The sequence below is a fragment of the Myotis nattereri genome (assembly GCF_964212035.1).
Source record: "Myotis nattereri genome assembly, chromosome: 5".
NCBI classification, from domain to species: domain Eukaryota; kingdom Metazoa; phylum Chordata; class Mammalia; order Chiroptera; family Vespertilionidae; genus Myotis; species Myotis nattereri.
Genome location: NC_138080.1, coordinates 91199287 through 91271375, shown reverse-complemented (window position 1 = coordinate 91271375; position 72089 = coordinate 91199287). Strand labels below are relative to the sequence as shown.

General features: G+C 40.7%; 1 protein-coding gene and 1 pseudogene across 2 annotated transcripts; both read left to right on the top strand.

Moving 5' to 3' along the window:
• Nucleotides 1-38060: 38060 nt before the first annotated feature.
• Nucleotides 38061-49507, top strand: NMUR2 (neuromedin U receptor 2; the record flags this gene model as incomplete). The annotated part of the gene is made up of 4 exons (XM_081091107.1): nt 38061-38786; nt 43121-43205; nt 45358-45483; nt 49233-49507. 4 exons carry the CDS (start codon nt 38061-38063, stop codon nt 49505-49507), a joined length of 1212 nt encoding a protein of 403 aa, XP_080947233.1.
• A 17081-nt stretch (nt 49508-66588) lies between these two features.
• LOC308520667 (ADP-ribosylation factor-like protein 1) lies at nt 66589-67134 on the top strand (annotated as a pseudogene). The gene has a single exon. The product of its transcript is annotated as an ADP-ribosylation factor-like protein 1 (transcript).
• The last annotated feature ends 4955 nt before the right edge of the window (nt 67135-72089 follow it).

Here is a 72089-nt window from a genome sequence, read left to right as displayed (position 1 = left end):
ACCATTTAAAAATCACTGACACCCTCTATTTCAGGCACTCTATAAACTCTTAACACAGTGACTATTCCAACACTCCTGCTTTGCATACTCTCATAGAATAGTTATAAAATATGCAAGTGGCACATTTACTAGTATGGAATATACAGGGTGTCCCAAAAATGTAGACTTACTTTGAATAATTATTTATTCCAATGGATTAAACCTGAAAAGAAACATCAATTGAGCTATCTAAATGTATGTGTATATATACCATTGTTTTTCTTTTGCGGACACCTTATATATCTAAAGCAAGAATGAGAGGTTAGAAGTACCTACTTCTCTAGAGAAAAAAAAAATAGAGATTTGGATGTAAGGACTCAGCAAATTAGGATTTTCTGGTTGCACACTCTCACATATAATTTATTTCAGATCAATCTTGTGCAAAATGTGGACTTTATTGCCAAGAAAATACATGTCCTTAAATGGTTGAGTAACATGACAACTTTTTTGAAAAACAAACTGGCAGCTGCAGTTCCTGAGGGCAAGAATGTCAAGTCTCTGAGTCAGACAGCCCTTTCCCATTAGCAAGTTGCTGTAGGCAATGTCACAGTCGTAAATCAAGAGATCTGGTTTCCAACAGGAGATTAAAACCCTCCTTGGAGCTCTGCACCTTCACTCTGCCTCTGTCCTCAACACAGAGATGGTTGGCTGTGCTGATATCATGGACAGAAGTGACATTTACCCTCAAAATCACCTTCCTTTCCTCTCCATTCTCCTCTCAAAGCTTACGGAGTTTCCTTGAATCACAGGAAGTTATGTCATGCTCACTCTGCTTTTAAGTTAAAAACAAAGAGGTTTAGAAAATGTGAGATTGTGCTTCAAACTATCATACTGTTCATTGATGACATTTCTGGAAAACCATTCCAGAACATTAATTTAATAAACCTACACTGAGAACCAGTATTTATCCAATTCCGAAAAGCAGTAAGTCTTCATCCGGGTTATGCCTTAGAGTCACCTGGGACATTTTTTAAAATATTGACGCCAGTTGTTCTAACCTGAAGATTCTGATACAATTGTCTGAGATCACTCCTGGGTGGCTCCTTAAAAACACAAATTCCATGGTTTTTACACAGGGTCTTTCCCTCCTCCTGAAATTTTGTTTTCTGGAGGAGAGGGGTGGATCCCAGAAATAAGTATATTAATAAACACCTCAGATAGGTCATCGGTATACTTTTGAGCATCAAAGGGATGGGTGACAAGGAATTGTAGGGCAGCTGAGAAGGGATGAGTGAGAGGGCATGCTCATTTGAGACACGAAATCTCTGCACGACTATTACACGGTGAAAACAATGGCATAAGCGTACATCGTAGGCCGCAGAGAAATAAGTAAAAGTAGACTGCGCTTCCCATGGACAACAGAAATAAATGGCAAATCTGGAATCCAGACCCAGAAATTCTAACTTCTATGTCATTTCTCTCTGTGCTGTCTCCATCATTTTCTGTATTTTTAAACATGCCATAAAATGTTTAGAATGGAAATATTTCACTGAACTTAAAGCAGCCTTAAACATTATTGTAAATCGTGCACCCTGCTTAAAAGACAGTAATTCCAAAATGAGATAAATAACTTCACTCTTTGACATTACTCAATAAAAATCATTTTATAAGCCGCACCCTTGCCAGTTTGCTCCTCCAGGATCCGGTAGCTACAATGTGGAGGAGATTTTTATGGGAGATGACCAATTAAGATGGTTTCTTAAGCCAGGTTGGAAGAATTGCTTTTTATGTTAAAAATCATTCCATTACTCTCTGATGTAACTGATTATTTCTGACTGACTGAATAGGATTATTTTCCACAAGCAAACTGTTTCATTTTAAAGGAATAACTATTTACAGCCATTTGTAAAGGGTTTTTGCCTAAAGAAACATACATGAAACAACACAACCAAATTGAAAACAAGCCCAAACTCTGGCTAAAATACAAAGAGTGGAAAACTCGGCTACAAAAAGGCATGTTGCAACTCAGCATGAAACCAGTTCAAAGGCAGACCCTGGAACAAACCAGCCCATTCCCAGGATAGAACCATAGGAAATACTACAAAGGCCTAAATTGGCCCCGTTTTCTCTTAATGTGATTTTTGAATTTATTTTTTCTAAATTAATCTATTTGTTTCTCCCCTGAAAAATAAAATAAAATGTGGAGGAGCTTTCATTAGAAGTTAATGAATATATGGCCGTTGCATACTATGTTCATGTAGAGATAAGGAAAAACAGCTACAAAGTTTCCTATTGGGACTTTCTACAGAGTTTTGATTTCAATGCATGCATGTTATTTTAAGGCACTTTAATCAAATTTCCGTACGCATCTTTTAAGCATGACAGAAACTTACTTGAGGCAAATTTTAAAAAACAAAAAAGTCAAAGGAAGGTGTCATTAGCCTTTTAATTTTATTCTCTCCTTTAACCCTTTAGTTTATTCCCCAGGCTAAATAGAACCTCCCTAATTTTAACTCGGGAGCCTGAAGTCTTTAATACAATATATTCTCTCTAGCTTTAATTTTATTCCTGGGCACAATTTCTGAGAGGCAGACCGCTTGCTCATTTTGGGGACATAATCAAGGCAGACAAGATACTTCCTTTGCTGATATCTCCACCTGTAAAGCATTAAGCTAAAGATATTAACTTGCTCTGCCCAGCACACTTGTAAAGGGAGTTTAGCTGCAAATGAAACTTCCCTCATTTTGCATCTTGATCTTTGTGTAAATGGCCTTTTAGTTTTATTATGCTTTTTCCTAAAGGGAAAAAAAGACAGCCACTTGACCAAGAGGTAATCTATCCATCAGTTAAATGTTCCCTGGCTTAACTTAGTAGTTACTAAGGTAAAGTAGCTCTTCCCATCTCTTTGACTTTGTCACTTATCAAGACTTCATTCAGTTCAAATGCATCTTCCCAGGGTCAGGGAGCACACATGTCCACAGCTGTCTTTCCCAAACCTGCATCTAGGCTCTGAGGAGCTTTACCGTTTTTGCTCTTATTAGCACAGCACACTCACAAAGTTAAGATTTTGATCTAGTGGTACAGGTGCCTGGCCTAAAAGTCATAGTACAGTAAGCAAGTGCAACAAAAATGTGGCCATGCTCTGCTTGATTCTGCCACACGGTGGATCCCCACTCCCCAGAAACTGTGATTGCCTCCGTGAGGTCATTTCCCAAGCAAAACCGTCCCTTGCCCACTCATCATAAACCAGAGAAAAAAGATTCTTTAAATTGCTCTATCAAGTCAAGGTGAGAGGACCCTGGGAGAGTTCCCATGAAGAGTCATATTTGCTCATAAAAATGTGATTTCCATGGGGGGGGGGGGGAAGGGGACTCTTTTTGGAAACACAGTCTGGACAATATCTGGCAGCCTTGCTTCTAAAATCCCCCTGCCCGCCTCCCTCCCCTTCCCCCAGCACTGTAACCACCAACCTGGCAACAGCTCCCCTGACAGGTCACCATGCATGCCTCTCCTTGGGGGGCAGGGGGGGCAGGGGTTTGCAGGGAGTGAAATTTATAGCAGCAAATTCATCTTTTTTATTTACTCATTAACAGTCAACCTCTCTCACACAGAGATAGAAAAGAACAAAATCCCTCCTCTCTCCTACAACTAGGAGTGAGGAGAAGTATCTCCCGCTTTTTCCCTTTCCCTCACAAAAACAGAGACAGGGGAGTGAGCCACAAAGACATTTATTTCCATCAGTCACTTGGCCCATTTGCTGGCCACAGCGCGGTCCTTCTTGGAATACCGACAGCAATTTTGTCTCTCCAACTATTATAGACTCATAGGCTCACATCAATGTGTGAGGACATTTCCAATTCACATTTCATCACGCACCCAGGTCCCGTGCTTCCCCCCTCTAGCAGCTCACTTTATAGTTTTCTGAATAATCATTTCCGCTGGTGTGTGAATTGTTACCTGACTATCCTTCCGATAGTCCCCTCCCTTCTCAGACACTGTTTAAGGCTTCCTTGCCTTTTCTTTACTACCCACCTCAGCCCCTTATCCTTTAGAAACAGCTCCCTGGAGGCACCCTACTCTGTTCCTCTCACCCCAGGCTTCTCTTGAACATTCTCTGACGCTGTGGTCCCCAACCCCTGAGACCATGCCACAGAGATGGCCAGGCCTTCTGCCAACCCAGGAGAGTAGCCTATTTGCATCAAGTACTTATTGGTTCACAAATGAAAGTAATTTTCTACGGAGGCAGCAAGAAGCGAATTTCCCCCGTATAGTCAAGGGAAATGAGTCCCTCTCCTTTGAACCTGAACACGGGGGACCTTTGCACTCAGAAATCTCAGACCAAGCTCCTTGGTAATTCTTTCCCTCTGTCACAGTCAAAATTAGTGGGCACCACTTGAAATTCCAGGGCTTGAATTAGGAGGAATTAGGTAAGAATCATCTCCATTAAGGAAAAATCTAAAGTCACAGGGTTCCGGGTTACACAAGTCTCATTCTTGTTTTGTTTCCCATATCAGTTTCTACTCACAATGGAAAGGCAGCCCTCTGGCATTACTACATCTAGGAAGCTCCCAGTTAACCCCTCCCTGTCCCCCAGACTTTTGTGGACTGTAAGCCTCCGCCCGAGTCCAGACTCCGATGGCATGCTCAAGCCTCCTGCCGTGGGATCTGGGGGCAGCAGACCAGGGTCTGCCTGAACGACAGAGATACAGCTGGGTTTTCAATACTCAGCCAATCAGCTTGTAGACATCCACCTCAAGGGAAGGACGGCACCAGCAGGACACAAAATTAAGCCCTTGGATCATCCAAGCTTGCCTCTGTCTTTCCAACTTCTTCAGAATGACACAAAATGCCCTTCTCAGCCAAAACCTCAGCCCATGCCAGCACCTGCGAACCATTCCAGCTCCCTCCCCGCCCCCGCCCAAGGCTGCTGACTCTTCAAACAGGAATGGGAGACTCCAAGGCCCCGCTGTGCCAGAAACCAGCAGACATCAGCCGAGGTAATGCTATGCTCTAGGTGCCTGCTTCCTGGGGTCTGATTCACTCGTGCTGCCCATGCCCCTAGAGCAGCCATGGGCAAACTACGGCCCGTGGGCCGGATCCGGCCCGTTTGAAATGAATAAAACTAAAAAAAAAAAAAGACCGTACCCTTTTATGTAATGATGTTTACTTTGAATTTATATTAGTTCACACAAACACTCCATCCATGCTTTTGTTCCAGCCCTCCGGTCCAGTTTAAGAACCCATTGTGGCCCTCGAGTCAAAAAGTTTGCCCACCCCTGCCCTAGAGCAAAGTTCACATGAGTCCAGAAAAGTCACACTCAGACATATCACCCCGTGAAGTCCAAGGCAAGCCACTAGCTACAGTCACCTATGTCCTCATTGATGGCACTTGACCTTCTACTCCAGAGCTGACTGGCTCTCCAAATCTGAAGAACACACAGATATCAGTGTCTCTGAAAATCTGTTCAGTAACATGGCATCTGGCTGAAGATTCAGTCTGCTCCCAGAGTCAGTAATCCTTTCACCTGCTGGCCCAAGGTATGTTGGCGTGGGGAGGCTATCTTTGCAAAACCTCTGTATTTGAGAGCCCAGGACAGGATGGGACATTACTTACCCCAGATCAGGAGAGGAAACCCCAGTGTCCAGCTCCGACGTTCTTGGTTAGATCTCCCAGCGGCCCCACCCTGACTATAAATGGAGAGGGTGCTGGGTGTATCCTGGTAACTTACAACAGGTGTGGGGAGGACTGGGATTGCCTCAGTGAAACACCAGGGACTCAGAGGGGAACCATAGGCAGTAGGGCTTGTTTTCAAACCCTAATGTACATAAGCATCACCTGGGAATAGTTGAAACATGTATTTCTAGGCTGCAGCCACCAGGATTCTGTTAATTGATAAACACCCTAGGTTTGCCTCGTGTACATGAATTGCCAAAACCAAAGAAGCAGGTCTAGGACTACTATTAAGCTCAGAGGACAGACCTTTCTCCGTGATGGGAGGGTTCTGTGCCCAGGGAAAAAGCTTTGGCTCCTGGCTGAGTCGGTGATAATAACAATAATAAAGTTAATTTTTACAGGGTGCTTGCTCTCTGCCAGATACTGTGTGGGGTGCTCAAGAGGCATTATTTAGTTTATCTTCACCAATAAATGCTAATGGCATCCCTATTTTATAAAAGGGGGCTAGATTGGCATGTGCCTGAGGCCACACAGCTGCTAAGTAATTAAAACTCAGATGGACTCTATTGGTCTGACTTAAATTGCTGATTTCTGTTAACAGTGCGTCTCATATCCTAGTAATATCCCGTCTTGTCACTGAAAACACTGACATGGCATGAGCACCCCATTGCTGACAATCACTTCCTGGAAACTCTGTGTTTATATCTCGGCACTTAGGGATGTGCAGACCCCTTGGTGTAGCTGCAAAGGATCACAGCCCCTGAACGCAGCTGCAGACTCACTCCGCCCTCACTCCTTGTTCGTGGGATTCTGAGAGTTCTACCTGCGTTAACTCATTTCATTTTCACTACAACCCTATTATTATTATCACTGTGTATATTAGGAAACACTCAAGTCCAGGGAAGTTTAAAAGTTGTGGAAGACTGGACACCACCTGCACAGCCTTTCCAGGAAACCAATCCTCCTCTCTACAATAAACAGCCCAGGAAGCCAGCCTGCTATGAGTCAGACTTGTAAGAAGTCTGATAACTATATTTACTAACAGTTCAGGAAGCAAAACAATAACTTCTGTAACTCTCAGCCCCTAATGGCCAGGACTTGACTAATAAGTGACAGTTTCCCTAAATTTTGTCCCCTACATCCTAGGACCAACCTGAGAAAGCCAAACATGCTCCCCAACCAATCACCTAGATACCCCACTTTTAATTAGCAGCCTCCTATTAAGGAACACCTGGAGCCTTCCCATTATCCCCACAATAGTTTCCCACTCCTCTGCCTGACCTTAGCTCTCCGTGAAAACGCAAGTCCCGGTGGCTGACTCTCTTGCTATAGCCAGTTCAGAATAAACAGCGTTTGCCTGCTCTCATTTGGTTGATCTTTATTTATCTCCATAGTACCCTAAGATCATAGAGCATTTGAGTAGCAGAGTTGGCATTCAAACCTAAGCATTTGGACCCCAGAGCCCCTCTCCCTCTAGTTTGAGAATGCAGAGGCTGTTCAGAGCCTTCAGATTCACTCCCAAACTAGTAACTGTTTCTTCTAAGTCGTTGAAGATGGTTGGCTTCCCAGACTAGTCTACCATCTTCTTTATAGTCATCTGGCTTTGGGTTCCTCAACTGTGGTACTGTTGACATTTGGGTCCCATAGTCCTTTGTTGTGGGGGGCTGTCCTGTGCATGTTTGGCAGCATCCCTGGCCTCTACCTATTTACATACCAGGAGCTCCTTCCGAGTTATGAAACCAAAACCATCTCCAGATATTGTCTCAGGTGTGTGCGTAGGTGTGTGCGGGGTCGGGGGGGGGGGGGGGTCGGGGCAAAAATCTCCCCTGGTTGGAAGATTTGGCTTTCATTGTTTTAGATCAGTGATTCTGAAACTTTTAATGTGTAACAGATCCCCTGGGAATCTTGTTAAAAACTCAGATGGATTCTAGCGGTCTGGTGAGGGGCCCGAGATTCCTCATTTTTAACAGCTTCCAGGTGATATCCATGTCGCTGGTCTAAGAACTACACTTTAGAAGTAAAAATCTAAATTGGAGTACTTTCTTTAAATATAGACTCCTTTGATCCAACCCAGGAGATGCTGCTTGTGTTTTAACAAGCTTCTGGAGTATTTCTTATGCACAATTAAATGGGAAATAACCTTGGGCATATTTTAGTGACCTCAGGTCCAGGACTCAGGGCTTCAGATATTCTGAGATCAGCTTGGAATTCCCTGGGAATACCATCCTTAACTGGGTCCACAGCTGTGATCAGTGACGCTGCACCAGCAGTGATACATGTTTGGCTCTCTGCCCCAAGGGACGACTCCTTATCTTGAGATGACTGGAGAGAAAGTCCAAGGGACTGGACACCTCAGGGTTCTATGAGTGCAGACAAGAGAAGATGATTCTGGTCACCTGAAGCAGATGTGGACTGTGCTCAGGGGAAAGGGAGTCCTCACGGAGGCTGCCGAAACAGATTCAAGAAAAAGAGGGAAAGGCAGCTCCAGGGGGTCCAGGCAGCAAACAAAGGCCAGTATTGGAAGAATCTTCCAGAATGAATAAACACCCAGTATTTATTCTCTTCTTAGGTCACTTGGCTTAAGATTCAAAAAGAGAGAGAAGCAAAGAGAGAGAGGGATGGACAGACACACACACACACACACACTCCCCAGAGGACATGATTTGCCTGGTTAGGTGTTGTTTATAGATTGTTCACAACTTATTTGGAGCCTTTCATTTTATAGGTGTGGAGATTTCCTATCAGAAGGGTAAACAAAATGTTTTACTCAGATCTTTGAGTTAAAGTGGTGTTTACTTACATGCAATGTAATAATGTAAGCGATGAGGCCAAACAGAAAAGACAAAGCATAGAGACAGAGAAAACCTAATTTTCTTTACAGTTAACTTGATTCTCCAATAGGAATGCACCTTACATCCTTGCTGCAAATAGGCAGTCAGGAGGGCAGTATCATTTATAAGCTAAGCCCTGTGTAAGATACTTAATTTACATAATCTAATTTAACCTCAAAACAACCTTATAAGTAGGTGTTATTGCCTTCGTTTTTCAGACTGGGAAACCAAAGTCCAAAGAATTTAAGTAATCCTTCAATGCCACAAGGCCAATAAGTCTGAAATCTGAGTGTCCTTCTTCCCCCTCTCTACTTCATCTACTACATTCATTAAATTAGCAGCCTTCCATTTTATCCCTAACTATGGCTCAAATGACCATAAATGGTGCCATAGTCCAAGTTGCTGTCTGGTTCATGTTTCACTCGGATGACACTAAAAACCTCCTAACTTGTCTTATGGCTTCCAGTTTTGTATTCAACCAAACTACTCTTCACATAGCCACTGAAGTATATTTTTAAAGTGCAAAAATGATCACATTACTCAACTCCCACTCTCCCTCCACTGACCTACTCCCTGCTTAAAACACCTCAACTGCCCTGGCAAGGTAGCTCAGTTAGTTAAAGGTTCATTCCCATACTCGAAGGTAGTGAGTTTGATCCCGGGTCAGGGTACATACAAGAATCAACCAATGAATGCATAAATAAGTGGAACAACAAATCTCTTTCTCTTTTTCTTTTCCTCTGCTCTCCTCTCCCTCTAAAATCAATTAAAATAAACAACAATAGTTCGATAATTTTTGCCATTGATATAAAATTTAAACTGCTTCTATTGCTAAGAGTTGACCCTGACTGCCTATCAACTTCATTTCTCCCAACTCCTCCCTCCTTTCTCACCTTCATTGTCCTTGCACCTGTGTTTAAGGCAGAATGAATTCCTTGTGTTTCTTTCAGCAACTTCCTCGCTCTCGCTGTCGTTCTTGCTCTCCATTCTCTCTTGCCTGGCATGCTTTTCCCTTTTTGTCCCCTCCTCTCTCTTGGATAAGTTTGAATTATTGCCCCAAGATATCGCTTCCTCAGGATAGCCTGTGGTCTCTTGGGCTTTATGTTCCCACAGCACCCTGTACTTTCCCTATCATGATACTCAACACATGCTGTGGTGGCCATGAAAATTCTCTCAGATCTCTGACTGAGGGTATATAACAGTGATGGCGAACCTTTTGAGCTCGGCATGTCAGCATTTTGAAAAACCCTAACTTAACTCTGGTGCTGTGTCACATATAGAAATATTTTGATATTTGCAACCATAGTAAAACAAAGACTTATATTTTTGATATTTATTTTATATATTTAAATGCCATTTAACAAAGAAAAATCAACCAAAAAATGAGTTCGTGTGTCACCTCTGACATACGTGTCATAGGTTCGCCGTCATTGGTATATAATGTGATGGCCCAGCACTGAAGCCATACTTCTCACCAGCCGCTCTACCCAAGACCGAGCTGAGAGGAATACTACAACAGGTTCATTTTTAGAAGATGTCATTCCTGATTGCTAACTTGGCTGGAAGACGTGTTCTTCCCTTACAGACGTGTTCTCCAATAAGTCTCTTGATGCCTATTTCTCAGAGGACCAGAGCTAACATACTCATTTAATTCTGTTCAATAGAGTACAAATCATGTTAGAAAAGGGAAATGTCTATCTTATAAAAATCCCCATTGTGACCCCTGTACCTAACACAGTGACTAGCACAGAGTAGCCACTCAATAAAAATTTGTCAAGTGAATATCATCGAATGAAAGTTTGGATCCAGTGTTTTCAGTCTGACTCAGGACCTAGGAGAGGAGTAAGAGGAAAATATTCAGATATTTGGTAATAACATACCCAACCATTAAGACTTTGTTTTGTTTACTGGTATATTGTTGCCTATACTAGTGCATGATACATAGTAAGCACTCAATACATTTTGCATAGTGTATGGATGGATGAATTGAACCATTCAGTTCTATGGACTCCCCCCCAATTCTTTCTATGTATTTGGATGCCTTCTACTCAAAAGTCCTAGAGCTAATGCAACACCAATGAAATGTAAAAGTCTATACTTGACCTTCATTTTCTATTTTTGTTGATGACATTTTGTTCTGGAGCAAACACAGCACTTGAAAAAAAAAAGGTCTCTTAAATTCTTGTAGGTTCTGAACTGAGAACTGGAATTTGATTCTTGAGATTCTAGGGGAGGTACTTAAGGAATTTCTAAGTAAGAAGTTAGAAAGTAAACTATTACTGATTTGTCCTTAAGGAACAAAGAAATCTTGCCAAACAAAAGCATCCCTAATTAAATAATTCAACTGAAACAACACCAGCACACACAGTGCCAAAGCTGGTGCTGCGAACAGTGAGCACTAGAACGAGGAGGGATATGTGGCTCCTGTCATCAATGACTCTGGTGATGGGCCATCTCAAAGGGACACCAGAGCTCAACTACAGGACCAGAGCTCCCAATGACCAAAGAAGAATTCACCCAATGAAATCAATAGCAGTGTTTTGGATCAAAACACAAAATATAAACTAAATATACATGATGGTTTAGCCTGTTCAAGCTGTTACAACAAAATACTACAGACTGGGTAGTTTATAAATAACAGAAATCAATGTTTCACACTTCTGGAGGCTGGAAGTCTAAGATCAAGGCACCAGCATGGGTACATTCTTGTGAGGGTCCTCTTCCTGGTTCATGGCTTCCAGTCTCTTGCTCACTATCCATGACTGTCTGGTCTATTTGAAGATGGGCCAGTGTTAAATGGGGTGCATCTTGTAGTGTTCATTAGACACCTCCACCCCCCACCCAGTCCACACCTTCAGCAGAGATCCTATCACCTGGGTGCTGTGAGGAAGGACACAGTGGCACAGTTTACACACATGGCTTCATTGCCCTACCAACCCCTTCTGTTAGAAGCTAACCCTCTTTTCTTTGGAAAAGGCCAGTTCCACTATGTGTCTGGGAACTTTCATTTGTAATCTTGAAAAACAAAAGTGTTTATCTAATCATTGACAAAAGAAAGGGCAGACTCAAAGGCTTCTATGCATATAGGAAAGGAATACATTCTCTCTCCATATATATATATATATATATATATATATATATATATATATATATATATATATACACACTCATGCTTCCCTCTCATTTTTAGTCTGCTGTAGCTGGAGGATCATAATAAAGGAATCTTTCAATACATTGATTTGACACTCTTTTTTTAACACATTAAAATTTGGGTACAATTTGGTTTTATCAACAGAGACACATGTTAGCAACACCTGGTGAATGCTGAGGCTCACTGATCACCATCAAATTGAAATTGAGATGAATTTCTGCAGGTAATGGGGTACCAAAGTGCTGGGGACCCCCTTCTGTCTTCCTGACCAGCAGTGCCCTCATAATGCCAGTGGTGCTGACGAGATCAGGATCCCAGAGGCAAATGACCCTGGGTATAGATGGCCATCATCCTCATGCCCAGCACTATGCCCAGCTGTGCAAATAGTCTTCCCAAAATAAATGCAATGGTTATTGTATAAGAGTCCCTCTGCCAACTCGTGTCAAGGGTTCTCTCTGGAAACTTCCCAGAGCCAGCTCAGAGCTGCCTGCAGAAAGTTATGCTGCATCTGATAAAAACAATCGGGGCTATGGCTGAGGATTTTCATTAGGATGGGGGTGGAGTATGAGCAAATAAAATTACTGGAATCTGCTAAGCTCTCTGCAGCCAGCAGCTAAGAGTTTCAAATTGAACACCAAGTTCAATGTAATTTAGTGTATTTGCTCAGCGTGCCATTTTACCCCTGGGTCAGCATGGGAAAATGGAGAATGAGCTAATTGCACTATTATCACTTCAACATAATGGGCCAGTGCCCCAGAGCAGCTGCTGTTCTTATTAGACGGTGTTACCGGGGGGAAATACTATTTCCTCTTTCCTTAGGTTCAACTGCTTTTGTGCAGTAACTGTTTTCATAGGACACACCTGTCTGGGTTTGCCACTCTATGTCTGCTGGCCTGGCTTTCCTTCTCCCAAACCCTCACTATCAAGCTTGTATCTCTAAAATGATTACGCTGCTTTTGAAGCAATGTGTCTCTGGACATCATTAATAAGGCAGGGAACAAAGACAACTTCAGCAGGCTCACCCCATTCCTATCTCTTTCTATCCCTACCTATTGCAGATTCCCGGGCAAGTTACAGAACTTGCCCAGAACCTCAGTTCCTCATCTGTAGAATGGGAATAATAGAAGCTACCTCTGAGGGTTGTGAAAAGTAAATGAAACCAATGAATTGCTTACCCTGTGTCTAGTAAATGATGAGCACTCAATTGCCACATACTATTATGATTGTTAATTTTAAGCACATTTTATACATTATCTAAAAAGGTTAAAAGCAATGATGAAGGATAATAAAAGGTGATTGCAAAACACAAAGAAGAGGTGCCTTAGCAGCATTCTCTAAGTAAAGCAGTGAGGTAAGAGTAGCCAAGGATAGGGGTGACCTTTTAATTCCCCTTTTCATTTATTTTATAGCAGATTGCACTTTCATTATCTTTGCCTTGTGTGTGGGGATGAGTATAGAGACAAAGACAATTAAGAAAAGCAAGAAGCTCTGGCTTAATACCATTTGGATAGTGTATCAAGGTTATTTCTTATTTCCTCAAATAATATACTGAGAGCTAGGGAGTGCATGGATTATGAATAAACAAAGGAACACAAGATTTGGGGTTAGAAGTCTCAGCTTTGCCCTTTACCAATTGTACAAACTGAGGCAAGAACCTCATCATCTCTGAGTCTTTTCCAAGGTGTAACACAGATATGATGTTACTTCATCTACTCCACCCTCAAATGTTTTGAAAATCAAAATAGGAAAGGAATATAGAAATGCCTCACACACTTAAGTACCACACAAAAACTTGTGCATGAATGTTTATAGTAGCTCCATTCATAATTTCCAAAAACTGGCAGCAAACAAATGGTTTTTGATAAGTAAATAGGTTTAAAAAATTGTATAGATCTTGTTTTGTTAAGACCATTCTCCAACAAAAGGAACCAGGGCTCATTGTAAAAATGGTAAGTCCTAAGACTAAGGCAGGGAATACACAGATGAGTAGGGAGTATCTTGTAGTACCAGAGAATTAAGAAATGATTTTTTAAATTATATTTTTATTTATTTCTTGACGAAAGGAAAGAGAGAGAGAGAGAGAGAGAGAGAGAGAGAGAGAGAGAGAGAGAAGCATCGATGATGAGAGAGAATAATTGATCAGCTGCCTCCTGCACACCCCCTACTGGGAATTGAGCCCACAACCGGGCATGTGCCCTTGACTGGATCGAACCTGGGACCCTTCAGTCCACAGGCCTCAATAGGGAGGCCCCTCCCCCTGCTGGCTGGACCCCCAATAGGCCTCAATCACTGGCCAGGCCGAGGGACCCCACCCGTGCACGAATTCGTGCACCAGGCCTCTAGTTGAATTATATAGTATACTAGTAAAATATACTAGTAAAAGTATACTAGTAAAATATCCATGAGTGCCTACTGATATAAATAAATGATTGAAAAAATAAACAGATGGGTAGATATCTCCCATGCAGAAAAATTCCAATAACTTAATGCAAACGCTCTGCCCTCTGGGAGGAGGCACAAAACTCCCACATCCAAAGTGTAGATTGTGGCTGCCTATGACTTCCTTGCAAAGAGGACAGTAGGAAAGGAAGAGGTGGGAGAGATAGCTTTACTGTGGAAAAACCTGACAAACACTACCTTAGGGCAACATCAATAATAAGGAGTCATGTTAACAGTATGTAGTCTGAATAGGATGTGATAAAAAAAAAAAAAGAGTCATTTTATGTCTGTGATCTTCCTCCAAAATATTCATAACCCTAGCCTAATAACAAGAAAAACAGCAGACACATCCTGTAATATATCTGACCAGGACTCCTCAAAACTCTCTAGGTTATAAAAACCACAGAAAGCCTGAGACATGTTCACAGCCAAGAGGAGCCCATGGAGACACGACAACTAAATATAATTGACATCCTAAATGAAATCATGGAGCAGAAAAAGGACATTAGGTAAGACCTAGCAACATATGAATAAAGTATGAACTTCAGTTAATAATAATCCATTCACATTAGTTCATGAACTGTAACAAATGTACCATACTCATGTGAGATGTTAATTATAGTGGAAGCTGCGTGCAGAAGGTACATGGAAACCCTTTGTATTAACCTCTCAGTTTCTCTGCAGATCTAAAATTGATCTAAAACTTTAAGTTTATTTAAAAATAAAATTAAAAGAATCTAATGTGCTGTGCAGCTGTGATGTCTTACTACTTCATGTAAAATACAAGCACCCTTGTGGCAGCAGGAGCCTTGTTAGCATCCCTGTTTAACTGAAGGGGAACTTTAGAATGAAAGAGTCAGGAATTTGCCCAAGACACTATAGCTTTAAGGTTTTGGATCCAGACCTCAAACTCAGGCTTTCTTATCCCGTCCTTAATCCCACAGTCTTTCTCTTCTGCCAAAAACTAGTTCATAAGCAGGAACTTTGTATATATACAATGGTCATCACCATTGTATCCCCAACACCTAGGCCAGAGGTTGGCCCATGGTAGCTACTAAATAAATAATTCATCATAGCTCACATGATCACTTTCCTACAATGTGAGAAAATAGCTTGATAAGGGCTTACCCTCCACACATGTTCCACAGGCTGTACTACTGGTGTCCTGTATGGGTGTCTGCCATTATTGCAATTACAAGAGTTTGTGCATATAAGCATGTTCTAAAGGGTGGGGAAACACTGTCAATCCAGCATTAAATGACTGATGTTTAACTCCAGCTGTTAAACATCAAAACAAATGTCTTATATGCAAAAAAGAATGTCTTCATCAGGAAAAGATATCTAGGTGACCCAGAGTCCTGTGCTAGGCAAATGTAATGAGGATCACAAAGTACTGTGTGCAGACAGTGTCTGTAAGAGAATAAAGATCTAAAATACCACGTTAGGAGAGTGTGAAGAGAGATGATGCATTGTTGAATAAAACCTCAAATCCAACAAAAAACGATAGAGATTAAATTAAAGACGTTCTAACAGTAAACAAACCAATCTGACATTGTTCCCCAAAATCTGACCTTAAAAAGAAAAATATCAAAGATATAAAGTTTTTGGAGAAACCCATTGTGGTAGGTTTTTCTCAACTCTCCCAGTCATCAAGGTCAAAACTTACCTTCTTCTATTCCCTTACCAGGCAGAAGTTGGAAGAAGTGTGGTGGCCAAGGCACAGGCAGATGTGGGATCTGCCTGAGAAAAACCTCAGTGCAGACTCCATGGTTATCTAAGTCAAAAGGACTGGCACATGTTTTCAGGAAGGACCTTCACTCTCAGATCATCTTATCTATTGGCTTATAATACTCCAGAGGCTTCCTATCACACTTAACATAAAACCCAACTTCATCAGCATGGCCCATAAGATCTGACATGGTTGGATCCCACTTTTCTTTCTTTATATATAATTTCAGAGAAGGGAGAGGGAGAGAGAGATAAAAACATCAATGATAAGAGAGAATCATTGATCGGCTGCCTCCTGCATGCCCCACCCTGGTGATCCAGCCTGCAACCCGGACATGTGCCCTGACTGGGAATCGAAACAGGACCTTCTGGTTCATAGGTCGATGCTCAACCACGGAGCCAGGCTAGCCAGGCCCCCACTTCCCTTTCTGAACTTCCCTCCTAATGCCCCTTTCCTCCCGCACCACATTCCAGCTCACTGTCCTTCTCCCTGCTTCTTGAACAAGCCAAGCCTGCCTTATGGCCTTCACACTTGGTATTCTGTCTTCCTGAAATGCTCTTCCTCCAGATCTCAGCTCAACCACCTTATCCTCCAACAGGCATTGTCTGACAACTTAAAATTTCTTAGAAGTTCCATTTATTAAAATTACTTAGAAGTCTGCTTGTGAATAGTTACCAAAATAATATGACTTAGAGGGCTTAGATATATATAAGCTTCATTGGACTTTCAGGAGCGTCACAGGATGTTGATGGAGTAGATGACAGATGAGAAAACTGAGACAGGAAATGAGTGCAAATGACATATCCAAGGTCACACAGCGACTCTACACACCTAGGTCTCCACGTTCTTACTTAGTCCTTTGATGAGCATCCAAATAGCAAGCCTTTGAATATGTGCTCCATAATTTAGGATATTACAGGTTTTTGGGTTTTTTCTTTTCTAAATCTTTAACCCAGAATTTGATTAGGGGATACACAACACATTAACAATAGGTAAGTTGTTGATGCAGGCATGCAATTCATTTTAGGTATTTTAGTTGTGTTCTAGAAAATACCGGTTCAGAAACACTGATCTAGTTCAATCTCCTCCTAATATACTGATGAAAAAGTTGATAACCAAAAGGTTATGATTTCATTATGAAGAGCTATAGAGAAAAGCAGAATCAGAACTAAAATTCAGGTCTCCTCATAACTACTCCATTTTTGTACTGCAATGTTGAGCCTCCTGATAGTGTCGTAAAAAGCAGCACAAAGGTCTGTTAAGACACCCAATGGGTAAAAAAAAAAAGACACCCAATGTAGGACACACTGAACAGAGGGTTAATAATATAGCACTTGGGTAAAGTAACTAGACAACTGGAATCTCAATCTAAGGCTTTATAATGAATCGTTTTGAATTTGTTTACAAGCATGGTACAGTCTGCATTTCCAGACTCTTCGTCAGAAACTGCAGTATCATTCTGCAGCCTATTTTTACAGGTACGCAGTCTAAATTGAAAATAAATTTCAAAGATGCTCTAAGGGGAATACTGCAGTAATTTCCGCCTAGATGAGTTGGAAAAAAATCACCTCTGAGCTAGACCATAAATCCAAGCTATTTTATAGCTTTCTCTGCTCTATTATGCTCATTCAAAAACATCTAATTTCTTTAGTGAAAATCTATTTTTTTAAAAAGGTACAGAATGCAGAAGTAGATCTTAAAGTCAAAGCTTTTATCAGGACAAGTCTATCCATGGGCTGTGAAAATCCACATGGATATCTTTTGAGCTTTCAGATAGTCTGCCTGGGAGTACCCCACATTTTTATGCAGCACAAAACCAGGTAAATCTTGAGGTTAGTATTTCCCCAAAGAGAGAGGTAGTGCTGGACCAGAGATAGTGTTGGACCAAGCCAACAGCCTCTTCTTGCTGGGTGCAAGGAAATGACTTAGCCTAGGTTCTCCTCCCGCACTGAGATACAAAGAGATACAAGAGAGGTCATCCAACTAGACCATAACTGAAGGATGATAGGAATCTAGACAAGAGATGATAGAAGTAGAGACTTCATATTCACTTTCTGTGTGAGAGCAAACTGGATGTTTTCAACCTCATAGCACAGGTCTTGCACTTAGAGAAAACCTTGGGCTTACTTCATTTTGCTATTTTTCAGCTGCAGAGGTGTTTCTTTGTTCATCAACGTGTCTCAATCTTGCTGCCTAAATCCCCATCCGGTTATTACACACACTCAACAACATTACAGAATTTTCTTAAAAGGCTCGTGAGTCAAGCCTAAAGAAGACTGCAAAATTTCCCATCAGGTGGCTCTTTGCTTTCATCCATGTGTCCCTCAGCTGTTGAGATGCTGCCAAGGACCCCTTTAAAGGTGTTTTTCTAAAGAGATTTTTAAGCAAAGAGAGGCAAAGACCAGGACAGTTTAACCATAAAAATAAATTTTCTGAAAATTGCATTTAAACGCTGCCTTACAATGAGGAAAGCACTTTTCCAAGTTATTTCATGATTTTTTAAGCCTAAATGCACACCAAAATCACTTGGAAAATGCCAGCTCTGAGATCCCACTGCCAGATTCTAAATAGAAAAGTCTAGGGCAGGGCCCAGGAATCTGCGTTTCCATCAGCCACCTGCAGGAGAGGGTGACACAGGCGGTCTGCAGACCAAGCTTAGAAAAACCCTGACTTACATTGGTCTGACAATGCCTAATTGTCACTTTTTAGAAAATTTTAAGAGAGCTTTAGAGAAAGAAATGGATTCTCAGAGAGACTTAGCTATTTGCCCAAGATCCTACACGGAACAGGAGAGCTAGATCTCAAAAGCAAATGTTTGATCCCAAATCCAAAGATATGCACACATGAAAAGGGCTGAGTGCACGGTGCATGAATGAAAGCATGAGCAGGAAAGAAAGCACTGACATATTAGACAAAAGAACCGTGTATATGGGTGAGCCTACAAGGGCAAAAAAGGGGAAAAATGCAAGAAAGAAGGAAAATCAGCTATATGCTCGAAGGTCCCTCCCCAGACTTTCCTCAAGGGGGTCACACAGTCTGTCCCTGACCCCCTGATTGTCACCTGGCCAGTCTAGAACTCCTGGATCTCCTCATTGCTATGAGAATCTAAACTGATCCTGTACGAGCAGCAGGTAAAATATATACTAGTATTTCCTTTTTAACTCTGTCCCTTCTCTTTCTGTTGTTGTCTTCTCCAACCCTGGCTCCTCTCCTATTTCATGATAGGATTCCAACTGTAAACATGTGGTTAAAAAAAAATCTATGTTCAGTAATTCTTCAGGCCACTCATAAGCTGGAGTTGGAGTCAGAATGCTGACATTAAATCTGATCTCTATCACCCGCTTAATGCAGGTTCTCAGGCAAGTTGTTTAACCTGCGGAGCTTTGTAAAATAAAGTGATCCGACTAGATATCCTCCAGGGGCCCATTCAACTCTGAAAGGCAGAGATTCAGACTCTGTATAGTGACCCCCGAACAGGTGTAAGGCTCTGCACTGGGCATGAAGGACAGTAAGCAGACACGGACCTCAGCAAGGACCTCACCAGTTAACCAGGCCAGATGGGATTTAATGGATTCCAGGAGGAAATTTTCAAATGACAGGAGACTGTAAGAGAAAGAGAAAGTATGATACTGGGGGTTAGGCTATTACTATCATCTCTTGCCTTTTATTTTATTTTTTGATAAAAATATATTCAGTGACCTATTAAAACTGGTTAAGTTGTTATTCAATGACCACATTGTGACAATTTAAGATTTCAAAAGCACTTTGGAGTGCTTCATAATATTCTTGTTGTTTCCAGTCTTCTAACATTTTTTATTGTTGACACAATTATCATCTACTCTTGTCCCTTCCAATCTATCTGCGTACTGAGCGATCTTCTCAAAATGCAAATCTGACCAGTCTTTACATAAGACCCTTTAAAATCTTTCCCTTTCACCTACAATCTAAATAGATACAGAAATATAGAAGCATTGAATAGACCAACAAACCTCAGTGGGAAGGCAGGTGAAGGTGGGGGGTGGGGTAAGAGATCAACCAAAGGACTTGTATGTATGCATATAAGCATAACCAAGGGACACAGACCGTAGGGGGATGAGGGCATGTGCTGGGGGGTGGGAGGGGGTGGGGAGAGGTCAATGAGGGGAAAAGGAGACATATGTAATACTTTCAACAATAAAGAATTTTTAAAAATTAAATAAATTTTAAAAAATCCCTTAATGTAACCTAAAAGTCAGGGTCCATGCTTGTTTTGTTTTCTCTTGTATTTACCCCCAGTGCCTAACACAGGGTAGGTAAATATTTGTTGAATAAATGAGTGAGTGAGGGAGGGATGGTGGGAGGGAGTGAATGGGTGAAAATATGACTTAGCACCTGGGGTAGCCCTTAAGGCAGCGGTTCTCAAACTGTGGTTCGCCAACCTGTGGGTCGCGACCCCTCTGGGGGTCGAACGACCCTTTCACAGGGGTCGCCTAAGACTATTGGAAAACACATATATAATTACATATTGGTTTTGTGATTAATCACTATGCTTTAATTATGTTCAATTTGTAACAATGAAAATACATCCTGCATATCAGACATTTACATTACGATTCATAACATTAGCAAAATTACAGTTATGAAGTAGCAACGAAAATGATTTTATGGTTGGGGGTCACCACAACATGAGGAACTGTACTAAAGGGTCGCAGTATTAGGAAGATTGAGAACCACTGTTTATATATGTGTTTTCCGGTGGTCTTAGGAGACCCCTGTGAAAGGGTCGTTTGACCCCCAAAGGGGTCTCGACCCACAGGTTGGCGACCCACAGGTTGAGAACCGCTGCCTTAAGGGAAAGTAAAGTGGCTGGAACAAAGACTGGAAAAGGCATAATCACCGGGATGGTGCAGGGAAGCAGAAAAGGGACACCTCCCCTCTCCCCCCCAACACACACACACACACACACACACACACACACACACACACACACACGGCAGAAAACCTGCAGACCAGGTTGGAAAGCACAGAAAGCCCTCCTAATTATTCTCTGTATTAACAACGAGATCCAGTGGGAGCCTGTAACATAGGGTAGGTTTGCTCTCTTTTCAGTGAATTAAAATTCTCACAGCTCCGGGTATGACTGGCACCTAGAGGGCACTGACTAGTTTAGTCGCAGACACTGATGGACAAGCCTGCTGCTTTCAGAGCCCAGGGACTTCTGTGGAAGACCCAGGAACCAACCCTATTATCTTGTCGACAGTTTTCACATCAGAAACTCATTTCCCCTCATTAGATTCCATGCCTTGCTTTTTCCTTTACCTATTTATTCCTTTTATTTTGTCAGCCTGGACACTTAGAGCTGATATAACCCTGGGCTTAGGGCTCATTTGAGCAAGAGAATGGATAAGCAATGCTTCGTGTTCACAATGCTTCTTTCATCTGATGAGATCTCCTAGAAAAAGTGGGACAAACCAATTCAGAGTTGTCACAAACCTGTATTAGCCAGACAAAGACACCTCGCATTGAGTGCCATGCTGAGGGCTTTGCGTGCATTATCCAGAGGCCGCACAGCCAGGTTGGTGAGAGTGTGGCTGCAGATCCAGATACAGAGGTTTCTCTCTGGGGTCTATTCTTACCAGCTAGATGACATTGGGCCCGTTCAATAACCTCCACGTGGCTTCCTCACCTCATTTGCAAAACAAGGATAATACCAGCATCTACCCCAACATGTGTTAAATCAGTTTTAACATGTGTTAAAACATATAAAGTTTTTAGAGTAGTTCTTGGCTCATAATCAGGTTCACATCATTGTTATACGCTAATGCTACTACTTCTCATTGAGTTCTCTTATAAAGGCTTATGAAGCAGGAATTAATACTTCTCAGAAAACTGAGAATTCAGAGTTTAACTGACTAGCCAATTCAGAGTTTAACATACAGCTAGTAAGTGGGAGGGTGCCATACTGGTGGAACCCAAGTCATTCTGCCCCCAAAGCCCATGCCTACAGCATGGCCAAAGTTTTCATGCTCCAAAATGCTCAGATAAGTGGAACCTGAACTGCAAAAGGATTCAGGAGCTGAGAAGATTAAATGAACGAACGGTGTCACTGATGTAATTCAAGTGTGCAAGCGTCGGTTGACTGCCTAGCCTCAGTTTATACAGTCTGTACAGTGAGGACAAGTGCAGCTTATCAACTAAATCAAGGCAGTGAGAACAACTCTGCACTACCATTCTGCACCCACTTCTACTTAGAAAAATACGGTACAGGGGGATCACACAGCACAATGCCTTTATTGCCTATTGCTATGAGATGATAGTTGAGAGAGAAAGGGTGAAACCCTCCACTGGACTCGAAATCCCACGTGGTGAGGGGCTGAATCTCTCCTGTACACAGCACAGTGGTGGGTACCCATCCACAGAAGTTTTGAGTGGGACAAATGAGCACAGTGCCTTGGATTCAGATTTAAAAGAGACTGACACATTCTTGCCCTTAAGAGAGAGAGCTTTTATGTCACGGGAAATGAGAACATTCAACATATCATATAATTGTTGGCATGATGCATTGCAAAGGAGAATTTGGGGTATTGTGGATGTAAATCAGGGGGCCTGATCTTGTCTCGGGCATGAGGGAAAGTAATGTGTGACCTAAAACCTGAAGAATGAGCAGGCATAATGAGTTTAATGGATGGCAAGCAAGACTGGGAAGTGAAGTAGATGATTCATCATTTGAGGATGAAAAGGGAGCCACATACTGACAAGCTCAGGAGAGGAGACCTGCATGGCAGCCTCACAAACACAGAGACCTAAAGTAACCAGGTGGGATGATCAAAAGTTACAACTTACTAACTCAAAACAGGTCCTGGCAGGTGGTCATGTCCTAGGCCGGTATCTTTCTTGACAAAGGTCAACCTTTATCCTAACTGAGCCTGTCTATTGTCTTTTTCCATCTAGGATAGCACCTTTGGAATGTCAGGGTAATTTCTTTTTCCAAGTCGCTCAGGGCACAATCTCCCACCAGAGCAGGACCACAGAACCCCTCATTGTTATTGTTATCATGTTAATTGTTAACTGCTAACTATTCTATACCCAGCAATGTAAAGAAGTACGTATCTATTTGTTTTACTTTTTTGTTATTAATTTTAGAAAAAGAGGAAGGGAGAGGGATAGAAAGATAGAAACTTCAATGAGAGAGAACCATCAATCAGCTGCCTCCTGTACATCCCCTACTTGGGACCAAGCCTGCAACCCCGGACATGGGCCCTGACTGGGAATCGAACCAGTGACCTCCTGGTTCATAGGTCGAAGCTCAACCACTAAGCACACCTTTTATCCGATCCCAGAGATTATCCTCCCCCTTTGCTTTTTCCAGTTTCCCTCATGCCTCCCTAACCTATCACCAATGGATTTCACTGTCGTCATTTTGGCTCAAATAAATGCATAAAAATTCTTACAGGTTTGGATGTTTCTTATGTTGACAAATTTTTGCTTCTAAAAAGATAAACATTCATAGCATGGGAAAACAAGTGTATTGGTTCTTTGTTGATCAACAGAAAGGAACAAAACGAGGGTAAGTCAAGCTTGAGCTAAGAAGGAGCTTGAAACACAGAGCTAACCTGAAGGATGTAGGGATTTCATGTTCAAGGAGATGTTACAGCAGAGGCAGAGGGGTAAGAACAGCAGCTTATGTTGTCATAGAGAGAGTGCCTTCATCAGAGAAGGGTTGGCTGGCCACCATCTCCAATTCTTTCCAGCCCTGAACCTCTGTAATTCTAATTGGAAGCAGGGTTGCCTTGTCTCTCAGCAGCAGGCCCAGCATGGGTACAAACCAAGCAAAGAAAAGCAAATTAATCTCCATAATCAGCTCTGCTCAGCCCAGGGAAGTTGGTTTTCAAGGCTTCTCTCTCTCTCTCTCTTTCTGTTTTTGTTTTTTGCAAAGTTTATTTTATTTTTTTCCGTCACTATCCCCCCTATACTCTCTTCCATTTCCACCCACACCCCTCCCCCCAATCACCACACCATTGTCCCTGTCACTAAATTCTCTTTTTCCTTATCTCTTTTGCTCAATCCCTCCACCCCTCCCACCTGGGCCCCCACACTTCCCAACCCCTAACAGCTCTCAGCCTGCTCTCTATGAGTCTGTCTCTATTTTGCTTGTTAGTTAATTTTGTTCATTAGATTCCACATATGAGTGAAATCATACCGTACTTGTCTTTCTCTGACTGGCTTATTTCACTTAGCATGCTGTTCTCTAGGTCCATCCATGCAGTCTCAAAGGGTAAAATTTCCATCTTTTTTTATGGCCAAGTAGTATTCTATTAAGTAAATGAACCATAGCTGTTTTACCAGTAGCCACTTATCTACTGATGGACACTTGGGCTGCTTCCAAATCTTGGCTAGTGTAAGTAACACTGCAATGAGCATAGGGGTGCATATATTAGTATTTCAGAATTCTTTGGATAAAATTCCCAGAAGTGGAATCACTGGGTCATAAGGCAGTTCCATTTTTAACTTTTTTGAGGTAACTCCATACTGCTTTCCACAGTGACTGCACCAATCTGCATTCCCACCAGTAGGGAATGGGGGGGGGGGTCCCTTTTCTCCACATCCTCCCCAATATTTATTTATTTATTTACTTATTTATTTATTTATGATAGCCATTCTGACAGGTATGAGGTTATATTTCATTGTGTTTTTAATTTACATTTCTCTGATGATTAGTGATATTGAGCATCTTTTCATATGTCTATTGGCCATCTGTATGTCCTCTTTGGAGAAGTATCTATTCAGGTCCTTTGCCATTTTTAAATTGTATTGTTTGTGTTTTTGGTGTTGAGTCTTATAGGTTCTTTATAAATTTTAGATATTAAGCCCCTATCAGATGTATTGGTGAATATGTTCTCCCATTCAGTGGGTTGCCTTTTCATTTTGTTGATGGTCTCTCTTTTTAATTGGCCACACCATGGCTGGTTGTGCTTTTCATGCTGTTCCAGTTCCTCCTCTTGTAGGGAAATGGTAGGAAAAACAAATGAGTTCACATTTATGTAATAATTAGAGGCCCAGTGCACGAATTCGTGCACAGGTGAGGTCTGGTAGGCCCGCCCCAATTGGGGGCAGTTGGCCTACCAGCCCCTCCCCTGATCGGGGTGGGGGTGGCCGATCTGAGGCGGGGCCAGCCAAGGGGAGGGGCCGCAGGTGGTTGGTGGGCCAACCCTGCCCTTGGTTGAACTCCCAGTTGAACTCCTGGTCAAAGGAACAACTTGCATATTAGCCTTTTATTATATGGGATGACTCTACCCTAATTCTTCCAGGCACATTGATTGGTCACCAAATAGCAGAATGGTTAAGAGCATAATTCTGGAATCAGAGAGATGTGGATGGAATCACAGCCCCACCAGTTACAAGTTGGGTGACCCTGGTCACTCTCTGAGTCATTTTCCCATATGTAACATGAGAACAATTATTGCACATATGCCGTGTGCATACTTTATGTGGTTGTTGTGAAGAATGCATGTGATGGTGGACATAAAGTGGACATATGTTGCCTGACCTGATATAAAATCCTAGTCAATGTTTCTATTACTAATGTTCTGCTTAAAGAAACTTACATTATCATGATCACATTTAGGTACTACAGCACTGAAATAGGGAAGGTGGCAAATTCTGGGGGGTCAGAGAATCAATGGCAATTGATTCATGAAGCAAAGCTTAGGATGGTAATGATATCTACTCCAAAAGTTTTTTTAATCCATTGATAGTCTGAAATAAAGCACAGAGTTGTTAAGTAATTTGCCCAAAGATGCTCAGTTAAAAAGTGATGGAGCTATAATTTGAGCACAGGCAATTCTAACACCAGAGCCCATGTACCTATGCAATTTGTATTAGTTCTAGGCAAGCCAGCTGTAAAACAAATTTATTGGCTTAAAACAAAACAAAACAGTAATACAGAATAATGGCTATGTGTGGAGTCAGCCTTCCTGGGTTCTAATTCTTACACCTCCTAGCTATCTGAGCTATCTCCTAGCTTATTTAACCTCATTAAGCCTTGGTTTCCTCATCTGTAAAATGGGAGACATAAATAAACATATGCCTGGTTACTTTTCATGAGAATCAAATAATATTCTTAGCTGAATAAGTGATTATACTTCAAATGTAGTAAACTTTTAGAGCTAGGAAAACCTTAAAAACCATCCCCAGTACTTGGTTTTTGAATGAGATAAAGCTGAAGGACCAAGAGGCACAGAGACTTGCTCAAAGTCATTTAGGTCAATAGAAGTGTGCTGTTCTAACTTCCTTCGTGGTAGGAATTGAGTCTTACTCATCTTGCAATCTGTCAAGTGCCTAGTATTCTAGGGGTTGCAGGAGAGAGAATGATGGAAAGGATGATATAGAAAGTAAAGGAGGGAGAAAGAACCAAAGGTAGGAAGAGGGGCTACCCAGCAAACTCCATGGTCTGTTTTGAGCAAGTCCATTCGTGTTGAACGTCCATATCTCGTTCTAACCTCGGCATTAATGATGATCTCTGATAGCACTGCTCTCCGTTTGCAGCCAGTTGCTTTCCCACTCTTATCTGTTTTCTGCAGCTATCCCACCTCCAGCGGAAGCGTGGCGACAGGGAGATTCTGACACAGGGCACTGGCTGGGCTCTAGCAAACGGTCTATAATTGCAATCAAACCTGCTGCACAAAACACGCTACCTCCTTCACTTCATTGTTCCTGTTCCCTCTTTCCACACTGAAAGGGCTCTGCAGGCAGACGCCCTATGATGTGCCATTAGGCGTGAGTGCAGAGAACACTGCCAACCGGTTCGCACGCTGAGAAGATAATTAGCATAATGACGGAGGGTCTTTTTTGACTCTGTGCTCATTAGAGGAATGGCAATTTTCCATTATTCTTAAATTCCTTAAGCACTGAATGTTTTAGGTGTGGCGTTAAAATCATCACCATTGCACCATGGGCAATGTCTCTGAGAATGAGCCCGTTCCATATTTTCTTTTCTTTTAATGACCAAACAAGTTAATATGTTTCCAGAGGATGAATAATATGTTTTAGTGATTTTTTTCCCCTACCCAAATTTCCATCAGATCCCAAGTTTTAAGGTAAGAATGAGCTGACAATGAGACTAAAGTAGATGAAAAGCAAAGTTGTGCTTCTTGTGTGTTTCCGTCAGTCCTCACAGCTCTCATGCCCCTCTCAGCATGGCAGCCCGTGGCGTTCCACAACACTGACTTCTACCCCCTAGCACATGGTGGGGGCCAATGGGGATCTCAGGACTACATTGTCATTTTAGCATTTAAATTGTTATTGCGTTTGGCCCAGCTTTCTTATCTACATAACTATGACCCAAAGAAGCCTGGGTAATTGTCCGGAAAAGGAATCTCTTCTTCACTTTGCTTTACTTACCTGTGCATGCGTTGGATTTTGACCACCTAAACTGCTGACATGTCCTTTTTCCGGGGTTCCACGCTGTGTGTATTTTTGTCTCACAAAAAAGTACCTGGTCCTTTCAACGCCTGTCTCTTTTGATATGTGGTCATGTAATCCATACAAAAACATTTTCTTTGGTGACCTAGCCACCCCCCAAGACTCGGGATCCCTGATGCTTCCACTAAGCATTAGTTGACCAAATTGTCTGGAAAGGGTTTTTCCGTATGTATCAAGCGACCTTAGTAAGCCAGTAGGGCTAACATTCATTGAGCACCTCTGCGTGCCAACCACTGTGCAGAGCATTTTACTTGGATTATCCCATGGAATCTTATAATAACCACATGGGATAGGCACTATCACTAGGCCCAGGAAGCTAAAACTAAGAGATGGAGTAGACCAGCGAGGGATGGGGGTGGAAGCTTAAGTCCTGAGGATGAAGCTCTCACGAATGGGATAAGTGCTCTTATAAAGGAGACCCCGCAGACCTCCCTAGCCCCTACCACCAGGTGGGGACACTGAGAAGCCAGCAGTCTGCGTCTTGGAAAAGGGCCTTCACTGGAACGCAATCAGGTTGACACCGTGATTTTGGACTTCCAGCCTCCAGAACGATGAGAAATAAATATCTGCTGTTTAGAAGCCACCCAGTGTGTGGCATCTTGTTATAGCAGCCAGAGCAGACTAAGCTGGTAGCTATCTAGAGAAAGTCTAAAGAACAAGGATCTGAAAATGGTCAAGAACCAAAATATTCCCCCACAGACACAGTCTCTTTAGAACAATGACACTGGCAAAGCCACCCCTGGACACTCGCTCTGCGCTGCTAACTTCTGGTTCTGCCACCACCCAAACTTTACAGTGTCTGCTTTGCTCTCTCAAAATTTCCAAGTAGTAAATTTTTAACTAACAATCTTAAAATCATATGGCTGTACTCATGGAGCAGGGAATATTTCCATAATCCTAATACCTTGAGGGGAAAATGGGTTCCTGCTTCCCATCAACTACTCCCAAAGGAAAATGCTCCCAAACAAAAAGGATGTTCCAAGGTTAAGTAGCCCAAAATAATAAATGTATGCAGAACTGTGCAGCAATTGACTTGTCTGTATCTTTTAGAAGATTGTGAGCCTCCTGAGAGTAGGAACTGGGTTGTCCTAGTCACTGAAGGATGCCTAAGTCCCAGCCTAAGGTCTGTGTCATAACAAGTACCCGATAAATGTATACTTAATGAACAAAAACAAGAAATGTTTTGGGTGTCCCTAGAAAAGAGTATAGTTACCAGGACAAGAAAGGAGTAAGCCTTCCACATAGAGGGAACACCATGGACAGAGAGGCAAGAAGACAGGAACCATTTGACCGTACAGGGGAGGGGATATTTAAAAAAAAAAAAAAGGTCTCAGTGGATCAGAAGAGTCAGTAATAGGTGAGGTAATCAATAAACTGGGTTAAAATTATGAATAGCCTCCCAGGCTTAAAAGCATAGGGAAGGCAATGGAGGTGGGAGCCACCATACATTCTTTTTCTGATAGCAGATTGGTTTGTGTTATAATTGATATACAATACATTCCACATGTACAATTTGATGAGTTTGACAAATGTATACACTATAGTCAACACAATCAAGATATGAATATATCCACTCCCCTGAAATTTTTCTCATGTTCCTTTCTAATTTGCTTCTTTCTTATTTTTCCCTGTTCCCTTCCCAAAAAAATGATTTGCTTTTAGTCCTTACAGTTTGCATTTTCTAGAAGTGTATATAAATGGAATATATAGGAGGTTGTTGTTTTTTTGTCTGGCTTCTTTCACTCAGCAAAATTATGTTGAGATGCATTGACACTGGTGTTTGTATCAGTGTTGGCCTAAAATAAGTGTTGGTTGTTGTTATTATTACTATTACATAAAAACGTGGATAAAGGGCATGAATTAAGAATTTATAAAGAACTCTAAATTCAACAGTAAAAACACAAACAACCCAATTAAAATGAGTAAAAGATTAGAACAGACTTATTTTATGCACATTGTCTCAATACAATAGTCCTATGAGGAAGATACTATAATAATCTCAGTCCCACAGATGAGAAACTCAAAGCTTATAGAAATTAGGTAACTTGGTTAACATCTCACTACTAAAGCTAGAACTTGAACTCCAAAATCCATGCTTTTTATCTCATCTCCAGAGACCTGGGGAAATGAAACCCAACCAAAGGACGCTCTCTATCTTAAAATAATTTAGTAGGAATATGTTTACTGACTGTGTTTGTAAGACTATTTTCCCATATAGTAACCCACATAAGAAGGCTTTGAGGAAGTTTTCACCTGAGTCCCCAGAACACACTTTTGAACAGAGAGTTCTGTTCCAGAACAAAATAAATGGGTGAGGTTCATCAGAGCTTGGCTGTGCCTAGCGGTCTTCCCTTGGCTAAGTGCACCTGCATGAATCAACCACCCATCAGCAGCAATGTGAAAGGTGTAATCTGAAGAGGAAGACAATGTAAGAATTTGTGGTGAGGTCACTTTAAAATCTGTTAAGGGAACAAGAACTGACACCTTAATACTTCCTGGTAGAAAGTGGTATAATCGTCCTTTGAAAGAACTCATTCCAGAGAGTTTTGAAATTACTTCCACTTTTCACTCAGTGTGCCCTGGGCTAGATGTTCATGCTAGTATGTTCTACCCACGATGCTATGTTAACTCTTCAATAACTATTTCATGCCTGTTTTTCTGTTAGCACTGACTATAAAAAATATATAGAATAAATAACAATAACTATTATGAAACACAATTGTTTCAGAGATTATATTAAAAATATTTAACCACTCTTATGGCATGGGCATTGACTAGTCAAGCCAGAATGCCATGCTGGTATGTACTAGACAAATACTAGCCCTGTAATAAGTATTATCATAGTATTATATCATTTTGTAGTTTATAGAACATTTTCATATCAAGTAACTCATTTGAATTTCATAAAAGGCAACTAGGCATGATTATCCCCACTGCACATATAAAAATGATCAGACAGGTAAATGATTTTTGCCATTGCTTTCATAGCTAGTTAATGATAGAAGTGGAAATTCAAATGAGGTTATAACTCATGATCTACTAATGTTACACTATTCCCCCATAGTCTCTGACTCCAAGGAGCAGATGATCCTGTTGGAATAATGCAAATGCATATGAAACAAAGATAATACACTCAGTGGAGCAAATATACATTAGACACGTCAGATTCAGAGGAAAGGGGAGGATCAAAGGCATAAAAACCAATCTTCCAAAAATGGTGGCAACTACTGAATAGTCCTGGAATGAAGGAGGGTCCACAGATTCAAATGTCCTTGATCATATGTATCTTTGGCATCCTCTCCCCAGTGTCCCAACCTTGACATTGCTCACAGTAGTCCAAGCCTACAGAGCCTTGCTCCTCAAAAGTGTGATCCTCAAGACAGCAGTATCATCATGACCTAGGAGCATGTTAGAAACAGAATCTCAGCCCCCTTCCCACTCCTCCCCATGAGACCTATGAAATCTGAATTCTCATGAGATCCCAAGGAGATTTTCAGATACCTTAAAGTATTAGACGTTCTACTCTACACAAGCTTTGTGCATATTTTATTATGATTTTACAGCCATTATTAACCACCCATTCCAGCTCTTCCACTGGGTTTTCTAGAACTTATGGTCTATACCAGAAAAATTCCCTATATCTCAAACCACTTTTTAGCTCCTCTATCACATAATGTGTTGTGTGCTTGTTATAAAACCTGGTTCCTTCCTGTGGAAACTGCTTCCCTTGCAGGCCTCTCAGATGAAGGTTGCTTGTCTTCCACACCTGACATTGCACAGAACCTAGCGGTGGCTAGGCACTCTCCATACTCATCGTAATCATTTAGAGTCAATTTCCTCCTTATTTCTTCAAAAATCCTGCCAACTTAAAAGCATATGTCACCAAGCTCTACCCTTCATTATCCTGCCTTGCTGCAGTCATCTGTCACTCTCATTCCTTAATTACTGGAGACAGTCTCAAATTCACTGCCTTACTATTCACCCCCTCTACCCCACTGTCTCAACACCACATTGCCACTCTTCACTTTCTATATTCTGCTGCTATGGTATCATTCTTGACCACTTACACATCAATGTCATGATCACCATCCAACCCCCCAACCTCTATTCTTCACAATCCTTTATTACCTCAGCTCCAGTTTTCTCCTTCACCCCACCTCAGCCACCCACTAGCATGGATCATACACTAGACCTTGTTTTTATTAATAATTGCATTGCTTGTAAAATAATTTTCAAGCAGATGCTCTTTTTTTGAAAACTAAGTTAATTTTATAATCTCCCTTAGTCTCCTCTACAAATTTTGACCCCCCATTAGGATCTCCAGCCCACTGGCCTAACAACTTTTCACTGCTCATTACCTATCCCATGAACTAGTTCTTTCCTTGTCCTTTTTAGATTCAATGACCAATCTCTTTAACCACGCCTTTCATATACTCCCATATCCCTGGCTCCTTGCTCCCAACTTCAGTTTATCTCAATCCTCTACCTATCCTGCACTCAAGCAGCTGAAGAGGGCTAGAGAAAAACTCATTACAAGTCTAACTTATCTCTCTTTAAATGGATGACCACCAAACTCAAGGGGCGTTTAGTACTGCAGAGCACTTTCACTATATTCCCCTAATTAATTCACCCTTCCATTCTCTGAGACGGATATTGTCATCTCCACTGAAATTTTCAACATTTGCTCCCTCTCAGTTCTTGACTTAGTTTTTATTTCATTATGAAAAATCGAAGCCACCAAAAAGGAATGATCACATCTTTCCACAACAAAATCTCTCAACTACCTGCTTCTCCACCCATAAACTATTTTTGCATCTATAGGAAACCAAGCCCTCTATTTGTGCACCAGATCCTATCGCCTCTCAACAGCCCAAGACTTTACTGTTATGACCAACATTTCTTTCTCCTCATCCTCAATTTGCCCCTAAATATTGGATCATTCCTAGCAGAACACAAATATGCTACACTTACATGTATATCTTTAAATATTCCTCCATTGGCCTCATGCTTCTCTCCAGCTAGTTCATTTCTCTACTCACCTAGAAAAAAGTCCATGAAATACTAGTATTCTTTCACTCCTTTATTTCCAATTCTCTTTGTAACCCACTTCGGGCAGGTTTTCCTCTCACACTGCACAGAAGTCACTATTATCAGAGTCACGAACAAATCCCATCTTGCTAAATCCACAGTGACTTCTCCACTCCAACCTGGACTCTGGGCTTCTTCCTTCCTTTTCTGGCCCCTCTTGTGCCCCGGGATTGTGCTGGGTGCCATGTGACCTCACTAACAACTGATTCTCACCTGACCTGAATAAGGTGTTAATTGCTTCCAGTGCAGGATGATTTTTATCCTAGAGAAATGCTAATCAAATAACAGACTCTTATTAAAAGCAAACAGTGAAAAAATGCAGCAAAACTCCAAGGAATGTATTATGTAATGATTTTCAGGTATTATTACAGAAAGCTTTGTCAATTATTAGATGTGGAGACATAAAGTAAGCCACGCCATCTCTCCGGGCCTGCATTTATCCATTAGTAAAATGAGAATGTTAGACTTGGAAAAATTCTAAGATTGTTCACTTAAGTGTGAGAGAGAAATCCTAAGCACCCTTGGGAATAAGATGTATTATTGGTCATACTCTCTCTGATTTGTCATTGGAGGCAGAAGAATGAATCCTAAAAACTGAATTTATGTCAAACATTTCTGCTATTTCCAAAACTGGTTCTAAACAAGGACCTTCCTGCCAGGGCTGAGATGTGTATAATTTGGGATGAAATGGGGAATTTAGAGGAATCATGCTGGGAAAATTCTGGCAGACCTACAAAATATAGCAGATGGAGAACAACAGGAGAACATAACACTGTTCCTTCTGTGTAGCCAGAGCTCTCGGCTCCCAGGGTACTCTAGAAAGGACCCAGCACACATCAAGGGCACAGGACATTTTGGCAAGATGTTCTCAGGCTTGCCTTTTGCTCAGAGACTAGACATTTTACAGCATGAAGATAACTTAATTAATGGAACTTCTATTTTTAACCAATATACCCAAACATGAATCCAGGTGACTATGGTTATTTTATTTTAAATATGTTTTATTGTTGTTGTTTTTTAGAGGGAGAGAAAGAGAGGAACATTGATGTGAGAGAGAAACAGCAATTATCTGCCTCCAGCATGCACCTCGGCCAGGGATTGAGCCAGCCAGGGAATGTGCCCAGACTGGGAATTGAAGCAGTGACCTTTCAGTGCATGGGACAACTCTCAACCAACTAAGCCACGCTGGCCAAGGAAACCATGGTTATTTTAAAAATTACTGCCTTATGAGGAGGAAAAGGGTCTCTGTATTTGTTTTTATCTCCATTAATTTCCTTCCCACCAAAGAAGAAAAGATTTTACTCTGAAAGCCCTTGGTTGAAGAGGCAGGATTTAGTAAAAGAGCACATCAGACTAAGCAATATATATATATATATATATATATATGTATATATATATATATATATATATATATATATATATAATCACTATGTAGTCACAATTTCATCTTGCTTCGTCCCCTTCACAGCTAAACTTCTCAAGATAATTTCTGTAACTTGTACTGGTTAATAAAATTTCCTCACCTCTTTCTAAGTCTTTATATCAGTGCAGTCTACACTTCCCCGTTATTGAAATTGTACACCTTTTCTAAAGTCATCACTGATTTTTGTCCTGACTTCTTAGAGGACCTGCCCTTCTTGGCCCAGGCTTGGTTTCACTCCTCTTTCTCTTCTCGGCTCTTTAGGAGATTCATCCTCTGTCTTGCTACTAAATCTTAAAAGTTTCTAAACTCAGAAACTCGAACTTTCTTAAGGCTCAATCTACATCCCCTTCACATCTGTACCCTTTCCCCACTCAACCTCACCCATTCCAACAGTTTTCATTATCTTTTACAAGCAAAGTCTCACACATTTCGATTGCCAGTTGAGACCTCCCTATGAGTTCTAGAAACCTATGTTCAACCTCCTCTGTAACTTTATACACAGCTGTCACAAAGGCATATCAAAGCTTGCATGTCCAAAATTAAATGCATGCTCCTTTACCCCTAAGATCAGACCTATACTGACGTTCTTTATCAATGTGAATGGACCTAGGTTTTGGCTGGAATCATTGAATGGATTATTATCCACTCAATGGATAATTCAATGGATCAGCAGAGATCCAAAGAAAGGGAATATAGTAGAAAAAAAAGCACCAGATGACAGCCTCCCAAAGATGCCGTCCATGAGGGCACCTTCAGAGATAACCTGGTTTCTTTCCTGCTTGAGGCCAGGCTATTTATCTCATCCTTTAATTTTGTGAATTACCCAATATGTGCAGGTAAACAAGCATGTTCATTTATTTGTTTGCTTCTACAACATTATTAATGCTTTCCATCAAAGGAAGTTAACTGATTTAGTCCATAAGATGAAATTAATGGGTATAGATCAGATTGTAATTCATATACAAATATATCTTCTTTTCGGGTTTTCATACATTTAAAAAATTGATCAAAAATCAAAACAAAGTGAAAAAAAATTCAATTTCAAAAGGCAGAATTTAGACACTTTTCCAAAGTGGACATACAGAAGGCCAAAAGACATATGAAAAAAATGCTCGGAGTCACTAACCATCTGAGAGATGCAAAGTAAAACAACAATGAGGTATCACCTCACACCTGTCAGAATGGCTATCATCAACAAATCAACAAATGATAAGTGTGGGCTAGGATGTGGAGAAAAGGGAACCCTAGTACACTGCTGGTGGGAATGCAGACTGGTGCAGCCACTGTGGAAAACAATATGGGGTATCATCAAAAAATTAAATATGGAACTGCCATTTGACCCAGTGATCCCACTTCTAGAAATATATCCTAAGGAACCTGAAACACTAATCAGAAAGAATATATGCACCTCTATGTTCATAGCAGCACAATTTACAAGAGCTAAGATTTGGAAACAGCTCAAGTGCCCATCAGCAGATGATGAATAAAAAATAAAAAAAAAATTGGTGGTACAAACAAACAAACAAATGGTGGTACATTTACACAATGGAATACTACATGGAGGTAAAAAAGAAGTAACTCTTACTATTTGTAATAAGCATAGCTGGACCTGGAGAGTATTATGCTAAAAGAAATAAGCAGTAAGAGAAAAATAAGTATCACGTGATCTCACTCATGTGGAATCTAATGAATAATCTATACTGATGAACAAAATAGATCCAGAGACATAGAACCATGGAACAGACTGTTGATTTCAGAGGGAAGATGGGGGTGGAAGGTTGGGGAGAAAAAGATTAATCAGAGAATTTATATGTTTGTGTATATGCATAGTCCATGGACACAGACAATAGTGTGGTGAAGGCTTGGGAGGGGCTGGTGCAGGAGGAGGGGGTTAATGGGAAAAACAAAAACAAAGGAGACACCTTTTGTGTCAACCTGTAATACTTTCAACAATAAGGATAAATTTTTTAAAAAGGCAGAAGTTATACAATTAACATTTTAAAATAAAAGATAATAAACTAAAATTTAATCATATAAAAATAACTACAGAATTATAATCACCTTTAACTAAAATGTGAGTGAAGACAAAAATCAATACTATATTTATGCATTCTACTTCAAACCACTTATTGAATGCCTACCATGTACTACTATACCAGCCATCTATCAAATCTTTGCATCAGTAGATCAATTTCCTTGAACTGCTAGTGCAGGAAAATAGCATTTATTGAATGCTTACTGTATGCCAAACCCCATGCTAAACTATTTTGCATGTAATCCTCAGAACAATCCTAAATTAAGAATTGCGAATCCCATTTTTATGAGGAGAAAATTTATGCTTAGATATGGTATGTACCTAGCCCAAGGTCATATAGTTTCAAGCAGCAAAATTAAACCCAGGTCTGCCTGACCACAGAGCCCCAGTTGTTTTTACTATACTGGTCACCAGTGTAGTATCATCACTAAAACCCAAAACCTATGAAAGAAACAGAAGACCAGAAAGAGATGGTAGGAAACCTGATGATCACAAATAAGACTCTAATGTCACAAAAGCAGCCAGCCTGCTGTCCTTGCCTTTCTTTCTTCCTCCTCCTTTCCTTCATGTGTGTATCCATCCATCTATCCAAACTTGATTGAGTTCTCTTTATGCTCTTTATGTGGCAGCAGTATGCTAGCCAGGGATGTAGAATAGTGAATAAGACATCGTAAGTCTTTAGTGGGAAGACTGACCATTTAAGCAAGAAATTGCAAAAATCTCTTGGAAGCTACAAAGTATCTTCCCCAAGTATCATTGGAGCTCACAACCCATACTTTCATGCATTAGGACACTGACGTACCTACATATAAAACAACTTGCTCAAGGACACGTTAGACCAAACATAATCCCCTTGATGGTAGGCCTGGGATTTATATTCAGGTTTTCTGACTGCTGAGTTTAGGACTTCCATCCACTACTACCCAACTCTCTACTCCCGATTTTCTTCTCTGGCCTAGACTCTTTATTGAAATAATCAAAGACAAACCACAGCTGGAGAGCCTGAGGGAGAAGTAAGGAAGGGCACATATCTCACTAAAAAGTGTTGCCATTCTTATATTCCTTTTTTTAAAAGAGTCATTTAAAACATACTTTTATTGATTTCAGAGAGAGATAGAAACATCAATGATGAGAATCACTAATGGGCTGCCTCTTGCACATCCCCTCCTGGGGATGGAGCCTATAACCTGGGCATGTGCCCTGACCAGGAATCAAACCATAACCTCCTAGTTAATAGGTCTATGCCCAACCATTGAGCCACACTGACCAGGCTCCATTGATTTTTTAGAGAAAGGAGGGAGAGAGGGAGGGAGAGAGAGAGAAAGGACAAAGAGAGAGAGAGAGATAAAGAGAGAGAGAGATACTGAGAGGAACATCCATGTGAGAGAGACTTGTATTGCTTGTTCACTGATGTTTCTACAAAGCTCAGTATATGATGAATCTTCAGGAAGTATGTGTTGAATAAAATTGAATGAATGACCCTCCAATTTACAGATAAGAAAATGAGGCTGCAAGGGTTTGAGTAACTTTTGCCAAGTCTCACAGGATTTCTATGGGTGTGCCTGATTCTAAACTTCACTGCCCTTTGCAAAATGCACTGCCAAAGGAGAGTAAAGTGTCAGACAGCAGGCAGGGCTAGATGACAGGCAAGTGTTCTTTTCGGCTTTTCATTCTATTGTGGATGCAATCAAAACCAAAAAGGCACATTGATCATGCTTTCCCCAGGGAGTCCTGAATTTCCAAAGGAACAAGATAACTTGAGAAATCTATTGATCTCCCATTTTTGTCATGCTGTACAGGTGACAAGGATCAATGGAGATTTATACTCTTCTGCCCATGACCCTACAATCTTAATTTGTATTTCCACCCAGAGTCCCACAACTTTACCAAATGCACTGCTCAGAGTGCGCACACCTTAAGTCAGTGCCACCGTCTGTGTCAGCTCTGTTTTGTCAGCTCCTTCCAATTCAGAGAAATGTCTCCCCCCCTCCTCACCAGCTCCCTGCAAGCAAAGCCAGCAAGCCCAACCCAGCTGTCCTCTAATCTGCCTGACACACACTCATTGGCCCACAGCCTAAGGAGGGGCGGGGCTTCTGTCTCTCGGGGGCTCTTCAAAAGAGATCCTGGCAGAAGCACTCACCCTCTCTGCTTCCTGCACTGGGGCTGTGTTTCCCTGTCGGTTTTCTCTTTCCTTTCTGTCTCATCTTGGGACAGAGGCTCTTTCCAGAGGAAGCTTGGGCCTTGGATTTCAATGTCAATGATGGAAAAATATGAGAATGTCTCCCGGATCCCCCAGCAGGAACTGGAAGATCCATTCAAGAACTACCTGAACAGCACAGAGGACTACCTGACCTTTGTCTGTGGGCCTCGGCGCAGCCACCTCTTCCTCCCGGTGACGGTGGTGTACACCCTGATTTTTGTGGTTGGGGTCGCTGGCAATCTCCTGGTGTGCCTGGTGATTCTCCGGCACCAGACTATGAAGACACCCACCAACTACTACCTCTTCAGCTTGGCTATCTCGGACCTCCTGGTCCTGCTCCTCGGGATGCCCCTGGAAGTCTATGAGATGTGGCGGAACTACCCCTTCCTGTTTGGGCCCGTGGGCTGCTACTTCAAGACGGCCCTCTTTGAGACTGTGTGCTTCGCCTCCATCCTCAGCGTCACCACGGTCAGCGTGGAGCGCTACGTGGCCATCCTCCACCCTTTCCGCGCCAAGCTGGAGTGCACCCGGAGGAGGGCCCTCAGGGTCCTGGGCATCATCTGGGTCTTCTCCGTTCTCTTCTCTCTGCCCAACACCAGCCTCCATGGCATCAAGCTCCACTACTTCCCCAACGGGTCTTTGGTCCCGGGCTCTGCCACCTGCGCGGTCATCAAGCCCATGTGGATCTATAATTTCATTATCCAGGCCACCTCCTTCCTCTTCTACATCCTCCCCATGACTGTCATCAGTGTCCTCTACTACCTCATGGGGCTCAGAGTGAGTATCCCAGCTAGGCTGGCTGGCTCAGGGCAGCATCTTTTTTTCCTCGCTGACTCAAAGTTTTGTAAGAGGAACTTAGAATTGGAGAAATTCAGAATTGGAAGGGAGCATAGAGTAAAACAGAATGAGCTCAGAGGGGAAACCCAGAAGTTAAAGGGCTTACCTCAGTTGGACAAATAGTACCCCAAACTATAAATTATTTCCTCTAAATCAACTTTATTATTCTTCCCTCTATGCCTGTGGTTCTCAAACCTAGGTGTTTCTACAAATTACCTAGAAACCTTACTATGGGTAGCAATATGCAAGGCCCTCCCCTGGGGAAATTCTGATTCAGTGTGTCTGAGGTGGAGCCTCATTAAATAGCACAGGTGGTCACCCCTGGAGAGCCGGTTTCACAGCCTGCTGTTTTATTTTCTGCCCAGATCTATGGCCTGCATTGAAATCTGCCTTTGCACCAACTTGGTCAAAGTATAACATAAACTGTTCCCGCCTATTTATACTCCAAGACAAATACAGAGTGGGGCAAAAGTAGGTTTATAATTGTGAGTACACATAACACAGAGTTTATTCTTGTATTGTTATTATCATCATTATTTATTAATCATCATATTATTTTCCAGATAAACAACTGTAAACCTACTTTTGCCCCACTCTACAGTTTTACAGACACTGTCCTGTGATTGCTTTGATTCTGTTTGAAATATCAGGTTAAAATGCAAAAATATGTCCTAAGCCAGATCAACTTGGCCTTCTCTTGAGACAGTGGAGATTTGGGGGTAGGGAGGTAAACAGAGCACATAAAATAAAGTAGAAGGCAGTGTGAATAAGAGATTGCTGGGATTAATAGAAAATTATCCCTGCTTGTGCAACATATCTTATGCTTAGAGGTTCCTTTTCTGTGCACATAATGGTAAATCAATTTCTTCCCTTTTTTTTTCTTTTTTTCTGAGTCTAAATAAGCTGAGAGAAACTGTTTTTTGATGAGGGTAGAAGTAAGTCTATGTTGTTCCTCTCCTAGTATACTCTGCATCCAAATTCATAGAGATGACATCTGCTTGTGACAGTTTTATACCCATTTAAGGAGGTGGCTTGTGTAGGAAACAATCGTGAGGCTATTTAGACTCTCAGGTCTGAAGCTCACGTCCACTGTGCCTTTAGGCAAGCCACACGACTTCTGGAATTACTTTTCACATTTATAAACTGAAAAGGTCACATCAGATTATATTTAAGGCTCCTTATAGCTCTAACAGTCTGTGATTCCTTTAAAAAAACAAGAAGGAAAAAATGTGTGAGTAGGAGCAATGTGAGTTATAAATTGAAAAACAAAGCTGACATCACATTTACATCATATGCCTCAATTTGGTTCGGACACCATGTATGCCGTGACAATTAATATATTCTCATATCATTGGTGAATACCCACTGGGCCTAAGGTGAATGGCAAGGTTTAAATAGGGAGAATAAATTCTAAGTACACAGATGTCTAGACATAGAAGCAAATCTAATCAGGCAGAGAAGTTTGCTAGTCTCCTCCTGAAGGGCTGGCCCCTATATTCCCAGAGACATATGTTTTCCCAGAGTACCTCACAATCATGTCTTTAGAATGCTCCGTGCATTTCACTTGGGGGGAAGGACTTCGGCATGATTCCAAATACCGTGAGTCCTATGAGAAATATCCACCCCAAACTGATCAATACCATCTCATCCAACACCAAGCAATCACTTAACTTCGATCAATTTGGAGGAAATATTTAATTTGAGTAGGAAACACATACATTTCCCCACCCCAACCAGTTACATGGAGCTTCATTTTGTTTTGTTGTCATGAGACTTCAGCTGTCCTGTATCAGGAGTTAAATGACAGCTCAGACAACAGCTTAGAAACCACCCAAATTTGCTTTGTGAATGTAATACAACTTCCAGCCTCCTGTTCTCAGGAAGGATGAAGGAATTCCCTGCTTAGAAAGTCACTCCTAGAGGAGTTTAAAGATCTCTAGACTGAAGTCAGGAGGTACGACCTAGTCTGTGTCATTGGGCTCAAGGCCTTGCACATGCTATACTTGCTCTATCTTTGCCTGAAATGTTCCTGCCATCTACCACTACAATTCCTTTTACTTTTCTAATTTTCTAACTTTAAATCATACTTCACTCACACTTCCTCAGGAAAGCTCTCCCTGATTCCCTAGTTACACCTGGACCTTGTATAGGTGCTCATGGTTCCTGGTGATTTCTCTTCCTTAGATTTATTCCAATTTAAAATTCTATACTTGGATATCCCTTGTTATCTTTCCAACTTGACTGTAAGATGAATGAATGAATGCATGAATGAAGTTGAATTATTCCCCTCCTTGCTGCACTTTAGCTTCTCTACCTTCAAAACAAGAGACTTGGAAACCTTATCTCAAAGGGCTATTTTGATCTAAAAGATTTTAAAGAGACTTAAGCAACTCTGAGGATGATTGTTATTGATTCCTTTAACAAATCTTAAGTTATGATAGACTCTGGGACCAACTGCCTTCAGGAGACAGGAAACTATAGGTTCATGAAATCCCAGGATGGAGGAAGAAGGAGGAGAGCCAAATGTATGCTCCAAACTGAGTAGTCAGTGCAGCTTCCTTCCAGGACACAAGTCTCCACTGAGCTGCTCTCCAAACATCAAACATGATGGAGATGGAAAATACCCAACCCCAGGGCAAGTTCCTCCTGTCTGGGAGGAGGTTCTGCTGAAGCTCTCACAAACTCCTTGTATCTCCTGCATACAGCATTAATGCTTGAGTTGAGGAGCATGCATTATGGATTGCAACAGAATTCACCCATGCCAACCAGAGTTGAATTGACTTTTTTAAATTTAAAAAAATTTGTTCAGATTGTAGACATTGCTCAGTTGGTTGAGCATCAAACCATGCACCAAGAGGGTGCCAATTTGATTCCCAGTCAGGGCATGTGCCGTGTTGCAGGCTCAATCCCCAATAGGGGATGAGCAAGAGGCAGCCAATGGATGTCTGTCTCTCTCCCTCTTCTTTCCTCTCTCTCTAAAACCCAATAAAAACATATTTTTTAAAAGAAATGTTCAGATGCTACTTAAAGAATCACCACCTCTCCCCAAAAGGATGAGTATTTATAATTTCTAAACTCAGAAACATATATACCCTTGTTAGTAATATTAGTAAATATTTCCCAAATTGTGCTTTTCAAGATGGTACTAGGTATTCCACTAAAAGGAGTTTGGGGAAGGTATTGTTTAGTCAGAGAAGCATTATCTCCCTTGAGGCTTGGGTGAGAGATGTAGGGTGTGGAAGGTGGGCATGGGGGAAGGGATCAATTCATATTATTGGATCAATTTGGAGGAAATATTTAATTTGAATCCAATTCATATTATTGGATCAATTTGGAGGAAATAATAAATCTTCATATTATGCTTTATGAAGATTCATAATGCCCATTAGCATATTAAAGGCTCTGAGAAGACCTACAATGGAGACTATAGACTTCATAAAACAGAAATAATACCTGTTTTGGCTTTCTACTGCCTATTCCCACATAGCAGAGGGATTACATTCTAATAGATGTATAATAATTACTGAATGAACTAGAGGCCCAGTGCATGAAATTCATGCACTGGAGAGGGAGGGGGTCCTTCAGCCCGGCCTGCGCCCTCTGCAGTCCAGGACACTTCGAGGGATGTCCGCAGGGAATGGGCCTAAGCAGGCAGTCGAACATCCCTCTCACAGTCCGGGACCCCTGGCTTTTTACCACCCGCCTGCCTGCCTGCTCGCTGCTCCTTAGAGCTACCGTGGAAGTGGATGAGGCTCCCGCCACTGCTACTGTGCTCACCAGCCTTGAGCCCGGCTTCTGACTGAGTGGTGCTCCCCCTGTGGGAGTGCAGTGACCACCAGGGGGCAGCTCCTGCATTGAGCGTCTGCCCCCTGGTGGTCAGTGCGCATCATAGCAACCGGCCGTTTCGCTGTAATGGTCACTTAGGCTTTTATTATATAGATGAATGGAAAAGCCTATCAAACTTTTTTTTTTTTACTTTATAATTTTACATTTTTCATAGAATGCCTATTAACATGCCATATATAACAAGGGTTCTATAGAATAGCAGATGGTAAATGGTTGTACTGCAACTTGGCCACATCCACCTGTCCAATTGAGTTAGATGATCTAGGTCCAACTCCACCTCCAACTTATTGTTAAACTTCGACAAATTCTTATATTTATTTTAATTCCCAATTTTTGGTCTGAGAATGTGTGTTAGAGTTACACTTCTCAGATCCAAACAGAAGGGAAAATGTTTTCTTTCTTAACATTTCTTTCCACTTCCCTTGCAGCTAAAGAAAGACCAAACCCTTGAGGCAGACAAAATAACTGCAAATATTCAAAGACCCTACAGAAAATCAGTCACCAAAATGCTATGTAAGTCCTCCACTGTTTTTGTTTGTTTGTTTGTGTTTATAAAAGGAAAAGAGTTGCATTTGGTGCTGAGAAAGTGCTTCTGAGTATCAGGATCAAAATTCTCCTGAAATGTATTATCATGGTCTGGTCTTCCATGGCTTACTCAAGTTTCTAGGACCTCTTTGATTCCTATTTCCATTTTTAACACTCAAAACAACACACTAAATTGCATTCACTGTAATACACTGTGTGCTTTTTGGCAAATCACATCCACTCTGCGAGCTTTTGAGCATCTCTTTCTCCCTCTAAAATAAGCAGGTGCTTTTAAACTTATTTTTTATGGATTGATTTGTTTTAAAATGTAAAGAAAACTGTGAGTGCGCCACTTAGAAAATGTACAAATCACATACACAAACATTTTATAACTCATTTCAGGCGATCATGAAACCCCTGCTACCCATTCTTGGATTCCATGAAATACTTTACCTCCAGATTAAGAACAGCTGCCCAAGAGTACCCCTACGTGGTCATTCCACCTATGACATTGCATGATTTTATATAAATAATACGTTTAAAAATACATAATCAGGCACTGATCCACACTCTCCCAAAAGCATTTGATAAAAATATTTGATCCAGTGCTACCCTATAGGAGATAGTAATGGGAGAAAGGAGGTTTATGATATACTTTCCAAGTCAAAACCTAAGGTTTGGAAGAAACAAATCCTCCAGGCTAATATGTACATGAAACACTCACCATAACTATATGGCATTTATGAACAACAACAACAAAAAAAAAAAAACCTGTGCAAGTCACCAAAGTTTGTCATTTCAACTCTAAGACTCATCTTCTTGAAAATGTTTTAGTCCCTGTTGGCACTTGACTTTCCCTGTTAAGAAATATCATGTCTTTATTATCGCTCCCCTTTCTCCTTGATCATAATCTACTCTCACAAAAAGACTTCAAGTGCATTCACGTTAGTCACAGTGATAAAATATGCTGCAAAGCATTTGCCTTTAGTATGAAGGATTCATTTTTAAAGCAATTAAAATTTTAATTACGGGAAATTGTAGGCAGTAGTGAGCAGATTGGGGACTTTTTCTTGGAGGGTAAAAGTCAGAAGAAACTTCCAGATACTCCTGAAACCACACCACACAGGTAAACAACTTAACTCCGAATATGTTTAATGCCAAAGGAAATATATGTACTATTGACTACAGAAACCTCAAATGTGCTCACAAGTACAGAGAACCCATGTACCCATTACCCAACCTCAAACATTATCAACTCATAACTAATCTTGTTCCATCTATATCAGTCTCTCTCTTGCCCCTACAAGATTATTTTGAGGCAAATCTCAAGCATCATGTTTTGGAAAAGGAAAATATTTCATAACTTCAGAAGAAGAAAAAATATACATTTATATGTGTGGAGATTAAATGCCCCATAGAGTAACAGCAGCAGCACCAATTGCTGTTTTGGGAGCTAAAAATAAGAAACTAGAAAGTGCAATTTCTTGTGAATCTATAATTATTTCAAAATAAAAAGTAAAAACAAATAAAAAGAAACTAGAAGCAATTCTGTGGTCTAGGAACATCTAATATAATAGACACATCCCCTATCCCAATCAACAGATGCTTGTAAAGGATTATTATACTTATGATTGTTCTCTTTCTCTCTCTCCTCTCTCATCCCTTACAGAATTTTAAATGATTAGATTCAGAGCAGCTTTTAATTCTTTCTAGAGTAACAAATAAATTCATACAACAGTCAATAATAGTCTTATTAATCTACGATCAATTTGTTGAACCCAACCATTTTATTTGTATATATAGCCAATTTATGTGGTTCCAACAGTCTACTTGCAACATAATTTACTTTCCACAATAGAATGTTTTTGGAATAAATTTGATACTATTTAAAATGTTCTAGAGGAGACTTACATTATACAAGAAATCTTGTACAATCATATAGAAAACTGATCCTAAGTCCTATATAATTCGTTCTTATGTTTAAATGTTTTATGTAGAGACTCTTCGTGATCTAGTCAGTCTGTAATAATGATGACCAAGATGGAAGGGAAAACGCTGGAAGGAATGGATGGACTTGGTGGCCATTGGATACCTATCCTCGCTTTGACTGCCTTTTGTTCTCCCATTCATCCTTTTTCAGTTGTCTTGGTCTTAGTGTTTGCTATCTGTTGGACCCCATTCCACACTGAGCGGCTCTTCTTCAGCTTTGTGGAGGAGTGGACTGAACCCCTGGCTGCTGTGTTCAATCTCATCCACGTGGTGTCAGGTAAAATCTTAGCTCCTTTGGCTGCATCACAAGCATCTGGGTAATTGCAGCTGCTTTATTTTGCTGAGAGCAATAGGTTCTGTCTGGATATACTGATTTATCACGGGGGCCTGCTGTACTATAAGGAAGACATTTGATTTTTTAATTTATTTAAATATCAACTAGGTATGTTATTGGTCCAAAAGTAATATGCCTGATCACTATTTTAGATGCTACTTTATGGAAGACCTCAACTCTAAGCACGATGACTGCAGCAGAAAAATGGTCTAAGGAGTGATTGCCTTGATTTTCTTTCCAATGGCCACATGATTGAATTGGTTCTTATTTATTAAACATCCATGTCCCTGAAATCTTGTATTGTTTTTTAGCAAGTGTTAGATCCTCATGAAAGCCAGCCAAAGGGTATTACTACATTCATGGTGCATCAAGGTCTGCCTTTAGGCTACTTTAATGCTGCCTGTTGAAGATACTAGAGAGTGTGGTGGAAATAGGGGTGGAAAGGTCGCTAAGTCAGAGGACCTGGATTTGCATCTCACTCCCACCATTAATTTTCTGAAGAACATGGCTTCCTTTATGCCAGTTTCTTCAACTATAAAATGGCAATGACACCTTCCCTCTACAAGTATGTACTGATGGTAAGAAGCAAATAAAATATTAGCTACTAAGAATTTTTAAACTGTAAAATGCTATATATGTATTTTTCTATAATCACCACATATTATCATCACCATTTTCTGTTGAAGAAACAATTCCACAAGAAAATAAATGGCTTGCCCAAAGGCAAACTTCTGACAAATAGTAAAAGCAGGGTTGTGGCAAAATCATCTAACTTCAAGTTCAGAGTTCTTGAGCCCAAAATAGAGCAGAGAATGGCCATGTAGGTTCCCCTTCCTCAGTCAGTGTGTCTGTGAGTCTTGGGTTCAGATCACTTCTGTCCCTGAGCTTCTGCTAGTTACCAGCTGATTCACAGGGGCAAGATAAGATCAATTTGTGCAAATTAAGCTCCAGATGTGCACAGAGCTGAAACAATAGAAAACATATCTATATAAATATCATGTATATTATTTATTTTCTACACTTCCTTTTTCTTTTCAGCAGGCCTTGTGAACAGCTTATACTTGGACATTAGAACTTTCTGTTATGTTAAACTACTAGAGGCCTGGTGCACGAATTTGTACACAGGTGGGGTCCTTCTGGGTGGCCTGCAGGGATTGGGAAACCTGCAGTCCAATGCTGTCTGCAGCTCCTACCTTCTCATCCTGGCCCCACTGTGCCTGCTGTGGGCTTGTGCCTAATCAGTCCTGATAGGGAGAGGCTTGCCCTGCCACAGCAGCGCTCACCAGCCATGAGCCCTCTGTCTGGTGCCCTCCCAAGGGGAGTGGCCTGTGGCATCAGGCTGAAACCAGCTCTCTGACATCCCCCAAGGGGTCCCGGATTGCGAGAGGGTACAGGCCAGGCTGAGGGACCCCACTGGTGCACGATCGGGCTGGGGAGGGACCGCAGGAGGGCTCCAGAGTGTGTCTGGCCCATCTCACTCAGTCCCAATCAGCCGGACCCCAGCAGCAAGGTAACCTACTGATCAGAGCATCTGCCTCCTGGTGGTCAGTGCACATCATAGCAACTGGTCAACAGGTTGGCTGTCTGTACCCTGGTGGTCAGTGCATGTCATAGGAAGCAGTTCAGCAGCCTTAGCATATCATTAGCATATTATGCTTTGATTGGTTGTTCAGTTGTTCTGCTGGTCAGTCTATTTGCATATTACCCTTTTATTATATAGGATTATTTTAGACAAAAATCTCAAAATTATTTACAGCCCTTATTTTCATGATAATCTGAGAAAAATGGGGTGACTAAATAAACTGAAAAACACCACAAGATCACATGAAACTTGACTAGCTGACTATCCCTCACTAAATGTATCAAGATGATCACTTTAAGACTTCCAAATTATGGTATTTATAACATTTTCTTGTTAAGATATAATCTCTCCCTCCCGTACAGTACCAACCAGGTGAAACCTTAAACACTATAGAAAATGTCCCTAACCAGCCTTTTTATCCCCAAGTTATAATACTTCCAATCATTGACCATATGCTTATCAAACTGATTGACTAGAGAATTATGAACATTCTGCATTATTCCTGCAATATATTTTTAAAATATATTTTATTGATTTCAGAGAGGATGGGAGAGGGAGAGAGAGAGAGATAGAAACATCAATGGTGAAAGAGAATTGTTGTTTGGCTGCCTCCTGCATGCCCCTCTACTGAGGATCGAGCCTGCAACCCAGGCATGTGCCCTTGACCAGAAACCGGGACCCTTTAGTCCTTAGGTGATGCTCTATTCACTTAGCCAAACTGGCTAGGGCATAACAACTGCTACCTCTGCATATTTGTGCATGCTATGCCTTCTATCTTCAGAACTGTCTCCTCTCTTGACCAACTCTGCTACCCACTTCAAGGTCTGGCTGGAATTCAATCATCCCCATTAAATCTTTCATTACCATCATACTCTTTATATTTATGCCATTATGTGAATTTCCATAACATGGCTGTTGGTATGACATATTTTGCTCTTGACAGATATTATTTGGTATTGTTCTATTATTAATTATTGATGTAGGGCAGAGGTCTTGCCTCTGTAATACTATTCCAAGTCCTTGGAAAACAAATTCTAAATCCATTACCTTTGAACGTACCTCAAAGTTCCTGGCACGTAATAAGAGTTCAATCAATATTTGTTTATTGAATGAATTAATAGTCCATAGAAATGTTTTCCTTCTCTATTCCTTTATTCCCAATTCTGTGCACAGGGCATATGGCACTTTCCATGTCCTGAACTAAATAAATGAGGACAATGATGAACATGTTGATGACAGTACCTGTCACTTGCTTTATATTCTCAACCATTCTCAGTCCCTCTGTGGATAGTATCTCAACGTTATCCTCACAATAATCCAGGGAGGTGAGTTAGGCCTGTATTATAATTCCCATTTTACAGAAAAAAAAAATTGAAATGCCAATTCTGCCTAAGGTCTTAGAATAAGCAAAGGCCAAGGTCAGAAACTAAGTCCTCTGATTCTCAACCTTAGGCACCTCGTGGGCTTTGGGGAAATAAAATAGGATATGGTAATAAAGGATGAGCAGATACCAACAAGACAGTGGCAGTGTGCAAGGCACCTGGTGGAGAAAATAAATGGCAAAATGCAGTTATTTAATAAGGTTGGAAATTAGGTGGGAAGAACCATGGAAGGGAAAAGCTAAATAAGAAGAGGCACTGGGAAATATTTCTTTGAAGAGATATTAAGCATGTAAGGAATCTCAGCAGGGACAGTGCCTTGACTGACTTGCCATTCCTCCATTGCTTACAAGTTTCAAATTATAGATTTAAGCACAACTCCAATGAGACAAAATCATCTCTCTTCCTCTGATAGTTAAGCATCACTCATTAATGCCGTGGGAACATGCTCTTTAATTAAACAAGTGTGGATCAAAGGAAGTTGCAGAACATCTCAGAGAGATCCCTTGCTGGCCTAAAATTTGCCAAGACTCTTTAATCTTTTTGTGTTTGATTCCTATGTACACAGTTGGCAGAGCATTTTGTATCCTCAATTAGTGTCTTGTATATATTATCACTTCCAAAATAGGCAATCATGGGGATTCTAGGCTTTGTTCAATATTTATGCTTCTTCCCAGCATGCCTCTCACTCAATGTCTCCTCGGTGTGTCTATTTCACCCCTGCATTCCAGGTGTCTTCTTCTATCTGAGCTCAGCTGTCAACCCCATTATCTATAACCTACTCTCTCGCCGCTTCCGAGCAGCGTTCCAGAGCGTGATCTCTCCTTCCTGCAAACAGTGGCACCCCCAGCATCACCCACAAGGGCCACCTGTCCAGCGAAACATCTTCCTGTCGGAATGTCACCTTATGGAGCTGACTGAAGAGGCGGGCCCCCACTTCCCCTGTCAGCTGTCCATCAGCAGCTCTCACCTCCACACAGCGCACTATACAGGACAGACAACATAAAAGGAACTCTCATTCCTCTCTGCCTCCACAGTTATGGAAGGGTCAGCCCATCACTTATGCCTTGTTATGTGATAAGGGGGAGGAAAATGGCTCTCCGAACTTATATATCCATTTCTAGGTGTGTTTTTAAACAAATGTGAAAATCGCTACTTAAACCTGGATCTAAGACCCACAACCGCCTGACAGCCTGGAGCCCCTTCGCTAGTTGATGAAGAGAACATGACTAGCAAAGAGAACATGACTAGCTATACTCTGAGTATTTTCCACTCTTGCAAATGGTTTTTCCTGAGTCATCCTCACTCTGAGTCAGGCTGTGGTTACTCTAACAACTAATGGTCCCTGTCAGCCACACAAGGAAGACATGTAGATATCGTTTTCCTTCCCATGATTTGAAGGGTCCATGCCAGAGTTCCTCCACAGCAAACTATTTACCCTACTGCCTCATATTCTGCCATTATATGATTCCTCAGAGCAGGGGTGGGCAAACTTTTTGACTCGAGGGCCACAATGGGTTCTTAAACTGGACCAGAGGGCTGGAACAAAAGCATGGATGGAGTGTTTGTGTGAACTAATATAAATTCAAAGTAAACATCATTACATAAAAGGGTACGGTCTTTTTTTTTTTTTTTTTAGTTTTATTCATTTCAAACGGGCCGGATCCGGCCCACGGGCCATAGTTTGCCCACGGCTGCCTTAGAGTCTGAAGACTTTTACAAGAGTCTGCCTCATAACATGGGATTGATCCTTACAACTTATCCCCACCATCCCCATGCCCAAGTCATTATCAGTCAGTCCTCACCAGGAATTTGATCAGATACAAGTTCTACCTAGAGAAGAATGGGATGAGGTAGAAGGCTGTGATGGAAGATCACAAGATACATAAACTATACCAAACACAAACTTAGTTATTTTCACAATTTAATCTAAACTTGGATATCTAAAGTCTAACTTCATAAATAGAAGTGTGGAATACTACTATCTTGGTAAAAAGACAAGTCAAATGGTAACTACTGGTTTCAAACCCATTATTTTCAGCTACTCAATCCTGCATTACGTAAATAACACTCCCCATGTATAATATGGGAAAAACCTACTTTCCTGATTCATCTTCCATCATATCATCTCAAGAAACTGTATTTCGTGTTCTTCTTATAAAAATATATTGCAATTTTCCCAGCTGCACATATTTGCTTATAGACTGCCCCCTTTATTGCCAATCTCCATCTGTTTCTATCCTTCGTATCCTTCAATGTCCATCTCAATGTTGTACCTCTTCCATGAGACCTTGTTTGATTTGATAGATGTGGCAGCTGAATTCTCTGTCACTTTTTGTCTTGTAATCTTTTTCTTCACTCTGCTTTGTATTTCGGTGATTTATATCCCTGCTTTGCCAGAATGTAAATGTATCAAAGGTATGGGGTATCTTGTGTTCATTTTTGCTCTTGCTAGAACCCTGGAACTATATCTATTACAATGGTAGATGCTCAGTAAATACATGGAAAGTGAGTTAACTTCACATTCTAATATACTGAACCAAACAACAGCTTCAAAGAGAACCATGTTAAGAACCAGAAGATTTTGTTTCTGATAGGGATGCCTAACCTCAGTTGGCCATTTAATTAGTTCCGTTTATAAATGGTGTACCTGCTGTGCCTGCGGTGCAAGAAGGCCCTTCCCAATTCCCGGGTTCACTGATGCTAACATAGGCAAGTTCTAGCTTTTAGTCTCCGAATGTTTCCTAAATTGAATGAACCATACTATTGAAAAATTGGAGTCATGGTCTCTTGATGTCACCATTTCCTAACTGAACAGTCATCTCCAAAGTGATTCAATATTTTTTAAAATTTGTTTTGCTAATCACAAGCCAAACTTTAATGAATTATAATTCTCCAGTGATGATTTATTTTGGTGAGCAGAACTCTCTGGTCATTTGTGAGTTAAGTTGAAAAGACTTGGCAAAACAAAACTTCAGAAATGGAGGACAAATGAGTTTCCTTCTTGCCTTTTAAAGTAGACATATTCTTGATGAAGATCTAATAGGGTTACTATACTTAACATCAATTCCCAATGACCTAAACATCAACTCCCAGGCCTAAAAATGCCGCTGTTATAGTGGATGGAGAGAAAATAAATAACACTAAAACTGAAGTAATTTGGTTGCTTGATTAAAACTTCGGTCTCTTTTTTATTTTCTCCTCATTTACCTTTTTTTCCTAAAAATTTATAACCCCCAAATTATCACTAACTCACTAACTCTTTCATTCAACAGATCTTAACTAAGGACACAGTAGGTGAAGTGCATGCTCCAGGTTATGAATTCCTTGACCTTGAAAGTTTGCTTCTAATAGAAGAGACTGTTTTTGAAAACCATTACAGAGTTAATTTTTCAAATCTAATTGTGAAGTGTGCTACAAAATACAAATACAAGTACTATGAGACCATATAAAAAAAGGCATTTGGCCAAGTCAGGGTGCAATAGGTTTAATTAAGCCCAGCATTAAAAAAAGGAGGGAAATGTGAGGCTTAATTAAGGTTTTGTCTATATACACATACATACACATGCACTTATATACAAATGGGAAGTTTATATTTCAAAGTGAAAATTGAAATACACACATCCTAGAGTTAGTTTATATAATAGTTCATACGAAATTAGTAGAACAAAGGGAGACACTAAATTTTCAACTATACTCATAGCTGATCTCATCATCTCATGAATTCCTTGTGATCTCTGAATTTTAGAATAATGATAGAAGAGGTTAGTCAGATAAATGCCGGCAATTTAACTCTTCTCCAATGAGACAGTGACTTTTGAGCTCTCTAGTAATTCACAGACTCAGTGAACTGAAGCTCTGACATTCAGAAGGTTGCTTGCCCAATTAGTTGGTAGACCAAAGAGATAGCAGAGATTCTTAATCTGAGACTTATGAACAAGTGTCAGAAGGCCCGAGAATCCCCTGAAATTGATTTTTTAATTATTAGTTTGTACTTTTTTTCTTGGCGACAAGATTTATACTTTGATTAGCTTCTAAAAATAGCCTATGACTTAAATTATCATAATTACTACTGTAAAGTGCCCTTAACAGTCATACATAAGGGCATTCTTTTAATGGGTGAGTTGTATCTGAATGAAGACATTGCAGGATAATTAAAAGTATCATTATTCCAGCATAAAAATCCAGTATAGATAAGTATCAGCTGTTCAGTGATGTGCTGGTGCCAGGGAGGACTGGTTTGCAAAATTGTTATATACATAGAAATTTTGAGAGCCTGTTGTCAAATGATAGCTTAAAATCAGCCACAGTGGGAATATTTACACCGTAGAAATTGGACAACACCACACCTCAGCATACCACTAACTTTAATATGTTAGCAGTCTGCCACCTTGATATAATATGTGTGATTTGTTTGTAGAATAGATGGCCAATAACACTGTTATAATTACAGACCACTTAAAATTATGGTTAACTCATTGACAAAAAGTAGTCAATGGGCCAGATTTTGACCCAGAGGTAAAAGATAAAATAACCGAAAGCATGCTAATTATGACATGAAAGCCTCATCAGCATTTTATAATTAAGCTAGAGTGGAAGAATTACCCTTGGATGCTGTCCATTAATATTAGTGCAGAAAATAGCAACAGAGCTACTCGTTATCTTCCCTCTGTATCTGTTTTAAATATCCCACAGGATTCATTGTAAAAAGATGCAAAATTTCCACATTCTCTCTACCTGGCTGGAGACTTCATTTTTGAAATTTTGTAAATGTGTGGAAAGGGACTATATAAACATTATAAAGAAGCTTGAGGTTGTGCTGGATTATGCAAGCCAAGCAAAGGTTCAGTCCATCCAAACAACCTACCTCTTCATTTACATCCCCTTTGAATCATTAAATCACATTGGAACTCTGCATTAGACATACATATATGTTATACTTTGAAAACATGTTCTAGGTAATGTCAAGATTTTAGAGTTTTAACTAATTTTCATGTGGCCTAGAAATTGCTGCATCTACCTAAATTATACTATTGCTAGTGAAATATATACATTGCGAAAAGTATATACCATGAATTCAGTAGGCTGGAATGGTTATATTGAGCAGGTTTTAAAAAAAAGTTAAAAGAAAAGCAATTCATTGTTTTCAAAGATATGAAATAAATTGTATGTTAAAAAAACTATATTAATGCATAGAAATGATTTATAAGCAAGTAGACATTTTTAAATAGGACTTAAACAGACTTGGGTAAAGCTTGCTTATTTGAATATTATATCAACAGAAGGAATATCTTACCATAATTGTATGTTTCCCTTTGTAAATGTTGAAAATTTTAATATTGATTCTAACTTGATTACCAATGCCTTAATAATAGAAACCAGAAAAAGTTTTACTTCATAACATTCATTGGCACTATTATCTCTCTACATTTTCACAGCTTCACTAAGAGGGAGATATTGTTCCTACGCCCCCTTTTCAGTTGACAAAAATAAGACTTACCCTCACTTCTCACTTTGTAAAATAGACAAGTCTAGATGAGTCATACAACAGTATTTACATCTCACTCATATAACTGCAGGTTAGCTGTGGTGGCTCCTCTCTACTCTGTCCCAAACTGGACACTAGCAGGAGACACAATGGCCACCCAGAGTATGTGTTTCTCAGGCTGAGGAAGTCACCTGGCCAATCCCAAAGTTACGAGCTCAGAAAGTACACCTGGCTCACCATGAGGCCATGCCCTGCCAAGGGTGGTATGTATGACATTACCAGAAGGAGTGGAGCGACGTGTCAGGACTAGGAACACCCAACTGGTAAGTGGTACAGCGAGTTTGAACCCAGAACTACATGGACTCCAGTGTCTGAGCTCCCCCATTACACTACACTGATTCCACACGTGACTCTACCTCATTGACATCATAGCAAAAGCCTCTCAGTTGAATGTGACCCCCAATATTACCTCATTTACTTCCCACTAAATCACTAATACAGACCAGAGAACAAACAACAGTATGGACACTGGAGCCAGGTGCCTTGGTTCAAATTCTGCCTATAACATGCTTAGCTGTGAGCTTGAGCAGGTTTCCTAATCTCTCTGTGGTCCAGTTTCCCCATCTATACAATAGACATTATGGTAGTACCTATATCATGGTGGTTACATGAGGATTAAAATTAATATACTATTCCTAATGGTCTTAGGACCCTGCCTGACACCTAGGAAGTGCTAAAATAAGTGTTTGTATGTCCAGCTGGTGTGCTCAGTGGTTAAGCATTGACCTATGAACCAGGAAGTCACAGTTCGATTCCCAATTAGGGCACATGCCCAGGTTGTGGGCTTGATCCCTAGCAGGAGGCATGCAGGAGACAGCCAATCAATGATTCTCATCATTGATGTTTCCATCTCTCCCTCTCCCTTCTTCTCTGAAATCAACAAAAAAATACTTTTAAAAAATGTTTGTTTATGAACCTACATGTAAGAAAATTATGTTTATATACTGGTGACATTATTAAAAGAAATATAAGACTTTTCAGGAAAAAATGTTTGTGGGAGAATGATAACTAGGAACGGGGGCACTTTTTTGTTTCATGAAGATATGTTATTTTAACATGTCCTTTCGTTTACATTTTTAGAGAATGTTACTCTCTTTGGCAGTATTCAAATTTAAGACAATTTAAATGAGCTCTACACCAGGAAATGTGTCAGGCGTGGGATTTTTTTGTGGTTTTTTTTTTTGTAATCATTTCTACCAGATAAACAAGCTGCCCAAGATTCCATCAGCAATGGCTAGGAGCTCATTAATAAGGAGGCACAAATATGTATTAAAGATTGTTTCTCTGTTACATGAAAGATTAATCAATATTATGATAGGGCAGTCCGCAAAGCCACAGGCACTCAGGCTGTTAAGGATGGCCAAGCATTTTAATTGTTTTTGAAGGCCTTTGGCCTGTTTTCCTATGGGGAATTAAATGTCTGATTTGGGGCTCTCAGAATTAGAAGACAGAGGGCTAAGGATCCAACTAATGTGATCATTCTAGCCTAGACACCAAGCTCAGAGATGAATGACAAGGAGAAAGCCTCCGGGGTACTGACTGTTTCCAGTACATGTGGAGATGAAAATTTACCTGCATAATCAGCCAGAAACACTCTCACAGACACTCCCAGAATAATGTTCGACCAAATGTTTGGACACCCCAAGGTCCAGTCAAGTTAATAAAATTAACCATCACGGGACTCATGCATACTTTCCACACAATCACTTCAGGAGTTCTGGAAATTACTCTCTAGTAATTTTATTTTATGTGTGTGGGATAAGTATGATTCATGCTTCTATGAATAGTGTCCCATCCCCACCCACCCCCAACCCACAGAGTCACTAGAAAACATCTTATCTCTAGGCCTTGAATTTCTGCCTCAGAAGGTCATGTCTCTTTTACATTACAAATACTTGTATGTTACTAACATGTGTGTGTTCATTAATTTACAGATTTTTCTCTTAACAGAAAAAAACAACAAGATATTACAGAAAAGGAAGCCATTTGTGTATGCCACATTAAGTATGGCTCTGGCTAAACTTGTGGTCCTCAATGTCTGGAGACATTTATTGTCACAAATAGGGGGATGCATATCACATGATCTCACTCATATGTGGGATATAATGATCAACATAATTTGATGAACAAGAATAGATCGATCTAGAGACAAATGGTAGGGGAGGAGGGGTTAGAGAGCAACCAAAGGACTTATATGCATGCATATTAGCATAAGCAATGGACACAGACACTGGGGCGGGGGGGTGGGGGGGGAAGGGATGGGGAAGGGGGTCAACTGAGGAATAAGGACACTTATGTAAAACTTTAGACAATAAAAAAATAATAATAAAATAAAATAAATTTTTTAAAAGAGTAGATCTTTAAAAAACTATTCACAATAAAAAATTTTAAAAGGAAAAAAACAAATAGGGGAATGCTCCTGATCTCTAGTTAGTAGAGGCCAGGGATGCTTTTCAACATCCTACAGTGCCCAGGACAGCTCCCCCTGCGCCGCCCCTCCCCCACAAGAAAACCTATAAATATTATCAGACCTAAGACGTCTATAGTGCTGAGGTTGTAAAACTCTTGCTAAAAGAAAGAGGGTAGGACCCCCTTCAAACAGAAATCGATTATTTATTGGAAAACAATGTCCTAACTAGAAGAATCTTAGAGTATAATCACACTGCCTCTCTGTTGACAAAGACAACATGCTTCAGGACTGCAGTGCCACAGAAAGGACCAGCACCCGTGTCTACTGACACCAGTGCAAGACGGGTTCTGGTGACTCTGCCCACAAAACAGAAATCTGATTAACGACTGAACATTGTTGCAGCACTTTTTCGAAAGAGAAATCGTTTAAAATCATGTCACTGCCTCATCTATAGCTGTGTGGCGGAGCCTCTAAAATGTTGCCATATAAGGATCCTCATCTCTTGGTACTTAAGTCCATGTGATGTCACTTTTGAGATTAGATTACAGAAAGACCCTGGCTTCTCTCCTGGGCATGGACCCCTCTCCCTCTCCCTTAGTTTTCTCTGGGAAGCGAGCTGCCAGCCAGCTTGGAAGTGGATCCTCTCCTCGCCAAGCCCCAAAGTGCCTGTGGGACTGTGAGCCACTGGGTTACAGCCCCCTGAGAGATCCTGAGCCAGCGTACCCAGCTAAGCCGCACCCAGGTTCTTGAACCACAGAAACTGAGATAATAAACATGCATCGTTTTATGAATTTTGTAGTGATTTGTTATGTTGTTATTACAGTCAAAATGTAAAGATCTTGAAATTGTTTGAGAGGAGGAAAATCTTTATTTTTAAAAAATATATATTGTATTGATTTTTTACAGAGAGGAAGGGAGAGGGATAGAGAGTTAGACACATCGATGAGAGAGAAACATCGATCAGCTGCCTGCTGAACACCCGCACTGGGGATGTGCCCGCAACCAAGGTACGTGCCCTTGACCGGAATCGAACCCAGGACCCTTCAGTCCACAGGCCGACGCTCTATCTACTAAGCCAAACCAGTCAGGGCGAGGAGGAAAATCTTTAAAACCCAGGAACTTTCAATCCATTTTAGAACTATTTTAGTCAATTGAATTGAATTGAATTCTAAATTGAAGGTGAAATATAATGAGACCACCATCATTTAGCCTCCAGGTATATTTGCTAATAAAACAATTTTAATTTGTATGCTGTTAACTCTCAGGGCATTACAAGAAATAAATTTTAAAAGAAGTGAAATCTGTGTTTACCCATAATTCCCATTATGTTTATTTATGCACTAGAAGGAACTGTCACTTGCAGAATAAAATATCACACCATCTAGTTGGTACTGTTTTTACATTTAATGCATTTGCAGAGGAAATAGTGAAGACTCCCTAGAGATACTGAAAAAATACTTGACTACCCCCAAGTGGACACATGAGTTATTTTTAAGAAAATAAAATGTAAAATTGGCACTGTCTTCCAACAACAGCCACAAAATGGTACACAATGATTATTCATCAGACTCAGTACCTCAGAGCTGATGAGAACTTTAGTGTTGAAACTTTGAAATTCAGAACCCTAGACTGATAAGGTATTTGCATTCCCTCTACAGTCTGTCTTATGCTCATACATTTCTAGTTTGCTGCCTACCAAGGCAGCTTGTTCTCTCTGCACACAGCTCCAGTTTAGTTGTGCTGTTACAGGAAGTCTTCATTTTTCTTGCGAACTGTCTGTAAACCACACCATTCTTAATGTTCTTCCTGGTTTCCAGAAAAGGAGATGCTATCACTCTCCAGAAAGTATATCCAAACAACCCAGAGCATAACCTTTCTGCTTTATCTTAAAAACCCCTTTAAATACTGCTACCTTTGTGAAAATTACAACAGTTTCTGACACACAAAGAGCCCCTTAGTCTTTAAGACTCTCAGATTTTCCTAGGTTCAGTTTGTTAATCATGCCTCTGAGAGTTCAGTTTGCCAAAATTTCAAACTGAAAGTCTAACCAACTGCCCCTCCTGGTCAGAGGTTTCCCAAAATGATAAGTGATTTTAGAGTGAAACTTGAGGTTAGGTACCAGCCTAGAGTTTTACTCCAACACTTTCTACCAAATGGGGCAAGACTACAGCTTACGAACTTCTTTGCAAACTCTAGAAAAGTATAGTTAATATGCTAAGAAAGAAGAGAAAATGGATTGTATAAACTGCTCAATTACAACCACAAAAGGTAAAATAAGAATGGAGAACAAAACTGGGAAGCCAAGAACAAGGATGACAAATAGAAAACAGCAGGAATACGGTAGATGTTAGTCCAACAATATCAATAATTGCATTGAATGTCAATGGTCTAAATGCATCAAAAGACAGATTGTCAGAGTGGATCAAAAAGAGTGAAAGTGAACTTGGATTAGTTGTAAATGTATATTGTAAGCTCTGGGTCACTGGGGGCAAAGGGGGACATCTGTAATACTTTCAACAATAAAGATAAATTTAAAAAAAAATAAAGTTGAGACCATTGTTCCTCAAAATGTGACTAGTGGACTACATGATTTGGAACTTCTAGGGATTTTTTAAAAACTATGCAGGCTCCTGAACCTGCTGAAATGGAACCTCTGAGCTGGAGTATAAGAATATAAATGATAATAAGAATCTGCAGCCTGGCTAGTATGGCTCAGTGGATTGAGCATCATCTCATGCACCGAGAGGTTGCTGGTTTGATTCCCAGTAAGTAAGTACACATGCCCAGGTTTCAGGCTCAGTCCCCAGCAGGGGGCATGCAGGAGGCAGCCAATCAATGTTTTTCTCTTTCTTCCTTGCCCTTCCTCTCTAAAATCAATAAAAACATTTTTTTTTAAAAAAAAAAAAAACAATGAATCTCTTATAACTGTAATCCCAGTAAAGTTTGAGGACTGCTTGGGCAGGCCAACATTATTCAACTGTGTTTCCTAGAAGATTGGTCTATGAATTCTGGGAAATATAAAATTTATTGAACTCAGACAACTTAGGAAAAATCAGCATCCTCTAGCATTACAGGGCACTCTTAATTGTCCCTAATTGTCCATCCCTCTTCATTGTCCTCCCCACCAGCAAAGGAGGAGGACTTGCATATACGAAGGAGTTGCATATCAGATTATTCAGAGTTCTAGAATATTGACTGGACCATTATTATGATCAGATACAACCATGTGCATTAAAGCATAAACAAGGCTCCACCCACTCCCTCTCCCACACTTCAACTTGTAAACAGCTGCTTCTGTGACTATTCCCTCGTTTTCCACCTCCTCTGAGCATATAAGTTAGGGTAGAGCCTGCTCTGCTGACCTGCCATTTTGCTCCCCATCCATCTCCTTCAACTTCCTTTATTCATGATCCTGGCATCCTATCTAATAATAGACAAACAGGGTAATTGATCATGCCTTCGCTAGGCTTCCCATTGGCTAATCAGCAAGATATGCAAATTAACCGCCAACAAAGATGGTGGTTAATTTGCATATGTAGGTGGGAAGTGGCTGAGCAAAGACTGAAGGCAGCTCCAGCCGGAGCAGGGAAGGCTTTGAAGGCGGCTCTGGTCAGAGTGAAGGCCTGGGTCCCCGGTGCCAAAGGAAAACCGGTGCAGGCAGCCAGGGGAAGGGAAGGCCTATTGCACGGATCTTTTCATGCAACAGGCCTCTAGTGACATAATATTCCAAGATGCAAATCAGGGAGAGGATAGCAAGCCCCTTGTCTGCCTTAAGTTATAAAGCGCGTGCTTCCATGGCCATTTCCAAGAAAGGCCTGTAGTGGGGTATTGAAAACTTGAGCAGTCTTAATAAAGTGGCATTTTTTGTTGTTCTTACTCCATTTTTTCATAGGGTATTGCTTGTCCAGGGACCCTATGAAAAGAAGAGGTATCTTTCAGGCCAGATTTGGGCATTTTTAGGAATGAGAATCATCATACCATCCTAGTTCCTGTAAGATTCCATCCATCAACCTGCAAAGCACATTGTATCCCCTTTCAGAGACGCACAGTCATAGCGGCATGTTAAGGGATCTGTAATGTCCTGTGGTAAGTGAATTTGCTGAACCTTGTTTAATTTGGAGTTCTCATGCCTGTGAGTACAGTGTATTCCAATGAGGCCATCTCGCTGAGGGCACATTTGGGGAAATGTTAGTATAGACTGGAGGGGGGAGCGGATGGGGAGAGGGGGTGAGGGAGGGGCTTGTGGGTCAGCAACCTTATTGCTTAAAGGGGCAGATAGTAAATATTGTAGGCTTTTACAGACATATACTCTCTTTCAAAACACCTTAACACTGTCACTGTAGCATGAAAGCAGCCATTGACAATATGTAAATGATATTTGTGTGGCTGTGATCCGATAAAACTTTATTTACAAAAACAGGTAATAAACCAGTTTGGGCCCATGTATTATGGTTTGCTAATCCCTGGTAAAGACTGAAATTACTCAAGTGACTTGTTTTATTTTGTTTTTAGCACTTTCTCCTAAGTCTATAACCTAATCCTGTTTCTAAGCTCTTATTTCTTTGATGAGAAAAACTATTGAAGGCAACAAACAGAAAGAATTGATTCATTGTTTTAACCTAAACCAATTAGAATTAGTTTTTGCTTTGCTTTTTATTCTCTCTCTCTCTCTCTCTCTCTCTCTCTCTCTCTCTCTCTCTCTCTCTCTCTCATCTGCAATTAAGAGCTCTGGCCAGGACAACTGGCTTTCTGGAAAGCACATTTTATCCCCATTTTGGGGAAGAAACTCAAACTGGGAGAAAAAAGTATCATGGCCAAGAAAGGCTGGGAACAAGAGAGCGTAAACATAGAAGGGCAAAGAGAGCCTTTGCTTAGCACAAATCTACAGGTTTTCCCTTTTTGCTTCCTTCTAGAACCTTCACCATTAGCAAGATAGCCTTGCTGTCCTTGGAGTTTGATCTATGGCGGGGGGTGAGGGAGGGGTGGGAGGAATATTTCTCCTCCCTGGGGACAGAGAGAGGTTAAAGGAGTAGAGAGAGGACAACCTTGACTTCCATTTAAGATTAGAGTGACCAAAAATTATAAATAAATCCATTCTCTTCTATATTTCCTTCTGAGTGTTAATAAAAATGTTGACCCATTAATCATTTTAATGCACACTATACACTTCCTCTCAATTTATGTGCTTGTTTTTTTTTATAGCAAAATTCCATCAGTCTACATTCTCAGCTTCCACTTCCTCATCTTCCACAGTTACTTGAAATCACTCCAGTCAAGCTTTTGCCTCCAAGACTCCAGGAAAACCACACTTACTAAGCTCACCAATGACTGCACGTGTCAATGACCAGGCCTCTTTTTTGCGTGACCTCTTCACACCACTGATTTATTCCATCCTCGTCCTTATTGAAACCCTTTCTTCACCTGGCTCCCTGGATACTGCACCCGAATCCAGCCACTTATCAAGCATTTCTTCACCACCACTCTCCTCTAAACCCTCCTCTCTTCCCTGATCTAGCACATAGCTTTGGAACTAGTTTTCTTGATTCCACTTTTTTCTCCACAGACTCTTCTCTACTCAGGACATGGAGTGATGGTTGATTTGATGCTTTAAAAAAAAATCTTGATCTGTTCAAACTCTACTCAGCATATACCAGTACACTCAGAACAAAACCCAAACCTCCTAGATGGCCTACAGAGGCCCTGCATAAAATGTGGCTCCAACAACTCTCCGTCTTGCTCACACGCCTCCCACAGCACAATGGCTCACTCCCATCTCATGGCCTTTGTGTTTGCTTCCCTACCTGCCTGTAACACTTCTCCCAGGTGTTTTGGATGGCTTGCATTTTCACTTCATGCAGATCTCTATTCATATATCACATCTTCAAAAACCCTTCCCTGACCAACACTCCCTTTTCCTGTCCATCCCCCTTATGCTACTTTAATGTTCTTCAAAAAGCTTATCACATCTTGATTTGTTGGTTGGTCTGTCTGCCCCAAAAGAAAATAAGTTTTGTGAGGCCAGGGACTGTGTCTGCATTGTTCACTACTCTATCCCCAGCATCAAAAACCCTGCCTAGAACACAGATGGTCAGTAAATATTTGTCCAATAGACTGGGAACTGGGATATAAAATACTTGTAGGTCATATCATGTAGCTTTAATAATGTTGTATAAATCTAATTCCAAGTATGAGGTAGGATATGTTGAGGAATCATGCACATAACTACAAAGACATAAGGCAGAACATCCTATATAATAAAAGGGTAATATGCAAATTGTCCCCTTGACCAGGAGTTAGACCGGAGTTTGACCAGGGGGCAAGGCTAGCCAGCCAACCACCCAGGGACCCTCCCCGCTGCCCACCCAGCCCAATCGACCCCGAGGCAGGCTGGCTGGACCCCACCCATGCACAAATTCATGCACCAGGCTGCTAGTCTGCTATAAAAAAAAAGGATAAGTAAAATTTTATGAGAGCATGGTTGAGTTAGAAATTACCTCTGACCAATAATTATAAATAAATCAAAGCCTTTCCAGAGCAGATGACATTAAGCTGAACATTAAGAGAATGCATTGTATTCTGTTTGAAAGAAGAGGAAGAAGGCATGAAAAATGCTAGGGAGGTAAGAAAGCATGTTCACTCATTCATTTAATGAATATTTATTGATTTTCTATTATAAGCTTGCCAGGCATTGTTCTAAATGCTAGGGATTTGGTAATGAATGAAACAGAATACAAATTACAGCTTCAAAAAGTTTACATCCTAGCGAGAAGAGTTAGTCATTAAGAAAATAAGCAAAGAAATACAGCAAACGATTTCAGATCATGAAATAAGCAGGGTCACAATATCTCAGGGGTGGGATAAAGAACTCAAAAGGATTGTTCAGGAAATAGTGGCACTGCTTGGAACAGACTTGTCACAGAAGTTCTCTCAGGGAAGTCCTGGGAACTAAAGGATGAGAAGGATCCAGCTCTGCCCACAGATGAAGGAAAACCATACCAAGTCAAAGGAATGGCAAAGGGATAGGCAAAAGAGCCATGAATGTGCTTGCTGACCTTTTCCCATTCTTCACCTCCCTTGCACATTGAGGGTTGCACTTCCTTGTATTAGATCAGATGACACTAAGCTGGACATAAGAAAATGCATAGTGTTTTCTTTGAAAGAAAAGGAAGAAGGATTTAATCACAAGAGGCCTTGTGAGTAATTCTAGCCTCTAAGTTGTGAGCAGAAGTAATGTGTATCATTTCATTGTTGACATAAGATCTGCCAGAGTTATGTTTTCCCTCTGGAATAACAATTTACAAATGTTGGTAGGAATGATAACTGCTTTGTCATCGTGGGTCCCTGAGTGACTGCAATAAACAGAGACCCTGTTCTGATACATAATGGGCTTATAGTAACGTTTAGGTACATTTTTAGGTGGCCATACTTTCATTTCTCTTGGATGGATGACTCGAAATGAAATTGCTCATGTTTAACATTTCAAGAAACTGCCATACTGTTTTCCAAAGTGACCGTACCATTTTAGATTCCTGCTAGCAATGTATGAGGGACCCAATTACTCTGCATCCCCACCAACACTTGTCCGTCTTTTTTTATTACAGTCATTCTGATGGGTATGATGTCGTATATCGTTGTGGGCTTGACCTGCATTTCCCTAATGATTAATGAACAGATAACTTAATTGAATGAATGCAAGGAGACCACTGAAGAGGCTCTTTCAAAAGCCCAGGTGACAAATGATGGACAAGGTGATAGCAGTGAAGATAGTGAAACTGCACTCCCATGTGGCACAAAGGACTTGAGCGAACAGTTTGCTAAGAGACTTAGCCTGGGTTTCACCTGCACTAGCCCATGTCTCTAAAGTGACCCTAGTCCCTGTGCTGAATAGAAATGTTGCCAAACCACAAAATGTGCATTGCTCAAACTGGCACTGCCAAACCATTTTTGGTAATTCTCCACTTATTCTTTCCTGTAGTTTTCCATTCCCACCATAGCTCCCTGAATCCTGTTGTTCCCGCTTATTCACTTCCTCATAGCCCCATTTTGTTCCCTGCTTTCTTTTTGAAAAGCTCAGTTACCTTTGTGTTAGTTGGAGTTGAGCTCAGTTTATACTGGAGTCTCTCTAAACCCACTGTATTAATCTGAATAAAGTCTGTGTTGTTGCCTTCAATGGGTTTTCAGTGCTATTGCTCTTTGCCCAGGGAAAGAAGACACATTTCAGAAACAGAATGAAATCTCATGATGAAGGATTATGAGCAGGAAATTAAAGTAAGGAACTAGTCAAGGTTGACTCTTGGGATTTTGGCCTGAGTGGGTTCTAAGGTGGTTAAAGGTGCCATTTAGTGATGCAAGAAAGTCTTGGGGGAAACATGAAAGAAAAATTCAAAAACTTTTTTTAAAATACTAATTTGACATGCCTGTCATATATCCAATCATGAACAGTAAGAGTCAGCTGAATAAATAATATGGAACACAGGAAAGAATAGAGGATGCAAATACAGATTTGGGAGCCATAGTCAACCATTTGGTATTTAAAGCCATGGGGTGGATGATATCACTGCAGGAAAATGTGTAGACAGAGAATTTGTCCAATCAGTGGAGAACTCTCACAATTAAAGGTAAGATTAGGAAGTAAAAATCAGGAAAAAAAGATAATACAAGGAGGATACAGATGTGTAATGTACAGCATAGGAAATAGAGTCAATAATACCATAAAAACTATGTATGGTGACAGATGGTTACTAGACTTATTATGGTCATTACTTTGTAAGGCATACAAATGTTGAATCACTATGTAGTATACCTGAAACTAATATAATATTGTATGTTGTATGTCAACTATAATTAAAAAATAGTTTGGGGAGAATGTAAAGGGGCAAGAAAATATTATGAGAAGGTAGTATTCTAGACACCAAGAGAAGAGTTTCAAAAAGGAGAGGGTGGTCAACAGTAAATGGTGAGCAAGATATTCCAAGAAAGTGTCCATCAGTTTTGGCAACATGATGGTCATGGACAGGAATGGTTTTAGAGAAGTAAAGATGGTTAAAAACAAACAAACACATATTGCAGTGGGTTAAAGAAATTGTGGGAGATAAAGGCCCAGATCCGGTACATTTAGACCAATACTTCAAGAAGATTTACGGTGAAGGACAAAAGAGAAATATGATGGTAGAAGAAGTAGAATTTGGATCAATGTAAAATCTGAGAAACTAGAGTGTATTTCTATGCAGTGGAAATTATTTGGTTGAAAGGAAGAAACTATGGTGCAGGAGACGAACCTATAGAAGGAAAATGTTTGAGGAACTGCGACAGAGAACATAGGAGACTGACCCTTGATAAAAGCAGTGAAAGGATGGAAAGTAGAAAATACAGGCAGGAATAAAGATATGTTCTAGACTTGTATGTGTATATGAGAGTTACTTCTGCTTCTGTGTTCAGGCAGTTATCAAGAGTGAGGGCATGGGAGTATGAAAGACTGTCCCAGAGAGGAGAAAGCCAACTTGCCAGGATGAGAACTCCAGGCAGTGTAAGTGCCCGTTTGAAGTTTGTGGTCTAGAATTTAAACTGCAGCAGACTAGTCACTATACTGTGTGTCTTTTCCATTTAAATGTAGGTATTTATCTGTTTAGATATAGATAGAGACGAGATTAAACCTTTAAGGCGTTTAGCCAGACAAACACATCATAGGGCTAGTAAGGCAAGGTTACTGATGGGTTTTACAAGGAATGAGTTACATGATTGACCAGAGAGTCTGAACTGGGTAAAGAGGCAAATATAGATAAGAGAGTTGTGGTCAGTGATGCAAAAATGGTGAGGTCACTGCACTGGAGACTCAGTTGGGGTCAAAATATTGTTAGGCAAACCAGATGATTAATCAAGTCAGAAGCATAGGAGTCAGTGATCAGAAAGAAAGATGCCTGAAGACTTTAGAGGTGATACAGTTACTGATGATAACAAAATCTAGGATGAGATGGAGTAGAAGACAAGAACATGAGCGGAGATGCCGGGTGGCCAACATAGAAGTTGCTGGCTGACTAGGCTTCCAAGGCACCGGGGATCCAGTAGAGTCACTGAGGCCGAGGCCGGGGCCTGTCTCTGATGATCAATGAGGGCGGACAGGCACTTCATCATGGGTGGCTTTTTCTCAAGTATATTTAAGAGTCTATTTGGAACCCGGGAAATGAGGATTTTAATTTGGGGATTAGATGGAGCAGGGAAACTACAATTTTGTACAGATTACAGGTTGGAGAGGTTGTTACTACTATTTTTTACCATTGGATTTAATGTTGAGATGGTAACATACAAGAACCTTAAATTTCAAGTCTGTGATTTAGGAGGACAGAACAGTATCAGGCCATACTGGAGATGCTATTATTCAAACACAGATGCTGTCATTTATGTAGTAGACAGCTGTGGCCAAGATCGAATTGGCATTTCCAAATCAGAGTTAGTTGTCATGTTGGAGGAAGAAGAGCTGAGAAAAGCCATTTTGGTGGTGTTTGCAAATAAGCAGGACATGGAACAGGCTAGGACTCCCTCAGAGATGGTAAATTCACTTGGGTTACCTGCCTTGAAGGACCGAAAAGGGCAAATATTCAAAACTTCAGCAACCAAAGGCGCTGGCCTTGATGAGGCAATGGAATGCTTAGTTGAAGCATTGAAGAGCAGACAGTAATCCAAGCACTTCTGCTCTTCTATGTCCCTTTGGAAATAGTTACATGTGCTTCACACTATTAAATGTTAGAGCTGTGTATGATTGTTGGCATATACTGAACTGACTACGCATTTGTTTTAATAAATATAAAAAATAAGAATTTGGTTGGAAGGATAGCTCATCGTGATTGAACCAACTGACTGGTCTGTATGATGTAAAATATTCCTTCCTTGCTTTATTGTATTATTAAGGTATATATTCTATTTGTGTGGAATTCTTAGTCAAATACAGTCCTGTTAAAGAATGCACTCTTATCGGGGGGGGAAAAACAAACAAACTATTTTTGAATGAGTGGTTGAAGATTGTTTGTATAAACACAAATAAATACCTTAGCTCAGATTTTTTCCCCTCTAAAATGAATTAAATTTTTCCAAAAATTAGACTCAATAGGATAGTAGGAACATAGTGTAAGTAATATAGTTTTCATTTGCTCAGTAACCACTTTATTTAAACTGTTTGATTTAAAAGCTTTTGGTTATAGGCATGAAGTTGAAATAATTATTTTGATAGTTAACTTCACTGATGTATCTGTTATTGTTATTTTATAGTACTTTGTAGTTGAGAAAATTCTATGTCTATTGATACCTAGTCGATTTTTACAAGAGCCCTGTGATGTAGATAGGACAGGTTGTAGTGTAATGTTTTCATTTTATGGGCGTGTCCAGTCTTAGGTGGATAGCTTGGCTTGCCCAACTGCTAGTAAGCTGGGAGCTGGGTTCAAAGTGAGACTTCAGGGTCAGAAGCTTGTCCCATGAACTACACCATATGTAAGTTCAAATGATATAATTCCGACATAAAATTATGCTAACTGAAGTATACTGTACATTCAAAATAATGCCTGTAAATTTATCTGTCCATACTAGTAGAGGTAGTAAAAACAGTCCTAAATGGTTATACTTGATGAATTCACAACACATATAAAAAAATTCACATTGAAGGAAATAAAAAAAAGATATATTTTTTTTTTATAAAAAGAACATTAGTGGAAATCAAGGTGACCAATGGATCACCTTCTTGGATATTAAAGTCACCAGACATTGTGATGGGCACAAAGCTTTTACAAATTCTTCATGTTGTATTTAAATGGGGGAGGCTCTTAGCCTATAAAGGTTCATTATTAAAGGCCAAAGTTTTGGGTTGTAGATAGTATCAGAATCTTAAATAAGTTGCCCCAAACATTGAAATTTATGAATGACACTCCATGGAATTGTTACTGCACAACTTGTGTGGCTGTTACGGCAACCCTGTAGGCTAGCTTAGCCTTAGCCTGACCAATGGTCTAGTCCAGCTGTTCTTGTCTGGGGATGATGCTCTTCCTTCCTCTCCCAGGGAAAGAGAGAAATGTTTGCAAACATTTTTCACTGTCAATGTGGGGGTGGAGGTGCTACTGGCATCTAGTGAGTAGAGACCAAAGATGCTGCTAAACATCCTACCATGGACAGGACAGCTCCCTAAAATATAAAACAATCTGGCCCAGAATGTGAACAGTGCCAAAGTTGAGAAACCCTGCTCTATTCCTAGAAGCTGCTTTGGAGAACTCCCTGTAGTTTCCTCCTTCTACACAGACAAATACATTACTCAGATAGAAAATACCACGGTGAGTTTTGTACTACAACACGGGGTTCATTCCGAGGCCAATCAAAAGGCCCACACCCTAATATCCCCTCCTCCTGCCTATGTTTCTGATGCAACTTGTTTTCATTCCTGGCTGGAGATAGAAAAAGCATCTGTAATCACTAAGTCATTCAATTAATTACCTGATGCATAAAATTAAGGTAATTAAAAAGGAAGAATCAGGTCAATCCTTCTCAATTGGCTACACTCTAGTTATCCTATATGCTGTTAGTCTAATTATGGAGCCTCCATGGACTCTGAGAAATGCCCCAGAGGTATTTCTTGTCTTCCTTTAGACATTTGCAATTTGCCAAAGATCTTGCAGTGGGAGTTCTATGCTAAGTACCCAATACCTGGGGGGCAAGGTCTGAATAACATGCTACCTCTCCTAAGAACTTCACTTGAACTTTTGTGCCACATTAGCTATTTATGTCAGAGGCCAGTTCCTACTCTAAGCTCTACATTAACTTGTGGTGTCTCCCTGGAAAGGTCACTTTCTGGATTCAATTCACTGCATGTCATCTGAGGGGAAAGGGTAATTAAATTAGGCCCTGTGCAAAGCCAGAGCATTAAGAATTTCAGATTCATTTTGATAGATCCCAACGGATTTAACAGTGAAACGGACAGATCTGATATGGCCCTCTGGGACCTACTCTCCAGTGAAGGAAAGATAGTTACTAAACACATCACAATGAAAGGTGATGAGTGCATAATATTGTCAGGGCCCTTCTACCTGGACTAGCTTTATCGGCATCACCTAAGAACTTGTTAGGAAGGCAAGAACCCAGTTCCCAGCCCAGACGTATTGAATCAGAAAATGCATTGTACCAAGATCTCCCAAGTGACTCATGTTTGCGTTAAAATTTGAGAATCACTGGCCTATGATGGGTCCAGCGGGTCTCTATGCACCTCTAGTAAGCAGGGCGTGGAAGTAAAGCAGGAAAGATTGGCTAGGGCCAGGTTAAGCATGTTGGGCAGCCCTTTGCAGCCCCTTGAAAACAGGATAAAGCATTTCAGTAAGGAAACACATAGTCAAAGCTTAGATTTATGAAGCTTCAACTGTCCATAGGTAGAACAGATTATAGAAAGTACAGGGAAGTGGACACAGTTACCAGGCTATGGTGATAGTGCAGGTAATGCTATCATGAGGATTAAAACGAAGAGAAAGTAATGAATAAAATCTAATGCTATTTTTGTATTTCAACGGCATGCTTACAAAAACCACAAGATTTTCTTATAATTTTGTAATTAGTTTTCAGCCCCTAAGGACTAAAGATTAGCAGATGAATCTTAAGTCTCTTTCCAAAGTGCTAGGGATAAAAACGTCAAATAACAGTAACATGTAAAATAACATATACAGTTCACGTGTACAAGTAAAATTGTCATTAGCCACTTATAAACATGGATATTTTATCATCCGTAGGTTGCTCTCCATCGTCAAAATGATCAAACCAACAGAATGTATGGGGCAGTATGAATAAATTAAAAACATATAGGTAAGTCATGCCTCTTTTCTGGAATTCTATCAGCCAATTTTGATGGTTATATTAGTCTCTTAAGGGCACTTAAACTCTGACATCCCAGAATTCAACCATTTAATAATATCCATTCATTCAACAAATACTGAGCACCAATCAAACAGATTCTGGTACCAATTCCAATGTGATGTGGGGTGAGTTCCTTACACAAACAAGCAATTCTCAGGACACCAGGTAGTGTCCTACAATTCAATTCAATTTTGACATGATCTACCCGGAGACAGCATCAGATCCACAGGTTAAGGGTTCAGTACCATGGACTGCCCTCCATCGCCCATGCCCTTCGGATGCCAGTCACAAGCCCAGGTTGTTCCCTGTCCTCCTGACCAACTATTTATAAATCGGAGGTTCCTAAGACCCGCTCCCCGCCCCCGACCTCAAATTTGATTAATTTGCTAGAACAGCCCACAGAACTCCGAGAAGCATTTTCTTTGCTAGATCACCAGTTTATAATAAAAGGAAGAGCCGGATAGAAGAGATGCACAAGGCAAGGCATGGGGACAGGGGCGAGGAGCTCCCATGCCCTTCCCAGGATGCCATTTTCCCAGCACCTGTGTGTTCACCAACCCGGAAGCTCTCTGAACCTTATGGAGGCTTCATTACATAGCCACAATTGATTAAATCATTAGCCATTGGCGATTGAATTCAATCTCCAGTCCATCTCCCCTCCCCAGAGCTGGGGTTGGTGCTGGGTGGGACTAAAATTTCATTTCTCTCTTATCTTAAATATCACTTCTTCCATGATGCCTTCACCGATTGCCAAGTCATTACTCCCATAGTTCTCAGTACTGTTTATATGACTAACCATCACTTCCCTTGCATTTAATTTTTATGCATCTATCCTATAGTAGTCATCTCATTTAGGATATATCTGAATGGTATTCTTGACTTCTCTCCCCTCACTGCACACATCCAAGCAATCATTAATCCTGTGAATTTGACCTCCCTGGTGTTTCATACCCCTCTTGCCATCACCCTCATGACTGCCTACATCACTGTCATTTGGATAACTGCAACAACAATCTTAACATCGCCCCCAAGCTCTGATCTTATTCTACTTCACTTCCCATTGTGCTACCAGAACAATTTTGTTAAAATTCAAATACAATCATGTCACTTCTGATATCTTTCAGTAGCTCCCCACTGCCCTCAGGATGAAATTCAGACTCCTCAGTATAGTGTGGCCCTGCTGTTTTTTGACATTCCAGCTTCACAATCAGTGCTCTGATCTAGACACACAGAACTTTCTAAACTTTTCTAATTGCACTAAATTTTTCAAGGCTCTGCTTCTTTGCTGCCTAAATCCCTCTACAGACCAACACAGCTGCCCCATTCCCTTTACCTGAATAACCTTGAACATTCTTTAAGATTTCTTCCAAGTGCCATCTTTTCCAGAAAACTTTCTCTAACCTCCCTTAAAGCTGCAAAGCCAAGCTACATGCCTGTTCCATGCTCTGCAGCACTGTGGACATAACACTATACATACAAAAACTAAGTCAATGTCCTATATGCTTACTATTTTGTTCCTCTATCTCTCGTTAGGCTATGAGCTTCTTATTTGATAAACAAGTGAATAAAGTCTATACCACATTTCAGGATGTTCCATCACCATTTTTTAGATTTTGTTTTGGAATGACTGCTCTCTGAAATGAGTATTTTCCTTTTGAAATACCTAGGCTCATTACCTAGTTTCTGAAGAAATTAGCCTAGTTCATTAGATTATGAATTAGTCTTCCCCTGGTCATTGGTAACCTGTAACCAATT